The sequence below is a fragment of the Sebastes fasciatus genome, chromosome 19 (assembly GCF_043250625.1).
Source record: "Sebastes fasciatus isolate fSebFas1 chromosome 19, fSebFas1.pri, whole genome shotgun sequence".
In the NCBI taxonomy this organism is placed as follows: domain Eukaryota; kingdom Metazoa; phylum Chordata; class Actinopteri; order Perciformes; family Sebastidae; genus Sebastes; species Sebastes fasciatus.
Window position 1 is genome coordinate 21,596,965 of NC_133813.1, and position 72,089 is coordinate 21,669,053.

A 72,089-nucleotide genomic window follows, 5' to 3' on the forward strand; every position below is an offset into this window, starting at 1 on the left:
TCTTTTTAAAAATACTTAGTTTTCAACACTCAAACCTTTTAAATGTTTTTAACCCTTCATGGATTTCAGTTGTTTTTATGACCCATTTAACAATGAATTAAGCTTTTATGTCAATACAACTGCTTTTATTACTAGAAGTTTATTTATAGCTGATCAGCTTTCTTCAATCAAATTCTACCTATCACATTAACACATCCAGCAGAGGAGGGGTGGGGGGAGGTCCAAAAACTGTCAGCGAGAGGAAAATCAGGGCTAAAGTTGTGTAGTGTGAACTACAGGCATTAAGTGTGGTTCATGCTTGCCGCATCCACGAGGGTCGCGAGCGTCCACGCGGCCAAAATGACATCACACCATTAAGCACTACCCTTCACGGGGTTCTGTGCAGCAGGTTTTCGCCTGTCTGTGCACATCCAAATTTGTCTAACTATGCGGACGTGCAGAATTTTTTCAATATCTGCAACAACTAAAGCTTTAGCTTTACTTTCTGTTGCTTCAGTTATGTATTGGAACAAATTGTCATGCTATATATTGGAGAAACAAATGCGTTATCTAACTTTAAAACTACTTAATGGGATTGTTGGTAAAATCTGGGTGTTTCATTGCAAATGAGTCCAGAAAAATGGTCAGTCGTGAGTTGATGCAGGTCTTTGTGGTTGTGTTTCCTTATGTCCGCAGTTACAAGGAAATGTTAACACTAGAAAAATAGTAGAATGATAATGATAATGAGTCTCCAAGGCTAAACAGGCTTGTTTGAGTTTAGGATTTTTAGTTTAAAGCTACAATAAGGCATGTATTGGTGTGCAGGTCAAGAGTGGAGAACTTTGAGGAGCTCTGAGAATGTAGCTTTGCTGCGAGGAGTATCCAAACGTTTCCTCATCACGATTCCACGTCAGGTCATGTCCGGGCGACTATCCATACATTGTGGAAAGTATAATTTCGCTTAAGGAGGTTAGAATAGTCTGGTTGTCAGGGCATTTCCAGGTATAGCTAGTTGGTTGCTAGGGTGTTCTGCAGGGGTGCTACTAGGTGGTTGTTAAGGTGTTTCCAGGTGGTCTCTAGGAGGTTGGTAGGGCATATGAGGTGGTTTCCATAGTAATTCCTGGTGGTTGCCGGGGGGTACTGCATGTTTGCTAAGGTGTACTTGGAAGAAGTATTAATAGCGCTACTAGTGGCAGCTGTGATGACAGCACATGTAATATATTGGGGGTCTATTCAGCACCATGGAGAGAGACACACACAGCATTTAAATGTTTGTCTCTGTCACCCTCTAGTGGCCACATGAAGTAATAACAGGAATAATGGCAAAAGTATAAAAATATAAAAGTCTCTTTGCTTCATTATTACTCCAGTAAATGTTCACAGTCCACAGAGAAAAATACGAGTCTCTCTGATAAAAAAAGATGAGCGTTGGAAAAAAACAAATAATTTTCCTCAAAAAGTATGAAAGGTATCATGAAGGAGACTTGCATTTTATATCTAAATTTCTGAGAGCATATTCACCCCCCCATGCAATGAGTCCTTCACATAAATATGATGATGCTGCAGGATTTCAAAAAGGAGTGGATTTTGTGAAACTGTACAATAATAATAATAATAACATAATAATGCAATTTGAATTATTTTCTCTTTTAAACAAACACTGACTTACAGGTGTGCTATCTCTCTATCTAAGGCGACATTGTTCTTCCCATATTAGTGTTTATTTCTAAGAATACTAATCTTGTGGTGTGTGAGAGAAGTTGCTGAGGAGAGAGGCTGTAGTATTGCGGTGTCTCTTTAAAGGAAGGGGGAGTGTAGAAGAGGGACAGAGGAAAGAGATGAATAGAAGGCACCAGAACCACCTACCATGACCAAGTGCGCTGTAAATGTAGGACAGAAATTCGAGTGGAATACAAACGGATCGTCCAGCGACATATTCGAGGGAAAACCATGTTTGGATGTGCCTTACTATCTGACTCCAACCTTCTCAAATATGCTGCCACCACATGCGATCACTGGAACACAGGGAAAGTGGTTCTCCTCCCAAACATTTCTTGCGTTTTGAAACGGAAAAGAAGAGTGGCAGTAACAACACACATCATCCCTGTGCTATCTGTCTCCGATTATCAATGGTAGGCATTGCATAATTCAACCCTTTATCCACCACCACCACCGGAGCCATTTGGTTCCTCCTCTCTCTTTGAGAGAAGAGGGGGAGAAAAGAAAAAGCAGAAAGAAAAAAAACCCTCGACTACATCCATCCATCCATCCAGTGGCTCTGCATCCTCTGGTTGCCTGCAGATTGTTTGGCAATGCCCTTTTCTCTCCTAGGAAGAACTTGCAGCCAGTAAAGCGGTGGGGAACACGCAGGGTGAAGGATGCATTTAAAGCTGGATGTGTGCTGCATTCAGGGAGATTCGGCAATAATAGCAGCTCTAGCAGCAGAAACGGTGTGTGCGGAGGGCCTGGGAAGCACCCAGCCCCACTATCTGCTCCTTTTCCTCCCCCCCTGCAGGACCATGCTTGCGTGAGGGATGAGGCTGTGCACAGGGACACCAGGCCAGAGCTGCGGCCTACTTCTCACAAGAGCCGGTCTCTCGACTGCAAGATCTGCTGTGAACACATTGCCACCATCAAATCAGCATCTTTGGTACGCAGCAGCTCCAACCCCTCCTCCTCCTCCTCTCCTCTCTCTCCATCCCTCTCCTCTCTCTCTCTCTCTGCGTTTGCATAAAAAAAAACGCGTGTGTGTTAGTGTGTGCGCGTGCGTGTGTGCGTGCTGGCGGTGAGGAGGGGGTGAGGATGGGTGAGGGGAGGGGGGGGGGGGGGGGGGGGGGGGGGGTCTGTGTTCTCAGCTGTACATCTGTAGTCATGGCAACCACATCCTGTTAATGGATGTCATTTTTTTCCCTCCATCCTCAGCTTCCCCTCTCTTCTGCCTCTGCTTTTATGTGTGTGTGTGTGTGTGTGTGTGCATTGCATTTATATATATATATATATAAATATTCCATATAAATCTCTGATGTCTGTTATACCAATGAGATTTGTTGTTAGATTGTTATTGGTGCATCTTTTCTGATCTTATAGAGATTGGTCTTGAGCCTATAACTGTGGCATCATATAAATGGTACCTTTGGTGCTGAAGTGTTTGTTTGTTTGTTTGTTTACACATACAAAAAAACCCGAAAAATTTAAATACAATATATAATTTGCAAGGGGATGTGAAGGAGGATTGCTTAAAAAAAACCTCCAGGCGTTTTGAAAAGTGGCATTTTCCAGGCAGCATATTACATGAAATAATTACAGTATGGAAAATGCATCATTTGTATGTATCTATCAATAATTTTAGACATAATAAACATATAATAAAAAAAATACATAGTTTAGGAAAGTACTTAACAATGCATCCCCAAAAACACCCGTCGGATATGGAAATATCAAGAAGGCTCATTCATAACTCACTGTCAAAGACTAACTTTACAAAATAAGAGCATATGCTCGTGTGTTATGGCATATAGTTTTCATAAGACAAGAGAGATAAACAGAAAATAGAGAAAAAATAAACACAAATAATTGTAGACAAAGGAAGATATTGGTTGGACCCGAGTGATTGATGGATTCATTCATTCTAGTATTAAGAGGTGGTCTACCTTTAGAGTATGAATGGGATTAAACCGCAGTATATTGATGAACTTCACCTCTTTTGTGCAACACTTCTGCTAAAAGGCATTGATACTCCCTTTAGGATTGTCAGACTGTATCAACCCTTGTTAAGGTCTTAGGTTATTTTGGATGTGCAGTAATCTGCAAACTGATTGCTTTCCAGTTTGCACTATTCTGTTTGTGGTCTGTTTTTAGGCCATAGCCTCTGACTTACCAGCTGTCTGTCTTCCTTTTCTTCCCCCCCTTTGTCTCCACCATGGCAGTGGTTTCTCTCTGCCCGCTCCTCCGTCTCTTTTACTTCCTGCTTCCTGTGTTCCTGTGTCTAGGTCATCAGGTAGATCCAGGAGCATGAGCAGGACTTTGAGCTGCGGGAGCAGATGTCTGGGTATAAGCGCATGCGGCGGCAGCACCAGAAGCAGCTGATCGCCCTGGAGAACAGGCTAAAGGCCGAGATGGATGAGCATAGGCTCCGGCTGCAGAAGGAATTAGAGACACATGCGAACAACACTTACATTGAGCTGGAAAGACTGGCCAAACGGCACGCTGCTCAAACAGACAAAGAGGTACAGCCTCAACAGCAGGCGCTATTTATGAATATGGAAACTTTATGCCAGAACTTGTGTGGCATTTTTGACAGTTCAGAGGTCAATAAAGGATGTGTTAATCTGAATCTCTTCACAGATGAAATCAGTTGCAGCTGAAGAGAGGAGGATCCAGCAACAGATTGTTGCTCAGCAAAAGAAGGAGCTGACTACTTTCTTAGAGAATCAGAAAAAAGAGTACAGGCTTTGCAAAGACAAGATCAAAGAAGTAAATATCACAAATAGATAAAAGGCAAAAAGTTCATTTTCTATGAGATTGTCTTCAGATAATTCACACTCCTTTTTATTGTGTCTGTGTTATAGGAGATGGGCGAAGACCCATGTACACCCAAGGAGGAGAAGCAGGAGCGTCTGTCCAGGCACAAAGAAACAATACAGCGCTCTCAGGCTGAGGAGGAAGCTCACCTGCTGGCCCAGCAGAGGCTGGTCTACGACCGGAGCTGCAGGGCCCTCAAACGCCGGAGTCTGGTCAGGAAGCACGACTTTGAACAGGAGCAACTGAGAGAGGTAATGTGACTTCCTTGACCATCACAGAAAACACACATGAAACTGTGCAGACAAATCTCAAAATGAAATATCACAATTTTGGATACGACTTCCGGCGTTTTCCGAAGATGTTTTGACACAAAAATATTTTGTGAAATGATCATTGTCGGTGATGACCAAATCAATACTGCATTCCACAGAAAAAATAGTTTCTTTATATGGATGACTTTTCATTGATTCAAATGTCAGGGATAAGGCTACAAGCGAATTGTTTTCATTATGAATCACTTGTTGATTACTGTTTGATTAATCAATTAATTACTTATTCACCCGTACTGCTACTCTGACCAACTTTCCCGAAATCCAATGGTATTCAATTTACATTTTTATGACATGAAAAAAAAAAAACAGTAAATCCTCACATTGGTAACCTGGAACCAACAGCATTTGGGGATTTTTTACTTTGCAAAACTACATTTCCACAGTGGGAACGTGTCTTAACAAGACGGTAAACTCGGTGGCCGAATGCTGAATAAATTAGCTCATTCCCAACCAATAATTTGACTTGTCTACTGCAGAATTCTGTGTTTTAACAGTGTGTTTGACAGCAGCCATCACTAACGTCATAAAAATGAAGCCACTTTTATGAAAGCATTAACCTACAGGTAAAAAGAGCAGAGGCACCAAGTTACATGCTAAAATGATCGTATTTAGTGTGGCTATTGTTTAGGCCGTCATTTCCAAATTGAATTGATCACAAGACGAGTCACGGTCTGGGTGACTTACCACCTCGGATAAACACTTTCTTTGGGAAACCCTGTAATTGTCACTTACAGTATTGTAAAGGAACAGTGTGTAACATTTCGGGGATCTATTGGCAGAAATGGAATATAATATTAATAAGAATGAAACATAAGAATCGTTGCGTTTTCGTTACCTTAGAATGAGCCGTTTATATCTACATACAGAGCGGGTCCTCTGCACGGAGTCGGCCACCATGTTTCTACTGTGGCCCAGAACGGACAAACCAAACACTGGCTCTAGATAGGGCCATTTGCCTTTTTCACGTTTTCACGTTTATGTGTCAGACACCGTAGTTCTCCTATCCACTTGGCACACAGGAGAAAGTCTGAGGTGGTTGCGATGTGAAACTTCACCGCTAAATGCTGCCAGATCCTACACACTGCACTTTTTGTTGGAGTTAGCATCATCGACATAAGTATATAAAAGAAAACACTACATTTAAGAAATATATCTGAAAAAAGAAGTATAAAAGAAGAGGACCGAACACTGAATATCGAGGGGACACCAAAATGAACAAGTGGAAGCAGTCAAGTGCTGTTCTTCCATGAGAAGCGATGCAGTGCTCATATGTAGAAAAATAGTGCTAAGACACACAGCTCTGGTCATTCATGTTCAACCAGCCTTACAGAATGTTTGGAAAGCTGATTTTGCGCATGTTGTCATTAAAAAAATGACATTACAATCCAACTTGTTGTCCTAGGAGCTGAACAAGAAGAGGACCCAGAAGGAGATGGAACATGCCTTGATGATCCGGCAGGACGAGTCCACGCAGGACATGGAGCGCAGGCAGCTGCAGATGCTGCAGAAGCTGCGCATTGAACTCATGCGGCTGCAGCACCAGACGGAGCTGGAGAACCAGGAGGAGTACAACGGCCGGCGGCAGAGAGAACTACACAGGAAACACACTCTGGAGCAGCGGCAGCAGCCCAGAAACCTCAAGGTGCCCTGAACTTTCTCTTTGCCACTATGTGGTTATTTAGTGAGTTGATATCCAGAAAATGTTGTGGGGGACGTAACATGTTTCATGATTACATTATGGGTTTGATATGAAAGCTCTGCCGGTATACTGTACATCTGTCCCCTCTACTACTCTGACCTTCTGACCTTCGGCTTGCCTAAAATGTGCCTTGTATTCTTATTCTAATGGCGCCTTCAACTGGGGTCGTGTTTACCGTGTTCACGAGAAGAGTCCATATGAACGCCTCCCTCTTGTGTTCAGGACCTCGTAAGTTGAAAGTTTCTGAAAGCTCAGAGTTTACGAGTTGTGACGTGTTTGTTGACGTTGTCAGAAATGGTGGAGGCCTTGGAAGTACATTTTTCAGTGCATAATAAGTTAATATATCGTAATTTTAGTCGTATATTGTTTTTCTTTGTAATTTTATAATTCGTCTGAGGAAGATGTTGATATTCCCAATGGCCTCATCTTCTCCCTCCGTCATGCCTTTGCATTTCCTGCATTATGTTACCCACTTGCTAGCTTGCTAAATTGTTAGCCTCTGTGGCTTCTTGAGACGCCGACAGTAATGTTAATATTGCAGTTGCTTAGCAGCGGCACGACTTAACCACTCGAACGCCAAGCATATGTGTACACAACTTCCAATGTTGTAAACACGAGCTCCCGAGTTTCATTTGAAGGCACCATAAATTGCCCATCAGAAATCTGTAGAACAAAAAAAACATTAATAATGTTGCCATGACAACTGCTTCCTCCAAAACATTTCTATGATATCTTTCACTAATTTAAATCTTTTCTATTATCTATTGACACTTTTTTTTGTTTTGTTTTAGCTACAATGTTGAGAAAAAAAAGCTCACTTTCTGTGTGCAAACTGAAATGATCAAGGGCATCGCAAAAAAATTAAGATAAATTAATTAACAATTGAATTATTTACACCACTTAATCCACTTCAAATGATTTACTCTACATTGGTACAGTAGCTTGAAAACAAGGTGAAATTAAATGCATGCAAGCTGTTTGCTTGTCCATCAAATTAAGAGATATGTTTTATTGTTAAGTATAATTATTTTGCATCCATGCTAAAGTCAAAACCAGTAACAAAAACTGCTTTATGTCATACCTGTAATTGCCTTTTGATTGTGTTTCTCTTTCAAACCTCTGTAGATGCTGGAGATGCAGATCAAGAAACAGTTCCAGGACACTTGCAAGGTGCAGAACAAGCAGTACAAAGCTCTTAGGAACCACCAGCTGGAGGTCTCTCCCAAAGGCGACCATAAGAACATCCTGAAGAGCCTGAAAGAGGAGCAGACACGCAAGCTGGCCATACTGGCCGAGCAGTACGAGCATAGCATCAACGAGATGATGGCCTCACAAGCGGTACGAGGATCCCGAAGCATCTTGTCATGAATAGCACAAGTGCGCCTCATTCATCATTTGTATGTTGTATATTTACACATTTGCTCTTCACCCTCAGACTAATGGCAACAACTTTATGTGCATCAACATTTTACAAACTCATCACACATTTGAATATTTAGAGCGCTGTTAATCTTTTTTCAAAAAATTGTTGGCCTTTTAGTTTCATCAATGAGGCCCAACCTATGCTTGCGTGTTAATGTGTGTGTAACTACCTCCGTCTCGTCGGGTCTCTAGATGCGGTTAGACGCAGAGCAGGAAATTGAGTGCCAAGCTCTGAAGCAGCAGCTGAAGCAAGAGATGGAGCTCCTGGACGCCTACCAGAGAAAAACCAAGTCACAGATGGAGACCCAACACGAGCGAGAGCAGCAGAAACTGGAGCAGAAGGTCTCCATACGCAGAGCGCACCTTGAACAGAAGGTAAGATCAAATGATCCATTATAAAATACCTTAAGTGAATGTAGAATGATACTGTAGTCTATAAAGAAATGACCTCAGGATAGATACATGTCCGGAGAAACACCTGTTGACAGCAGCAGTTTCCAATTTAGTACACTGCTAGTGACTACAAATACAAGCGTGTTAAGAGGAAGATGTCGGGTTCAGTTACCTCTGGCCCGGACATGCGTTCCTGGACATGCACGTTAGCAGTCGGGGGTTCCACCAACTCCTAATGGTTGGTTGGAATTGCACAGTTGGGGGTGATGTGTCACACCCTCATCCTACTGTTGAAGGTCATCGCTGGCTGGTGACTCAAGAGCTCTGCAGCCTTCCTGCAGTAGAGGAAGTGAAAAGGGCTGAAGTGCAGCGGATAATTGGGCAAAAAAAGTAAATAAAAATAGAAAAAAATTGACTGTCCAGCTTACTTTTAAAGGAAGTAGTAAAAATCCTTTATTAAATCAAGTCTTCATCAGGGGGTGAAGTGTAATGAAGGTGTTCAAATTTCAAAACTCATCAATGGGTCATGTGATCTGAGTCACGTGACTCCCATGAGCGTGCTACCCTCTTAAAAGTAAATTGTTTGCTGTAAAACGTTTGTTCGTGGGGGTGTTGCTCGAGGAAAAGCCATGGGGTCATTTGAAAGGTTAAAGGCCTTTTATTATTCAAAGGCCTTTTTTTGTTTTGCTGACATTGGCTTTACTTCCTCATTGTTAGGTGTCCCACAAGACATCATGATTATTGCAAAATCAAGTTTTTTGTTCAAATGTGTTTAGCGCTCTGGGGGATGACAATGTCGGTCGCTCGCATGGATGTATTAAGAGAACTGGATACAGCGATGCCAAAATGGCTCGACTTACAGGGTGGAAAAGTAACCGGATCTTCCAGTGATCTTGCACATCCATTCGGTCCATGGAGCAGGCACAGTAGTATGTCTCGGTCACGGGGTCACAGCCGAAGGGAAATTACTCTGGATTTGGCTATTAGTGCATTTTACAACATATAGGACCTAATGATTTAAATAAGGGCTGTTCAAGTGTTCATACTGGGTAGTACATTTACCTCAAAAAAGTATTTTTGGGCCCAATGGCATCACTTGACGAACACGGAAGTTGTAGTACCACCGTTTGGCCACTACGAGAATTGGCAATCAACGACTGGTGCTCTTCCTTTGGGGCTTGGTCGGTCGGTCCAGACTGAAAAATCTCAACAACTATGAGATGGATTGTCACAAAATTTGGTACATAATATATTCATGTCTCTCTCAGGATTAGGGGGTCATCATCAGGTCAACATTTGTATTTGTCCAATACTTTGCCTCCTCAGCTGTACTAAGTGTTTAGTGCTAATAATCAAATGTTACCATGTTAACAAGCTAAACTAAGATGTTGATCATGGTAAGCATTATACCTGGTTAGCATCAGCGTATTTACAGTGACACTCAGTGACAAGAAATGTATCGAAAAGGCGCTTGAATAACACAATAATGCGCAACTGTTCTTTCTTTTAGGCGTGTCATTTTCACGCCATGTAGTCTGTACTGACTGCAATGTAAATGCGTGAATATGCTACACTCAGAGCTAGTGATACAGAATAAACTGAGAAAAATGGCTTATGGCGGGGAGGAGGGGAGGTGAATGTGTCCAACAAACACAGGACTTTCAACCAGGAAACCGGAGCTCGAGACGGGAGTTTTGTCACGTTTTGTAGTGACGTGTTTTCCATTCCGATGTCACGTTGTTTTCATATGTATTTTACTTAGTTTACGTGGTTTTCCTAAACCTAACTGAGTGGTTTTGTTGCCCCCTGCTGGTAGGCTACTGCACCTTCATACACGTGTGTAATATTCACACCTTGGTGAGGCAAAATGTGACACGCTATCCTCTGGTGGACAGGTCTATTACACGCTTTGGTACAGTACAGTATTCATTATATGAGTAAGCAATCTGCAACTTGGACTTTAAAAAAATATGTCTGTATTACAAGTGATACATTTTATTATAGATTAATGTGACGATCAATCTAGTGAGTGTGCTTTGTGACGTCTTACTGTGACGACAAATACTGACAACAAGGCGCCATCTCTAGCAGGGCAAAACACAAATATGGAAGTTAAAGTCCAATAATGAAATAACTACCATCAAGTTTTTCCGATTACAGATTGAAGAGGAACTGGCCGCTCTTCAGAAGGAGCGCACAGAAAAGATCAAGCACTTGTTGGAACGTCAGGACAGAGAAATGAACACTTTTGACACAGAAAGTCGAAGCCTCGGCTTTGGGAGCCTGGGATCTCTGGACTTCCCCAAAGAAGACAACAGATGAAAGTGGATTTATCTTTAGAGGACAACATATCCGTGCCCTTTTCGCGTCCACTTGACCGTTTTTGTCACGTCCACGGTGACGAAGCTGGATAACTTTCTCCATTGCTTTTCTTCTCTCTTAGATATCGCATCTTTGAATCGAGGTGTTAACGTGCAATGAGAACTTCTTTTGTGAAACTTGAAAGGGGGGAAAGTAAAAACAAAAGAATCTACAACAAACATGTCAATAAAAATCAAACCTAGTCAGTGTAAACTCAAAACTTATGTGTTGAAAATAACAGACTCTTTTTCCTCCATGCCATTTCCTCCTTTTGGTATGAATTGAATAAATCAGGAAATTTTAGTAAAATTGGCACTTTGATATGTTTAAGTAGAAACCCATCATGTTCGTATGATGCTTAATGTGTGTGTTACATGGAGGGACATTGTGGAATGTGAGCTGCGGACTCCCCCGTGGTGTTAAGCTGCTTTGTCTTTTTTTATTGGTTTTTATTTATTTTGTTCTTTTTTTATTTTATGCTCTGAATGTGAATATTACTGTATGGGGTCACTGGATAAAGTCAGAGTTTATTCATTTATTTATTTATTTTTTTGTTCATACTTCCATATTGTGCTTATGCATACAGTATACTGTGGTCCCTCACTTTTCTAGGCAACAGTTCTTACCTTTTCTTTTATTTGATATGTAGGATCAATTGGCGTTAGCTTGATCAACCCGTTTATCTTATCACAACTCAAGATCCCACTTGGTAAAACTGCTTATTATTGCATGCACTTTAAGGACAAATTCAGGTTGTGAAGTGAAGCATGAATCTGTCAAGAGATTTTAGCTGTTTGTAAATAAAAGCATTTTTTTTTTTTGGTTTTGTTTTAAAGCCTATGGATACTGGACATAAGCGGCATATTTGATATGATAATTTCACAAATGCCTTTATTTAAGTTGTGCCTGAAGCAGATTTTAGTTCCGTGTTTGTTATATTTATATTTTATTTAACTGAGGCCGGCACCATTTTTGTTTTGGTTTCATCTAAACTTGTGAATCATTTAATGTTCACTAATCAGAGTTCTTGTAAAGGAAAAATGGTGAGAATTGTGCTGTATAACTTTTGATATGAATATTTGTACATGAGAATATAGCTAGAACATACAGAGACACTGGTCTATTACTGATAACAGAGCTTAAAGACTTTGCTTCGTTTTTGTTTTATAATATAGAGATATGGTCATACGATAGCTCAATATATTGCTAAGTCAAATCACTAGACTCTCAGATTGTATAAATGCTGGTGGATGGAACCACAGACTTCTTATAATATCAGTACCACGATCTTTTATGGATCAAACACAACACGTGGGTCCAGATTGCATTTGAGTAATTAGTGTCTAATGATCAGATTTACATATTTTTTGCCATGTTCATTATGGTCATTGAACAGGTTGCACAATGTTTCCATTTGTACTGAATGGAAAGGTAATTGTTTGGTGCTTAATTTCTAATACCACCTTTAGCCTTGTAGTTTTTTGTCTTGGAGAGACGATTGATTTTTACAAAATGTAAACGTGAAGCATTTTGAAACCCCCTCTGAGTCAAAACACTACTAAGTTTTTCAAACACTCATGACATATTTAGAGTACCCCATGCAGTGAAACCCTCTAAAAATGAAGTATATGTATGGAAAAAATAAATACTATTTTATCACGGGTCAGTTTTTGAAACATTGTTTAATGTGGTGGTCTTGAATGCAACCCTGTTATGTTTAGCAGGTATTTCTTCACCTGTTTTTTCTTTTCATTTCAGAGCCACGACATGTATTAATGTTCGGTCATGTTCCTCCTCACAGGGCTGAAAGGTGGAAGATGTCCCCCGAATTAACAAAGTATTTTAAACGGAGGAATATACTGACTATTCTATTTCTGATGGCTATAGAACTTAAATGCTCTTGTTTTACACGTAGAAACCTAAAAATCTGAATTTGTTATGTTTGACCAGAGTGTGTTCTGAAGTTGAATGGCTCCTCTCGATTTTTCAGCCTTTTACATTTTCACAAACTTTCTGAAATTTGATGAAAAAAGTTTCTCATATGCAGTAAGGCCTTTTGTCTGGTCACATTATAACTGAAGCCTTGCGGACAAATGGTTCCCATAAAAAAAAGTGCTATTGGGGTGCTTGAATAAGGTTTGCCTGAGAGCTTCGGGAACGGTTATGAACCTTACAATTTGTGTGAATTTTAAGTTACTAGAAAGATGTATTTAGTTAGAATAAAGGGGACTTTCCTAAACAACCTTATTCACCATTTCCTGTGCAGTTCAAAGACAAAATAAAAGAGATTCTGTTGAAAAGTCTCAATCGACATCCTGCATCTAATGACAGTGCGTTTCTCTTTGTTTGTGGTTGTATTTCCTTGTAACGCTCGCTTGTGTTGACAGGGACTTCTTACTTTTGCTTTTCTTTGGTGTGATGTGACCGCTGTGACCTACATTATATCAAATGCTGTTTATTGTAAATTTACTGCAATGTACACATGCAGGTCAAAGTTAACTTGTGAAAACCAGAACTTTGAAATGGGAATAGGAAGTGAGAGGGAAGCTACACTTTTGAGCATCCAGTGTTTGCTAGGTTTCCTTACATTTCTTGCTTGATTTAGGGTGTCGATTGGGGGCTTTTTTTTTGGCATGCCTGTACTGTATATGCTGGCAGGAATCCGAATGTAGTTATCTTGAATTGTCAACATCTGCGGCGGCATCTGCAGCCGTTGCCCGCCTCACCACAACCCCTCTTTTATCCCCTGGGGCAACTGGAAAGCCCCGAGGATGGCAGCAGAGTGGTTAGCCTTTACCTGCAGTAGTGCTGACGGTGTTGTGGTGCGTCGAGTTCCCCCTGCCCTTTCTCAAGTAGTCAGTGGTTTGACAGCAATGCCGCATCTAGTGTGGATGATTAAAACAAAGACGACCGTCAAAACACTCAGTGAGCTGTAGTCTGACCTCTTGTTAACCCTGTGATGCAGAGAGCTAAACACCTCATAGTGTGTCTACAAGCGGGCGGAAGTGACCATCATTCCTAGAAATTAGTGGTGGTGGAGGTGACGAAGATGAGTTTACATCAGTTTGGGTTATTTTCATATTTTACACAATCCTCCTAGTCCCTTCCTTACATAACTGCCAAAACAAATCCCTGGAGGATGCAATATGTCACGATGAAATCATCCTCGGATAGCGTGAGCACAGCCCATCAGAAGCCTAAACTTGCGGTCTGATGACAGTGACACATTGCCTACTTCAGCTAAAGCAGACCCTCCCCTTTACGCACTTGTAAAAGTTTCTGATTGAGAAATGCATTTCCTGTGACTCTGCCAGCTTCCTGCGTAAATCTGCCCTCATGAAAATATTGCTGCAAAAAAGACACGCAATGGCCTGAGGAGCAGTTGTTAACGGTTATAATGACAAAATTCTGCATAAAAATCAAGAGAAGGTGGCTAAAACAGTTAAGACTACTTCTCAGGGTATTGTTTTATGACACTTTTCATTTATTTCAGACCCAATTCTTGTCTGAAATACACATGTAGCATCTGGGGCACCAATAACTGCATGAGTGTGGCCTTGTTGCTGATTTATTCAAGTCATATTTAAGTCAGTAAAGCCATGGGAAGAACCACACAAATCCCTTTTTGGTAATAGATTGTTAAAGTATGGTTTTCTCAAAGTTCATATACATGCTTTCACTTGAATTTAAGAAACTTTACACGTCCCCCAAGGTGCTCTTATTATGTAGAAAGTGCACAAGTAACATCATCTACTGTGGTAGATGTAAAAAAGTTCTCACCTTCACACCCACACTCTCTAAAAAAAGCCTGTCAGTGAACTGTGTCAAAGGGCTGACCAAAGAATTAAAATTATTTTCACACACGCCTGACGTAGTTTTCTAAATACAGCAGATTAATGTTCCACAAGCAATTTAAATATATCACATTTCTAGTATATTTTTTCCGAGCCCAAATAAAAAGGAAGTGCTATTAAAAATAACTGCATAAGGTCACACATATTAGTAATAATAATCAGACATTACATGCCTGCTCTGTGACCAGGCATGTTGGGACGTTAACCTCTTGTTTGGTTCAGAGGAAAGAGAGAAAAAAAATGCACATCTGAAAAAAAAGGACATTCTGGGAAATTTGGTTGCCTCACAAAGTGCACGTCATTTCCTCCTATGACAAATGTGTGGTTTCTGTCTTTTAAAAAAGTTTGAAAGCAGTGTGATTATGACGAGTCCGTGCAATTGGCCTGTGACACCGAGTGGAGAATGAATGGTCATGTAAAGAGTATGCATTTTAAACAGTTTATGGAACCAGCAACAAGTAAGTTTGATTTATTTATCTACTTTTCTATTAAAATACAAAACAATAATGCATCTTTACTTTCCATTGTGGTTATTTTCGGTGCCTTACAGCAATTGTGAAACTGACTGAAGTTTCAGATTCAACCGTTTTTTGAACACATGTCGTTTTCTAGTTATAGTGAATTAGTTTTGGAGAATCTGGACAATATTTAAAGAGACTGATAATATTTGTTGGCATCTAAACATACTTTAACTACAGTATATGGTTCTATAAAATGTCTGAACTGATAACATAGCAGACTTCTGGTGTCCTTTTTTTGCTGAATATTTCTATTCAAGTCTATTTTTATCACTCCTGCCTTCCTACTTGTGGCTTTTAAGTTCCCCTCACCGCTAGGATGCAGGATAACCTTAACTGACCAGCTTCCTTTCTCCGCAGCATTACTCTCTCTCCTGCTGGTTATGGCTGTTGATTCAACACGATTTGTGGCAGCAAGCAGAAACCAGCAGTGTGGGAATTCTCTGCAGCAGACCTTGAAGCTTACCAGACTCATACATAAGCAATCTGGCGACCTAATCAAAACATATGTGAGTACAGACATAAAAGTGCTGCATTTTTATTTTGCCGTGTTAAATCTTCATCAACTCCACCCTGTTTTAAAAACACAATATGCCAACTATTCATGTTCCTCTTTAACTTAGTCTGATATTTTTTTTTTTGCAGAAAGCCTCTCAAGGAGAAATGTCAGAGCTCTTCTGCAAGGTGTCAGTCAACGACGTCCCTGACCCCAACATCTCCGGCCTGGAGCACTCAGAGAGGATCGTGAGCATCTACACGCATCTCCAAGATTTCTTCCCGCACTTAAAACGGGTGTACGAGCAGCAGACGGACTTGCAGTCACCCACGAGCCCGCTGCTGACAGACCTGAACCGAGTCAGGGCCAGCAGCAGGAGCCTGGCCGCTCTCGTAAACAGCTTCTATCAGAGCCTCTTCCCAAACCTGCCCATGCCAGAGCCAGCAGGAGGGCCGACGACACTACCGCCGCCTCAGAACGTCTTCCAGCAGAAGGTCTACGGATGTGTTGTCCTGAAGACCTACCTGAAGCTGCTGTCAAACGTTACTCGAGAACTGAGGACTCTAAAAAACAAAGTGTGCAGGAGGAGGATACAAATTAACTCACTCTTCTGAGGATGACCTAAGGCTGGCCTTAGACAGTTTTTCAACAGCACTTATCCTCAATGGGTTGATGAAGACTATAAAAGATATAAGTGAGTAGTATGAAGGTGGCGGGTACATCAGTGTAATGAAGCCTATTTATGGTATTTATTATTTATTTTCTTATTTCTGATAAGAGGGATGCTGTTAAAGAGCAAGTGTGAAGGTATCTATGCAAGCTATGTATATTTAATGTCTAATATGTTATGTAAGGTTCTACTTTGCTGATGTAAACTTATTTGCTGTGTACAGAATTATTAAAGGATACTTTGCAGCTGTACTTCTTCTATGATCTTTCATTTCTCAGTGTGGTTGCATCAATAATGTACAATTTCAGCAACACGGGAGTGTCTGGAAAAACTCAAAAATAGATTTTCATACACTACATGCGTCTTCGTCTTTGCTGGACTCAGCTTGTATAACAATATATCTGTTTCTACACTGCTTAACAAAGATTGTCTCTGCAAAAAAGTGTAAATAAAACTAACTAAAATAGTATAATTTGTGCTGGAAGCATCATGTGCAGAATAACATCCATCAAGAGGGGTTAAAAGAAAATCAGGAAGCTGCGGAGACGCTGACTGTGGGATATCAGCTCAGAATGACGCATGTGTTCAACACAAGGCAGTATCGGATAGGAAAGATTTCATGAAACTGGCGGACTGTCTGGCCAGTCACAAGGTGTGGGTGTGCGTGGGTCAGATCACTGTATGTGTTGTTTGCACCCTCATATAGATGGAGACGCAAGTGTGTGAAGGGTGAGATGGGGAAAACAAAAGAGGAGTCTGCAGAAAACCCCTAATTTTAAAATAGATGAATAACAGACGCTGCACGCAAACTTGTCATCTACATATATGTATATATAACAAAGATACCAAATATTGCTGCTGGAATGAAGTAATGCTTAACTAAACTTTCCTCAGATCACAAGCTCTCGGGAAACTGGAAGTAGATGGGGGATTCACTCTGGGTCATGAATCAAGTTCCCTGTTATAACTCTGCTTTATTTAAAGCACAAACGCAGAGGCTACCTCAGGACAACAGCCATTCTTCAGTCTACATTATTCATTTATTTTCACCACTTAATGCTTTACACGACCACAGAGAGCAATGATGAAGTACACCCCAGCAGACAGGCTACAGTACTGTATGTGTTGGACTATAGTCATAAATCCTCCAAGTAAAACACTCCCTAATCCACCTGACTCTGGAGAAACGCCAGATAATCTGCACAAGGAAGAACATGCAAACCTGAACACAACAGGAGGGGCCTTTTGCTGTAACAACCGATCCACCTGTGTTCAGCACATCACTATGAACATGTGGCAACTTCTGCACAACTGCAATATACTATACACATTTGGTCAAACTATAGTACTGTTTCCAAGGTCAAGAAAAATGCCCACTCTCAACTGCATTATAGTTTTCTGTAGGGTATTCCCATGTAACATGAGATTAAAAACAAGGAAATAGTCTACAGCCATACTAGCTGTGAGCCTGCGTGCTTCAGCTTAATGCTCACATCATGATGCTAACATGCTCAAAGTGACAATGCTAACATGCTAATGTTTAGCAGGTATTATGTCTGCCATGTTCACCATCTTGGTTTAGCGTGTTAGCATGCTAACAAACACAAAGTACAGCTGAAGTTAGGGTCGGGCGCTGGCATAAACACTCTATGTGGTGCATTATGTTCAAATAACGGGATAATTTTACTCTGAAATGGTAATAGAAATATGTTTACGTACAGTGGATTCATATTCCTTAGCTTCTTACCTTTCAAAGGAGACCAGAAATATGCATATAAGCCTTATGGTTGAGGAGCTATTCCAGATTCATTTTGGGTATGCTATTTTAGGCATTTCTTCCTAAGGCTACGGCTTAGGTTATTAGAAAGTAAGAGATTTGTTTTACTTCAATTGTCCATCTCTATTGTGTGTGTGTGTGTGTGTGTGTTTTGCATGTATTTGGTCATAAAACAATATATTGGACCAAATTGAAATTGTGACCTGATGATGGCGCTACATGTTAAGGGATAACCAAAGTCATTACAGTTCAGGGTCACCAATGTTTTTACCCAATTTTTATGGCAACCCATCTAATATTTGATGAGAAATTTAAATTAAAAAAATAATTTCAACCTGATGGTGGCGCTAGAGAATAAGTCAGAGGTTTTAATCAAAATCATGAGGATACATCATCTGGTAATGTCTCTGCAAAATGTTTGTGCCAATCCATCTGGTATAGCTATATATATATATTTCACTGAATAAGTGAAAACTTCAGCAACATTTCTCTACAGAACCAAAGAGAGATAAAACAGAATGATTTTCAACGTGACTGTCCACTAATGAACACAAGTAGTCAATTAGAAATCTGAAACACAATTACATACTGTATGTCATATTTTATTGCAAAAATATGGACAGCTTTACAAAGTAAAAGCTTTAATGTTACAATGACACAGACAGTAAAAGTGACAAATATAATCATTCAATTGATGAGTACCTGCAAACCAATGACCCAACATGTACCATGTTGAAAAGCACTAGATCATACAGAACCTACTAAAAAAAACATACTATAGAAATGACAGAAATATCAGGTGCAGGTTCATTATCATTTAACATGCTTTACATGTTTTAACCCATGGAGGGCAGCATACACCCATGACTGAATACATTGAAGTGCATCAGAAGTGCTGATGGGTATCTTTGGGCATTCTAGACAGTCTATCACTTGGCTTTCGAAAGGGAAATATTTAAAAAAATTAAGTGTTAGTATTATCTGACACACAACACAAAGCCACAATACCTGTCTGCACAGCAACACCAAAAGATGGGGACATAATAAACAGGTATTGATTTTTGTTTTTAACCGATAGTGACAGTAGTATGAGCTTGACGGGAAACATGGGGCGAAAGATATTTTGAACCTTTTTGAAAAGGCTTATATGAGATTACTGTTCTTGGTTCTTGTTGCTCATAAATGTGTCTATTTTCCCACAAAAGTCACAACAAAAGATTGGAGTAATAGTGTGAATGATAATGAAACAAGCATTGAGAGCTTAAGTTTGGTTTAACATTTTAAATGCTGGTATAGTAATTCAAACTTCTGACACAATGAAGCTGCAAACGCTTTGTTCACATGTTGGATTATAAATTGGAATACAGAGGGTTTTAAGGGTAGTTAGACAAAACGTTTCACCATCAAGCACGACGGTCTCTCAAGATTTTATGATACTTGAGAGACTTTTCATGCACAATCTGTATTAAAATGTCTCTATGACTAATTATCATGTGTGAATCAGTCAGTCTTCCGTGAATAAGGACTGATAAGATACTGCTTTTCAGCGTTTAATCTTGCATGACAGCACTCCCCGTTTCCTTTTTATCAGAAACACACATCGTGAACTGAAGTCAGATCTGTTTCATGGGGTATTATTGTGCAAATGTAAATGTGTGCAGAGCATGCACCAAGTGTCATATTTGCAATAATAAATAAAAGGCATTTCAAATGATTGCATTGCTATTATTAGACACACCTAGATATATTTAAAGACAAACCTTTATATCCCTGATAATTACTGATTTATGGCATTAACATTTTTAAAGGTTCTTCAAGCATCAACATGTGCATGCATAGAGTCATACTGTCTGCTACTCCAGACAAGGATATCTGATTATTGCTTAGTCCAACTACTAATAGGCTGGTTGTTATTGGACTGATTATCTCATATTATTGCTCACAATCAAATAAACTACTTCTATTAAATCTGCATGTTTTCATCGAATTTGCATAGTTATTCAAACATGAGTAAGGCATATTATTCAATGCAAGCGACAAACAGATAGTGAAACCGTAATTATGCGCCTTCGGGGTTTTCCCAAAGTCACTGCATAGTTTAGTGTACCAACCTCACTTACAGAAGGTTGTCGTGTCCATATTCAAAAAGCGAACGTTCATTCTTGATTCAACCTCAATGCCAGTCAGCAACTAAAAAACAAAGTTTTAAGTTGTTTAAAATGTATTTTGCTGATAATGTCACCATCCTTGAAAGTGGTATGGTTGACTTATTATTTGACTTTGCAAAAACTACAAATTTGAATCTCCAAAGTGCACTTTCAAAGTGTGGTAATTAATTAAGAAAGTAGTTTTTGCAAACTTTGTATTATGGTGTGTATTCTGTGTACCAACCTTGAGGAAATGCTCAAACGTGATTCCCTCATAGAATTCATCAGGTTCCTGCGTGTGAAAAAGTTACAAACAAACAATGAATCCAGCACAGAAGGATAGTTTGGGTATTTTGAAGTAGGTTTGTATGAGGTACTTATCTATAGTAGGTGTATTACCTACAGTAGATAACGGTCGGCACACCCCCAGATTGGAGAAGCAGACAGGAGTACCGACATGGGAGCAAAGCAATGTACTGCTGTGGATAGGGCCGGCAGCAATATGTATTTTAGTCACCTAAAAGAAAGGCTCACTTAAAAAAAACAATAATGGTTTAATTGTAAACTATATTTAGAATATTGTCACCGGTTTACCTTGCCGTCAGACAGCCCTTTACGACAGGGAACTGAAGCCGTTGTATCCATCAATGCTCTTGCCAAAGCAACTGGACAACATTGAAAAAAAAAATGTAATTTGACCTTGCAGAACACGGGAGTTGTCCAGTGTTCTGCGATGTAAAATGACTGTATTAAACGCTGTCTCTGAGTGACTGACTGACTGAGTGATGAAGTTACACGATTGGTCGGCCAAGTGTTGGAGTTTCCTCATTGGCCATTGCTCCTTCAAAATAAAAAGGCAGGGAACAGTCCTTTATCCAAATGAGCCCGTCCAGCGCGCCGCATCCGGCTCACAAAAGTTGGACCCAGCTGTCAAACTAGGCGATCTAGCTCTAAAACGAGATTCAGCAGTGGCATGCTTAAAATGTTTTCAGAAGTAGAATTTGGTCGATTGTTTAGACGGAAGAACGGATATTTTACTAGCAGGCTGCCATGTTGTTTCCTGTTTGAAACGGGAAGCAGAAAACCTGCATGGACCAATCACATGCATTCCACGTTAGGGAACGTCACCGCTTGAACGGCCAGTTGAGTGGAGCAGCGCGTCCCCTAGTGTCCTCGCTGGACATGATGGACATGTAACGCTGGCTTTAACATTATAGACATGACCACTGACCATTTGTATAACAATTTCACAGACTGACCATACACGGTCCGGACTTATACTCGGTTTTGACCGAGTCCTGTTTTCAAAGGAGTCTGATTGCTTTGGCGAGAGCATAGATAACGGCTTCAGCTCCCCGTCGGAAACATAGACTGTATAGCTGTCTCATGGCAAGGTAAATCAGCGAAAATATTCTAATTCACCTTTCTTTTAGGTGGCTAAAATACGTTTTGCTGTTAGCCCCCTTCCACAGCGGTACTTTGCTTTGCTTTCGTGCATCAAACTCCTGTCTGCTTCTCCAAACTGGGGGTGTGCCGACCGTCATCTACTGTAAGAAATACACTGAATATGGATAAGTACCTCATACAACTCCACTTCAAAACACCCAAACTATCCCTTTAATGTTATCTTTAGCTATACTACAGCTCACATACCATGTGACCCATTGAGATACTGGCCACCTCCAACATGGCTGCATCTGCAATGCTTTTGGCTGTGTCCTTCTCCATGGTCTCGCTGAGAGATAACAGCTCCTCCACCACCTGGACAACAAGTTGAAATAAAATAGAGAATCTGCATCTTCTGATCACCTTCAAATTTCAGCTGAAAATGTCCAAATGATGCTGATTAAAACAGACACAGGTGACAGTCAAATCCACATTATTTCCTCAAACTGTGAGTAGAGATTGTTGCAATCTTCACTGGTTATATGACGACTAAAGTTTATTAAAAAGGTGCACAAGATTTGGTCAACAGAAGTGAGCAGAGGCTTACGTGTCTGTACTCCTCGAGGGTTATCGTGCCGTCATTGTCGGTGTCATGCATGTTGAATAAAACTGCGTGCAGAGAAAAACAGAGCCGTCAGTTGTGTGTCAGCCACAGATAACGTCAAGCATGTGATCGCGTGATTTGAAGACACACACATCTCAGTTTATCCCTCCTGACATCCTCACGCTGTTCCGCCATCATGTGCAGTGACGGGGGCCTGAAATGGGACATGACCAACAGAAATTCCTCGAAGCCGATCTCCTCGACGTTGCCCACGCCATTCTGACGAAAGTTTCTAAAAAGAAAATATAGATGGAGCGATTGAGTACGTACGGATCCCTGCACTTCAGCAAATTCTTGAATCTTATCTCACCCAATACTACAAGTTCAGGCATCACTGTACCTTCTGTCAAAGAAGGCCTCTATTATCTGCGTACGGATGGGGTTGCATGCTAGATCTGGGATTTGGCTGAAGTGATCTCTCCTGAGGGTGTAAAGAGGATTTTTAAGGAGTGGCTTTTATGGTGTCACATACTGCAATATATAATCACGGCCACAAGTTGCAAGCTGTGTGTGCTAAACATAAAGCCTGTTAGGCGGGTTTCCACTTCCAAAGAAAGCTGGGTAGCTGCCAGGCTGATTTGCTTAAAGGGCCAGTGTGTAGGATTAGATTATAACATTTAGAATATAATCACCTGAAACTAAGAATCATTGTGTTTTTCTTTGAGCCCTTCATATCTACATAGGGAGCGGGTCCTCTTCATGTTGCTCCGCCATGTTTCTACAGTAGCTCAGAACGGACAAACCAAACAGTGACCCTATTTGAACTTTTACGCTACCGGAAGGCCACCGTATAGTTCTCCGACACACTTACGAAACCGAGGTAAAGTGAGCCGCACGCAGAGTGTAATACCGTGGTACTGCCAGCCGCCATCTGACTTTGCTCCCGAAGTAGTGCGAGGCAAAGGTCCTGAACTATACCACGGTGTTACCGCAGTTTTGGAAAAGGAGGAGTGAGCGGAAGGGCACTCAATTGGTTGCAACCTCACATGACACTAAATCCCACACACTGGTCCTTTAAAGAAACAAATCAAATGATAACGAAACGAAAATCTGAAGGTAGCACTTAAAAAAACAAAAACATTACAACACATAGTGCTTAAAAAAATCATAAAACTTACAGCAGCGTATCTTCATTGTGGCTCAACTGCTTGAATCTTTTATGTAGGACTGCAATCTGCTCAAATGAAACTGAAAACAGAAAAGTTCATTTTTGTGCATGCATAAATAGCCTAAATGATAAAAAAAAAAATGCTTCAAAACCTATAAGATATTAATCATTTTGACATTTAAATAAGCAAGTTCTTTATTCCCTCACACATTTTTGCTGGAGGCGTTCAAGGCAGCACATTTGGATATTCATATTCTATGTAAAACACTTTGGTTTGCTGTCTGCTGTCACCTGCACATTACACATCTCTTTCATATGAGGCTACAGGTGAATTAAAGTAGCTATTGTTGCATAATAGCTAAAAGTCACAATAGATTTACCCTCTTTCTCTTAAACTGTTGTGTCAACGCTTTCAATACAGTGTCTAATCTATTATTAACTGTACCTCTCTCTCTGTAAACTGGGTAAAGTTACACTTCCATTAACTTGCGATGTAAATAATTGATTACTGCTTGCACCACACAGACTGGTTTTCCTTTAGAGATGCTGGAAACTATAAAAGGCAAATAATGATCATCTCTTTTTACTGTGAAATGGTCGGATTTCCCCTTTAAGATGAGAAATGAGTGTGAATGAAATCATATTTCCGGTGCGGTGAGATCATGTTTGCACACATCCTACACGTCTGACTGATGCCTTAACACTAAAGCAAAACAATAATAACGATGATGATTACTCACAGCCAGTCTTTTCCGCCAGATCAACGTATTGTGGTTGACCAGGTAAGGACTGCAGAGCACCCATACCTCGACAAGGATCTCCCACCGGACGGAATGAGCAGAAATGAACCGAAAGTGTTGTTATTGTTCACGGATCTCAGAGGATCATGTAGTCTCACACTCATCCATCTCCACCTTTGGTGTTTGTATGACAGATCCCGAGCTCACACTTCTTGTCCCTGTGCGGTCGCGAGGCAGGTCTCATCCTCTCGAGCTACTTCCGCGACTATACCGTCCGGATGACGACACAACAACAGGCTGCAGCTTCAATTATTCATCCGGACTAGTTGATTTATTCAGAGGCTGCAGCGACCATTCACTGTTTGTTTATATAGTAGTAATGTACCAGAAGGGGAAGATGGAGAGTATAAGAGCAAGTAGAGTTCTCAGATATCAGAATACAGGCTCAAGTGACTGAAAGATGATAGATAACGTTTCAAACTGAACAGAAATTTTAAGTATTTTGTATAGTACAGTATATTATGTCTAAAAGAAAGTCATAGTAGGCTATAGTATGCTGAAAAAAGTCAAAAAAAAGTCATGTTTTCATGTTGAAAAAAAGTCACAAAAAGTAGTAAGTCATAAAAAAGTCATAGTACAACCTATTATTTTGAAAAAAGCAAAAAAAATGTTATAGTACACCCACTATGTCAAAAAGTCATAAAAAGTCATTGTATAGTATGCTGAAAAAAAGTAAAACAAATAGTAGTAGTAATGTACCAAGCTGGGAAGATGGAGAGTAAGAACAAGTAGTTCTCAGATATCAGAATACAGACTCAAATGACTGAAAGATGAGAGATAATAACGTTTCAAGCACAGAAATTTGAATTTATTTTGTATAGTACAGTATATTAAGTCTAAAAAAAGTCATAGTATACTATGTCGAAAAAAAGTCACAAAAAGTCACTGTATAGTATATCAAAAAAGTCATAAAAAAGTCATAGTACAACCTATTATTTTGAAAAAAGCAAAAAAATAAATAAAAAAATTATAGTACACCCACTATGTCAAAACATCACAAGAGGTCATTGTGTAGTATGTAGAGAGAAAAAAATCATACGATGGTAGGTCGAAAAAAGTCATAAAAAAGTCACAGTAGGGCCTATCGTATGTCGGAAACAGTCATAGTGTAGTCTGTCGAAAAAAGTGAAAAAAAAGTCATAGTACACCTGCTATGTCGAAAAAGTCATAAAAATTCATTGTATAGTGTTTTAAAAAAGTCATGAAAGGAATTGTATAGTATATTGAAAAAGTCATTAAAATGTCATAGTACAACCTATTATTTTGAAAATAAAAAAGTTACAGTACACCCACTATGTCAACAAATCATAAAAAGTCATTGTATAGTATGTAGAAAAAAAGTTTAAAAAAAATCATACTATAATATGTCAAAAAAAGTCATAAAAAAGTCATAGTAGGGCCTATTGTGTTGAAAAAGTCATAAAAAGTAATTTTATAGTATGTCGAAAAAAGTTAAAAAAAAAATGTGAATGTGTAGTAGTTTGTCTCACCATGAATTATGATCAGCCCAACTTATTTCTTTCATTCATTTATCTCTGCCAGTTCCACAGGTGCTCCCACCCACCTGTTTTAAGTCCTATTTTGCAGCAAAAACTGTGTTGAAAACATAGACTGTACACCCACAAAATGTTATTTTAAATTCTGGATATTTCAAAGATTCTTCCAAAAATAACAAATATGTCCAGCTGCACTACAGGAAATACAATATTTCTATTTGATGTAATTGTGTAGCCATAAAAACATGGCATTGATAGATCATATAATATTTATATATTCATAATAATTTTGCTGAGCACTTCAAAGACTTTCTCATCCATGTTGGCTTAAAAGTTGGGGCTCAAAGTTCAGTCTTGACCTCGATACAATCGAAAGCTCCAAAACAGCTACTAAAATGGACCTTGAGGTGAGACTGTTTTGTCAACTGCTGTTTCGAAAGTCAAGAATGAAACTTTGAATCTCAATGGTAGAAGCAGGTTGAATGTCATGTAGCTGCCAGACTGATATGACAACTTCCTGAACTAAATTTGACCATCTGCATCCACCATCAGACATAAATGACTCCCTCCATCTCAGACTGGCTCAGACTACACCAATACTTTCTCCACACACTCTTTTAAATCAGCACTTGACACAGAAATAAATAAAGCAGTAATTATTAAAGATTAAACCATCAGGAGTATTGCAGGCCACTGTGGAAAAAGGCCTGTTGTGACATTGCTTATTGGGGTGTGTCCCTCAAGTTCAACAAGTTTGAATGCTTCAAACCACAGAGGAGTCAGCAGTTGGCAACAGGTTTCTCTGTTGTGAGACGCAACATGAAGGAAGTCTCATTAACCACAATGCCCTTGCATGAGGAATTTACATGAGCTCCAGGGTTTTTCAAATGCAATCAAAAATAACATAAAAACCGGTTAATCCGTATGATCTTGAAGATCTCAGTCAGTATTTGTGCGAACAAAAAAAGAAATATCCATCTGGTGTATCCAAAGTTTATTCTGTTTCTGATCTCGTTCCAATTTTATATTCCTTACGCTTACGTGAAAATGTGCACTGAGACACACAAAATGTGTCTGAAACGTTTCCATAAATGATCAAAGCATGAGGACTGCAGTAAATAACACAAGTGAAACAAGTTGCATGCTAAATATATTATTGATTAAAACTATGTAGTGCTAAAGTACACCACATGGTGGGAGCATTGTGTCAACTATGTAATGTAACACCAGTTTCTGGCTGGAGAGAAAGGTCAATTATCCCTGATGTCAGTTATGTTTTCATCAGAGCAGGGGTAAAATATATAGGGTGTGTGTGCCTGTGTGCATTAAAATACCTTTATTTCATAATGTTTCATCTTAGTCACTTAAGGGTAGCATCTGTGGTTCCATATCATGTCATTCTCGTTACATTCATTGTATTGAATGTATTGTTAAACCATAGGATAGATACTCATTTTCAGTATTCAGTGTCAACAAATTAACTACCGCCAATTTTCTTTCACCATCATTCGCAAGGCATTGTGGTCTTTATTAAACTATAATAAGCTGATCCCAACCTGTCTCACTCTGCAGCTGTTTCCAAAGCTGTCGAGCCCCACCGTCTGCAACTGCTGCATCCTCCGGTCATGAGCAATTAGCTGTCACTGATAATAGAGAATCAACAGGCATCGTAAGGACAATAGCAACACAAGTGAACTGCTTGAAAAATAATCATCTTATCCTTTTATTGTATCCTACTAATCTCCCTTTGTTTACATTTCTCTTAAAATCTGAGTATTATCCTGCACAATACTGTATTCACACCTGAGGATTGTTGAGAAATTGTCACTTTTTAAGCTTAAGCATAAACTTATAAAACAGTCCATTAGGTAAATCTGAAAGCCCCATGATGACACTAATCAAATATTAAGTACATAAAAGGTGCAGTAATAGTGGCACTTTATCGTGAGCACTCTGTAAACTTGCTATGATACAACATGGTTAATCAGAGTCCCCCCTCAAGATACAATTATCTCCTGGGAGAGCTCGTTATGCTCCCTGTGCCAAATTATGACTGTGATAAAATGCAAACTGTGTCATAACATTTGTCCTTGCGCTATATAGCGAGTTAACTTGTCAGGGGGGCAATAATTTGTTCATGGGCTCTTATTGTCCACACTCTCCTACCCATAGACCCAGAAAGCCAACCATTACTGCTGTGCTGGAACACTTTTTGGCCCCCTGTTTTCTGTGTGCCATTCAGCAAATTGATTAAACATGACTTTATTTGGGAATGTGCAAAATGTACACTAAAATAATGGCCTGTTTGCAGGAAAAGGTGTATGAATTCCGCGATAATGTGCAAGGTACTTAGCGTGCAATAAGAACACCTTCTCAGAGCTAGTGACGTAGAATAAAAAGTGAAAATGGATGGGTCCAACAAACACAGGACTTTCAACCAGGAGGCCGGTATTCGAGACCGGTGTTTCGATTTGCGAGTTTAGTTAGTGATATTTTTCACATGTTTTTAGTGATGTTTGTGACGTGTTTTCCGTACTTATGTTACGTGGTTACGTACGTATTTTACTTAGTTTGCGTACTTATTTCAGCCATGGCGTTTTTTTTCTCCCTAAACCGAACCAAGTGGTTTTGTTGCCTAAACCTAACTGCGGACGTTACCGTAGATTGGCTGCGTGGCGTACAAATGACAGCAAAAAGCGGCGTACAAATGACGCGTGAAAAGCCTAAAATGCGTTCCCATGAAACGTGGAATGTTGTACTGTCTCGTGCTATTTATACGCCTTCCCGTGAGACCAGGTTGTTCTACATTTTGACACAGGGCCTCTCAACAAGACAGGCTCAAGATTAATTGATAAAGCACGACTCACCTTAGTTGATATTGTACTTTGGTGGTGCAAATTTTGCAAATTATGTACAACCAATAGGGCTTTTGGAGCGCCTATAGGGGTCTGGGACCTTGGGGAAGTTGACCACTTTGTCAATCTGGTTGATCCAGCCTCGCCTTGCACAATAAAACAACTATTAACATCTTTTTAATGGGCTCAATCACAAATAACTATTCAGTAGATTATATCTTTGAACACAGTTAAAAAACGTGGGAATGCACAAGGTCAAAGATCATATTCTGCATGACATGTATATTGTGGATTTAGATTTGGTCTGTTTTGTTAACACAGTGCCACTTATATGAGCGACCCAACAATGAAAAGTAATGCTTTAAATATCTGTAAGCTATTGGCCTCTGACAGCTGAGAGTACAGGAGGATGATTGTGGTAGAAAGAGGTCGACCGAATCAGAACGTGTTCAAATATTTTCCCCGTGCGGGGTAATTTATGCATCTAGTAGTACACAATCAATCTGGTCCTGAAAAAACCCCAATACATTTTCTATTCTCTATCGGTCTCTGCCCTTGAAATGTTCCTTACCATAAAATTGTCTCACTTGCAGCGTATTGTGTTTGCGCGCGTTGTAACTATTACCGAGCGCACTACGCCTGACGGCTTGAAATTGATTTGAATGAAGACTCCGCTTCAGAGAGAAGAGAGAGAGGAGGGGGGGTGGGGGGGGGGAAATAAGGAGGTGTCTGTTATATACGGAGACAAAAAGGGGCGGAAAAAGCGTGGCCAAGGAGAGAGGGCGGCCTGAGCCTGTTTTGCATGCACGGGGGCTTCTGTTGGGAGAAGGAGTTGACAGGGCGCCGCAGTGCTGCCTCCAGCTCTCAGACAACAGCTGCTCATAGAGAGGAGACGTCCTGAGGGTGCTGCGACATGTCTCGCTCTTTCTCCATCTCTCTTTTCACCTGTCTGCCTCTTCCTTTCACCGAACAGACGTACGTTAGACACACTGCCATCTCCACATTCACACACACACACATCTCTTTTTGTCAATGACACACAGACGCACACACATCGGTGCATGAGATTCATAAGATATTGGCAGGCTGCCTGTGCTCAAACAAAACACTCAAAATAAACCAGGTGAAGCTGACTTTCTGATGGAGTCTGTTGTTTGTACTTAGAAGGATGTTTATGAAGAATAATTATCAGCAGTTAAATGGAAATGAAATGTTCTCCCTCTGCTGTTTTTTTCCGAGCCGCTGATGACAGCAATTCAAGTAGACGAGCCTTTGTATTAACATCAAAAACACATTTCTTGATATTTGCACCGGTGAAATTTGGTTACTTATGAAGTTTGTGCGATAGCTTTTGATCCATTTCCTCAAGCGAAAGAATAGAAAGACAATTTCTGCTGAGTGATTTTTATCCACATCCTGAAGAACCACACGCAGCAATATTATTTCTATTGTCACCACATCTCATTGTGTGAGTGTGATGTCTTTATATCTCACAATGACATTGTAAGATTGTTTGATGTGAATCTAAGTCCCTGTCTATTTAGCATTCATACGCAGTGTATCAACATTTAGTAAATGGTTTACATCACACTATGATGTAGTTGTAAGCAGATGTGTATTAATGTATTTGTCAACCTAACTCCTCCTGTGTGTGACCATAAGTGGAGGCTGGTGTATAAAAAGATAATGTAGCACAGTTATTATAATAATATTAAATATATATGGAGGAATATAGGTGTTATAGTTGCTGATAAATTAATAAATAAACTAATAAGCACTTAAACATGTCATTATGGCTGCATACAACTACATTATAATGTGTTATAAACCATTAATTACATGTTTGTATATGCTAAATAGGCGGACTTAAAAGTAAAAGTAAGTTAAGCATCAATCTGTGTTGCCTCTGATTTTTTTGTCTCATAAAAACTTCAGAAAACCTTTAATTTCACATTAAACCTGCAGGAGGCAGAGTGTTTTTGGCATCATTGGGCAAAAAATCCATAATAACCTTTCAGCATATTGTAATTCAAGTGTTCTGAGAGAAAACTATGGCTCTGTTTTCAGGCTTTAGAAAATCTGGCCCGTGACGCCAATCACAGGTCATTTCAACATTTGAGGCGAGAAATAGATATTACAGTAACAGTAAGAATATTGATTCATATTTGATCAGCGCTGCCTAGTTTGACCGTTTGATCAGAGTTTGCGAGTGACCGTTTTACAAAAATAACTTTTTTTAATCACATTTGCTCCAAATCTGCGTACTGCTGCTTTAATACAAATAAATCAATACAAATGAGTGGATGACAGATTTCTGAATGGTCACCCCATATTTACATAAAAATGCTATACATTAATATAAATGGATCTGAAATAAGTTTAGAAGCCAGCTTTTGTTTGTGTACTATTTATTACTTCCTTTACTTTAAAGGTGACCCAGTTCCAATATCAAAACATCCAGAGACAGGGTGCTGAAAATTGAGTTAGAGATAATTACCGTACCTCATGAGAAGGATAAGCTGAAAAACATCTTCTGTCTATGTGGCTAAAAAGAAAAAATGATTTCACAAAGCAAGACTTCGTGTCCAACTGCGAGTAGGAATGACAGTGCTTGTACTGTCACCTTAATCTTATTACTCAGTCTAGTGAAGTAAATCACTAAGGTGATTTCACAGCATTTTCACAGTTTGCTTTTGAATTGATGGCACATAAAAGGATATAAAGGTGTGTCTTTTTTTAACTTTTTGCCCTTGGTTTGTCAAAATAAAAAAGGAGCAGGGATTGCAGAGGCGTGGACAGGGCATGCTCTGATCTCCAGACAGAAAGAAATCAATTTCAGAGTACATGCAGTTTAGAGACAGCCAAAGTCGAAACTAAGTAATGGTGCAAGACAGTAAGGTTGTAGAAAGGTCAGTGGAGTTTTAGAAATATAAAAGCCATTATAGAACATAAATCCATCAAAACTATACAGTTTCAAGTGAAGACAAAATGGTCTTTTTCCCCCAACAACTTGCTCCAGCTCCCCCTGGGAGAGAACCCTCATCCCTCCCAGGCCAGGTGGGAGATTTAATCTCTCTAGTGTGTCGTGGGTCTTTTCTGGGGTGTCTTCCCAGTTGGTCATGCCTGAGCGACACCTCTCAACAGAGCCCGACACTTTCATGAGATGCCCAGACCACTTAAACTGCTCCTCACAATGCAAAAGGAGCAGTTGTTCAATGTCGAGTCATCGGACTGACTGATAAATTGAGAGTTATACTTTATAGCTCAGCTCTCACTTCACCGCCACATGCTCATACGAAGTCTGCCAGCCTAACAACTTAATGCTCCTATCAATCTCACAAACATCACTCTACAATACCTCACCTGAACTCCTCCACTTGAGACAGCTGCTCCCCTCCTCACCCAGATTGAGCAATCAACATTTTTCCTGCATCACATTCAGCTTCAAACCAAAGGTCGCAATCCTTTGAAGCAAAAAGGAGAGCGTCATCCGCAAAACGCAGAAAATGCCATCAGAGTGTCACCAAATTTCAAAGTGTCCAACATTTGCATTCAATCCTATTTGTTCTCAGCATTATCATCATTTAAAGTATTTAGCGCACTGATTCAATCAAAAATGTTTCTACCCAAGTTTACATGTTTCAGTAAAGTAGGCTCTGTTGGCTTCCACTCAGTGGTGAAATACTTAAAGGCAGATGTGTTAGTCAGGAAAACTGCTTTTTTTTTGTAACATCACAAACTAAAGTAGGCCTACCCAAGTCAGTTAATGGTGTGCTTTTTGGCCTTGGAAGTAATGCTCAGTTCCTACTTGTCTGCTCTGAGGTCGTCAAAATTAGATTTGCACATGTATAACTAAAATCATAATAACACACTTACTGGATAATTTATACAACAGTCTGTATATAAAACTATTAACTACAGTATATATACTACTGTATAAACCCGGTATTTCTGCACAGTTGCAGATAAAGATCAGGTTACACTAATATTATATTATACTATTAGTAGATTAGATTCCAGTGGTGGCTGCGTAGGATTTTTTCCGACTTGTGTGATCCAAATATCTGCAATAACTCCAGAGAGCATTGTAAAGTCCAAAAGTCAAAATGTATTGAAAAAGATAAATATAAATCATTTCCAAAGTTCACAACATGTTTTTGTCTAACAAAATATTCGGATTCAATCCATATTTATTGCTGTTTAGCCACACTGAATCAACTTATTCAAATTGAGGATTTTGTTCAAGGACTTGAACGCACATTTTTTTAAGGCTGATGACATCAGAAAATATGGGGGCTGGGGTGCTCAGCTTTTCTTATATACAAGAAGGGGGGGGGCTTCAAGGAAAATAATTTGGCAACCACTGCATTAGAGCTGATAAACACTGTTTAATCCATTCCTTACACTTTTGTTGTGTTTTTAGTTTTGGAAAGGCTGATAAAAAGACACCACCATCCGTTTTCTTTAAATGCAGAGTATCACCCTCACTACAGCTCCATGCACACATAAATTCAGAGCGTAACAGACCTGCCATGCCTAGTTCAGGTTGCTAAGGTACAATTTGTCCTACAGCGTTTCCCTGAGGCTACAGTGAGCCAGAGAGGAAACTGAGCTGGGTTTCTTCTGCTACTAACTGTATAAAATTTGCAGTTTTCCTTCTCCTCCTGGGGCCTCATGTATAAACGGTGCGTACGTACTAAAATGTTGCGTACGCTGTGTTTCACGCTCACGCCGGGATGTATAAAAATCAACGTGACGTGAGAATGTGCGTACCGTGCCGCAAACTCTAGACCAGTCGTGAGAATGTGCGGGCCGTCCTCCAAACTCTGTCATCTGGCAGTGTCAAACTACAAAGTCCTGAAACTCGCTAAATGTGTAAAAATATTTTTTTCCACTCAACTTACTGAGCTTTATTTATGATGTGGGATCAAAAAAAACAACCCACATATTTCTTAACTAGTTTGCGCATAAAGTTTAACATCAGAGAGGCACAACAAAAACACATTTAAACTAATTTCCCAGAGATGGCATGACTTAACCACCGTGCCAAAAACAAAATCGCGTGCTGCACAATGTGGCAAACCTCCGTGGTGAGCCTGTGTCCCCTGGAGCTACAGATGGATGAACCGGACCCTGGCACACCTAACAATGAGCCAAATGCAGCAGCTATATGGCGCCGTTTGGATGAGATACACAGAATGTAAAGCAACGAGGTGAGTTGAGACAAACATTTATTTTTCAACAAGGTCTTTTAATATATGACTTATCCCACCATCATTCATTCTTTTTAATTCGTTGCATATATATATATATATATATATTATCCTTCATTGTATTGACAATCTCTCTCTGTGACTCCAGCACAGCGTATAGTATATTTGAGGACGCGGCCAGACCGGCGCCCCTCAGCAGTCGAGGCACGGGGCGCAGCTGATCGTGCGCCTTCGGAAGCCTTCGGGAACCTTCGGGTGCGCACGGTCAGCTGCTGTGGAGACGTTGCGTTTGTTACTGATTCCTGATGAAAGACCATCAAATAAAATATGTTTTCTAGCTTCCACCTCAGTAACAAACACTTCAATTTCACACTCTGTGAAATTCTTCTTTTTTGTTCCTTTTCCAGCGTGATTTGCCGTTGTTATTTGGACAATAAGTGACAGCAGGGCGCGTGTTTATAGTCATTTGCATAGTTATTAATGGGAGGAGACAAGGCGGACCAAGTGGCACGTGCAGCTGCGCTCAATTTCACGTCAAGTGGGATGTATAAAGGAAAGGTGCGCAGGAACAGGCGTGCGCATGGTTTTATACATGTGAAAATTTCTGTGCGTACGTACTTTTCCAATTTTGTGAGTACGCCATCTTCCAGTGTGAAAGCTGCGCAGTCTTTTATACATGAGGCCCCTGGTTAATAAGTGTGCTGGTCGGCTGGGGCATAGTGCTTACAGCATGTACTTAAGATGGATCACCTTACTTGCAGCTATTTAAAATAAAATGTTTATCGGTAAAGGGTATGTTGGCCTTATTGTTAAGCAGGCAGCTCATAGTCGGTGTGTGAAAGTTATGCTCAGCTTTAACCTATAACACATAGTAATGTCTTATTTGCCAAGTATGATTATCTAAATATCAAGTTCATGCATTGAATGTTTTATGCCCTATAATGTTGTATTAGTGGCACAAAATTGAGTGTTTCCAGTGATTTCATGGTGAAGGAATAATCATATGCAAAGGTCATAATGTGGAAATACTGATAATAGTATCTATATTGTTCCATTAGAGTCGCCAATCTCAAGGATTCAGTCCCATTGCTCTGACCTTAAGTGTAATCAAAGTTTATAACAGAAGTGTTTATGGACTCACGGCTCTGAATGCCAACATGTTAACTGGTTTGCTTAGACGTTAATTTAGGATTAAGTGATGCTTTAACCTCACAGACCCTTCGGTAGGCTCATCATTAGAAATTCAAATCATGAACTTTATGCAAGTCTATTGAGCCTAAATGTAAATTGATGTGGAATATGCTAAATTACAGGAAAATATGCATAAAATTATACATTTTGCTATCAAAAGCAAGGACAGCTGTTGAAACCTTAAGAGAGAGAATATTAAGAAGATGAGGGGCGTCACAGAGGTGGCAGACTGTCCTGTACTCAGATGAATATGTGATGATTGGACGGAGCACAAGAACCTGTGATTATAATCGACCCTTCTGGGCGAGGTTCTGTCCCTATGTGCTGTGATTTGATTACTAAATGAAACCAAGTCAATATATTCTGGTCTGATATGACCCCCTCAAGCCAACAGGGTGAAAATGAAACACTAGAAATCCCTCGACACGGTGCATGAACAGTCATGACTGCTCCATGTTGTTCCCATTGACAACTGTGCAACGAGTACTCCTATGCTGGAATAAATACTAAAAGTGTGTTAGATCGTGGTAACTTCATTAAAAAGATTAAGATTCAATATGATTGTACCAAATTCAGGGTCAATTCATCCAACAGTTTTGAAGACAATTCACTTAAAACAACAAATATTAACCTTGTGGTAGTGCTAGAGGAAAAGTCAGGGGATCACCAAATCAGACTCATCGTCCAGGAACCATGAATGTCTTTTCAAAAGGTGACATAGTGAATACAAGTTAAAACTTTGACCTGCTGGAGCACTAGATGAAAAGGTCTACATCCAATGGTAATATACAGTATTTCAGAGATGGTGAGCTCGCCGACAGACTGACTTTACCTACCATAGGGCCATGCCGCTAGCCTAAAAACAACTTAATTAGGAATATGTATCCCGAGCACAATATGAACAAAAATAATAACGCTCTAGATTTTGACACAGGGCCCTTATAAAACAGAGGATTTTAAATTAGCTAATAAAGTAGGGCCCACTTTAGTTGATATTGTACCTCAGTGGTGCACACTCTAATTAATCAAATAGCCCAAAACCAGTTGACATGCAGTAAACCTGGGAGAGTTGCCCACTTTGTTGAGTTGGCAATCCAGCCTTGTGGACATTGTAACAAAATATTTACCTGGATATTAAAAAAACAACTATAAAGCTGCAAAACAATTATTGTTGTAGGTTAATCTACAGCAGGAACTACGCAAATTGTTAATATGCTGCCGGTCCCCAGCAGATTAAATCTAATGTTGATGAGACCCCCTGACCTTCCATATATATCCAAGCTGTGTTATCATGTAGTTGGCAGATTGCTATTAAATTTGTTCTTCAAAGTACACATAATTGTCTTGCAGTGTACAGATATGAGGCTTTAATGCCATTATCTTTTATGTTACTTTGAAAATGAGGTGTCATACAGTCAGGCTGTTCTCATACACAGTCTGTAGCTATACCTGCAAAAAGTAATGCACTGTAATTCCCCCAATATCCCCCCAAATCAATTTGTATGTAATCCACATAATCATGAACCAGGATGTGTAAAGAGAGACAAAAAGCCAAAAACATCCGGACTTTTGCCCAGGAGACCGGTGTTCGTACCCCGTGTGAAACCAGACAATAATGTTGACTTATTTGTCACGTAACTTCCGCAATTAAGTAATGCCACTTCGGGAGCTATTTTATCCCAAACCACGATCTCTTTCTCAACCTAACTAAGTCGTTTTGTTGCCTAAACCTAACCTAGCTGTTTCCTGCGAAGACGGAAGTTTATTTTGAACAGACTGTATGCATGTAATGAGCGGAAATTGACATTGGTCACGTGTTGCTACACATTTGTAGGAAAACACACAAAAAATGAAGAATAACTTTACGTAAGATCTCATACGAACCGTTGTAGGAGGATTCGCTGCTACAGTATATAGTAGTATGGTAAAGTAAGTCAGAGTCCGTTTGGTTAATCTTTGATACACTAACAAAGCTAACAGAATTTGTTATAAAACGTAACGTCCTATTCAATGAATTTCAATATACTACTGAAGGTTAAGGCTGTATCTGTGTAAGCCATGCAATATCCCATTTTGAAAAGCTTGTCTTAAAAAACACCTATTCCTCCTGGTCTGACAACACAGCAGTTTTTTGTATTCGACCTACGAAAGTAAACAACACACACTGATGTAAGCTTACATAAAAATGCATTGTCATGAGCCAAGGTCAGTGCTATGGTAGTAAACACACAGTTCCTCAGCCATACCTGCCAGGAAATAGACACTATTTACTTGTATTTCTACAGACACGCAGTATTGAAGATTAGGTTTTTAATACTTGGGATTCTTATTTTAGACAACAAAAAGATTATCATACCAAACAATGCTGAGTCATTGGGTTATTTTTCAAACAGAACCTAGAAAATTCTGCAACTGAGCAAACCTAAAACATGCCGCTGTTTATTGTTTAAAAAAGTGATGGGTGTTGAAGACATTGCTGATGATAAATCATCACTTTATTTTATTAAGTGACCCAAAGTATCACTGTCTGTCTTCATCTTGAACGATTCCATGTGTCTTGTGCAGCTTCCTGAAGGCAGTCAGGGGAGCTTCAAAAGAGTTTTGGCCATCAAGGGAGTTTCAACCAGTTTCATCCTCGTCTTCCTGTTGCTCTTTCTTTTTTTGCATGGGGGACAGGAAGAATTCCACAGAGACATCAGCTTTGTAGTTTGAAGGGACGCTGGTTAATATTTAAATCAAACAAGAAATATTCTGAAGAAAATATATTTTTATGGGCAGTGTACTGATTTGTGAATAGGTATAGACCAAGGCTTTAAAAGTTTTGAATAGTAAAAATTAGTTTTTTTTTTATTTTTGACTTTTCAATTTCATTTTAGTTAAGTTTCAGTTTTTCAGAAAGGTTTAGTTTTAGGTTTTATATATTTAGTTTTACATTTACAGCCGTTTGTTTTGTATAATCTCTCAGAAGTACATACATGTACATACAAAATACATGGCTGGAGAACTGTATAGATGTGGTTATAATGTTTAATTTTTGTGCTACTTTATGGTACATGTCCACAGGTGCGTTTTTATTTTTAATTTTTATTGCAATACATTAACAAAACAATTTGATTTGTATGTGAAAAGAGGACAGAGTTGACCCAGCCCTCCTTCCTCCTGCTGCACAAGGAAATTTTTTATCGCGAGGGATCGCCTCGCTTCCCAGCATTGGACGCTTGATGGGCTGCCATTAGACACAAGGCACTCAGCACCTGATAAGACAAACGCTCTCATTCGTAGGCTGCTGCTCCCAGCTTTCAAACCGGAACCAAACGAGCTGTTTCCAAACAGCTCGTTTGGTTCCGAAATTTTCTTCTGTTATATCACAAAAATATTTCACCAAAATGTGTTTCTGAAAACATTTCATGCGAGAAATAATCCATGCAGTTACTGAATCCGTCTTTATTTTGGATCGACAACGGTTAGTTTAAAAGTTTCTCGGGGGTTTCCAGAGGCAGCGTGATTGCATAAAGTAGCCTAGACTTAACTCAACCTTATACAAATGAGGAGCGGCCAATGCACGACTGCTTACAAGCGAATGAAGGACGAAGGCTGTGGTCATGTACCATTAGAGTCCGATGTGAAGCATCACACATAGCTCCTGGAAGGGCAAGTCAGTTCAATATCACGAGAATTGACAGAAATTCATGCTGTCTCCTTTTTTTTAAATTAAATAGTTTATTTTTATTTAATTTTTTTTTTACTTAGGCAATATTGTTTCAGTTTAGTTTTTCTTAAAGGATATAGTTTTAGAATACTAAAAATATTTTTCACTGCTTATTTTAATTTTAGTCTCAGTTTTAGTTTACTATAATAATCCTGGTTAAATACTATAAAAGTAACACGTGTAGAAATTCAGATGCTTTGTGAAAAGGGCAGTGTTTGTGGTTCAAGTAAAAGAAAATGGCTACATCCTGGTGCATATAAAAATGATAGAGCCACCCTTGATCTATGCTGTCTTTTGTATGCTGACCTTGAAGAAATTCTTGGAATCGGTTTAGTCTGGGGAATGGTGCACCCGAAAGATGCTGACTATCACTTTAAAGTTGAGAAGAATCCCCATCCCTGCTGCTCGGCGCTGCGGTCGCTCACTGCATCAGTGCGGTATTGTTTGTGACCTGTGTCTCCTCCTTCATCCTTCTATTCACTCTCCTGCACTGTGTGAAAAACCTGACGTGCAGTGCTTCAGCAGGAAGGATGGGCACTCGAGCAGCTATATCATATACAGTATATCATATATCCGAGGCTCAGGCGCTCCGCGGGTCCCAGCTTAGCGTTCAGAAAAGACCTGTTGTGTCGAGATACCGGCCTGTGTCACGCTGTGCTGAGGCACGGCGGTGATCAGCTGTAATGTTTACCTGCTGCATTGCAGTCAAGGTCAGGGGATTGTGATGGCTGTTGCCCAATTTATGGGTATCACTTGAGACCTATGTGAGTCAAAGAGCTTTTGAAGAGCTTTTTTTCGTTTAGCATACACACAGACCGACTTGTGTCTGCTATTTCACCCACCACCTTTTTGAACTACAGGCTAAGATGGATGGGGATTTAATGGTAGGTCTTCTGTAAGTGATTCTCCTTAAGCTTGACAGGAAAGGAGGATGTCTGGGTTAAATGCACACAACACATCTACCGGGCTCATCTATGGTTGGCTGAACATGTCCATGCAAGCTGTTGGATGGAGTCCCTTTAGAGACTTCACCTGAGTTTTAACACCCAGGCTAACCTTCGCTGTCATTGCCGTCTGACGTCTGTTGTGTTCTTGCTGCAAATACAGATTTTAATTGTTTATCAGGGTCATTATTATTCAGTCACAGTCTGTGATGCCGGCAGTGGATCCATAATAGGGGAGCAGTAGGGTAATCAATCACAGAGCGTCGGGCAGCAACACTCGACACGTGGCATCTAAAATTCAAAACTAGTCAGCCATATACGTAGCTCGATGGTGCTTTGAAGCTTTTCCAAATTAGTTTCGGGAAGAAACTTCAAGGAGAAATTTGCAGTGATCTCCAAATCACGGCCCTCCTTCAGACAGAATTACATCTGGTCAATCAGATTTGGGCAGCAGGAACATCCAGCCGATCCAGAGGGCAACTTTTATGAACCGTCTCACTCTCCAAAAGAGGCCTTTCCAAAAAGGTCTCAAAGTAGGAGAGTTTTATCCTGACCTGCCAGATGGTTTGATGCCCAGAACCATCTGAGAAGCCGTCGTTGGAAACAGTTTGGAAAAGGGTAAAAAATAAACTTGGCAGGTGATTAAATGAACCATCTGTCATTCAAACTCTTCGTGAAACCAGTCGGGAGAAAAGCGAAAACATCTTTTCCTTCGAGAAAAGACTTCATGGTCGTTCTCTGCTCCTCTTTCAATGAAGAAATACTCTCCAGTTCTGATATAACTGATGCCATTGCAGCATCTACGTTCACCTCTTCAGGAGCCGCCATTGTTGTTCCTCCGTGTTGCGGAAAAATCTAATTATATCAGGATTCTTCATATATTAAAATTCACGGACTAAAAACATCTTGACTTTACCAAACTGTGCTTTTAATCTGAAAGGATCGCCTATTTAGAAAGCAGGCCACGATTTAACCTGCACACATTTATGTCTTCAATAATTCTGTCTGATTAGACGTCTGCTCAGGTTTAAGTTGGGTGGAGCTATAATGAGATTTACATGAGGGCACCAATGTGCCAATATGAATGTCAAAAGAGGAATTACTTTTGAACTTTAGCTCATTTGTCATACTGTGGATCAAATTATGCTGTTATATAATATTGTGTTATACCATACAGAAGTGTATGATTTTGTATCATCTTATTGTACTGTTGTCTGGAATCGAATTACACATTACTCTACTAAAATTGCATTATGTAATGCTGTGTTACAATTGTGTCAAGTAGTATTGTATTATAATGCATTCTTTAAAAAAATTATAAAAGAGGATGGTCTGAACAGGTGTAACAAGTATGGGGTAAAAATAGATGTAAATCAATGTCTGTACATGCACACTCAGGCTCTGCAATCATTCATGATGTGGTCCACTAGATAGTGTGTTCACCACTCTATAGTGTTGTCCCAATGTTTAATGATTTTTGATGGCTGCCACATGACAGGAATGACCTGAGTAGTGTTTGACATTGTTTTGATCTTGCCAACTGAAATACTATATCGTATCTATATAGAATTTCCTCTATAGCGTTGCAACCATGGGAGGGCGTATAAATAGCACGAGATTAAAAGGACATTCTGCGTGTCATGAGGACGCATTTTAGGCTTTTTTGCGTGTCATTTGTACGTCACAATAAAAAACTACATTGACTTCCGCGTTTAGGTTGAGGCAACAAAACTACTTAATTAGGTTTAGGAAAAACATCATGATTGGGCTTAAAATAAGTAGGTAAACTAAATAAAATACTTACAACAACAACAACTTAAAACAACGTTAATAAGGAAAACACGCCACAAACGTCACTAACGTAACTTACAAAACAAAACACCGGCCTCCTGGTTGATAGTCCTGGGTTTGTTGGACCCCTCCACCGCCCTCACTTTTCATTCTAGCTCTGAGCGTAGCGTATTTACGCAGACACGTTTATCTTGCAGTCAGTACAAACTACATAGCGTACAAATTACATGCCTAAAGCAAGAACGGCATTCTTATTGCATGCTAAATGCCTTGTGAATTATCGTCATTCATTTGCCTTTTTCGTGCGACTGGGCTGAGTGAATAGGTGAATAATTTTGGACAAAGCCGTGGTTCTGAGAAGAGGTCTAGTCAGGTAAAATAAGAACACCTGTGTGCTGGCGATATATAGGGCCAACAACTGCAGTCTATATTGACAGACCAAGGGAGAAATTAAGTAAATAAATAAAGTTAGGTTGTAGTATTTTGTGAGTGAGTAGGTTGACAACCTGTGTTTAAGCACAATTTATATGATATTCAGCTGCAAAAGATCTACTGTCTGTTATCTGTAGGCAACAGCTTCAAAGTTCCCTGTGATACTCTGTCACATCAAAAGGAAGTGAATAAAGGGAAATCACGGCTGGTGGGTTATTGAGTCGACATGTTGTTCTGCTGTGTTTGCTGCTCAGCCAAACAGGTGACAGAGAAGGATTTCTTCCATAGTGACAGGCATGTTCTAAAAACTGTTTCTGTTTTTAGCTTTCCCAAGAAAAGCCAAGAGAATGGCCCTGCAAAGTGTGCAGCTCGAGCGAAACCTCTGTGCGCGCGTAGGCTGAGTCACAGCAGGTTGTTTTTATACGTCAGGTTTCAATCTGGATTAACACCCCCTGCTGAATAAGATAGGTCTCTTTGTGGCATAATTAATGTGCAGTCATGAATAATTTGTCATTTTTCTCAAGGTGAGGAGGAATTTTTCAGTTAAAAGACAGACCCGCAGAAGCATCAGGGAGAAAAATACGACAATCATTTCTAGACAAGGATTTCCTTCAAGTATCATGAGATCAGTTAGAGGGATATCATTTCTCACAATAAGCACACACACCGGGCTGCACCGCATCAACAAACCATTTGCCATTTCACTGTTTGCAGACTGCATTTAAATGCAGGATATAGTGAACCATCTTTGAAGTCTATATCAAAAAGAATTATACATTCAAAAACCCTGTGAGAAGAGCTGAAAGTTTTATGCAACTAATGCAGATATTTCCTCCCTGTTAACCTCCTTCTTGTTGGTTAATTAACTAAATGACCAACAGCTAATGCCAAGAACAAGGTACTGTTCTGTTCTCCCCAATTAGTGAACAGGAAAGGATGAGGGCTAGGAAGAGAACATATCCACATGTTAGTCTTAGACATCTGTGGGCACGTATTTAGTAAAATGGAACAACATTTGTTTGAATAAAAATGTCAAATGCTTTTGTCCACAAGCCAATATGTGGTTGTTGTTATAAATGGAGAAAGCTGTAGGGAAACACATTGTATTTATATAATATTTGATATGGTTGAAGACCAGTTTATTGTCTGCACACTTTTTATCACTGTATCAATTTCTAATGCTAGTTTTGGTCCTTTTCTGTTGCCTAGATAGAAACACACAAACATCAAGTGAAGGAGGCCCAGTCATTTTTCTGGAAAAATAGCTCCACAAACTTGACTTGATGCTGCTGAGACTGGTCTTGCAACCCAGTATCACAGGAAGGCGTTTAAATACCATGACATTACATGGACATTCTGCGTATCATGAGTACACATTTCAGCCTTTTTGCATTTGTACTCCGCTTTTTGCATGTCATTTTGTACGCCATGCAAGTGTCTGCTGTTAGGGAGGGTTTAGGGCAGTAAAAAAACACTAATTTGGGTTGAGGCAAAACAAAAAAACACTTAGTTAGGGTTAGAAAAAAAAACGCCATGGTTGGGCTTAAAATAAATAAGTAACCGAAGTAACATATGTATGGAAACAACATAACTCAACTACGAAAATACGTTACAAACGTCAATAAAAAAAACACGTGACAATCGTCACATGACAAAACAAAACCCGTCCACCTCCCCAACCGCCCATCATAAGTGGTCTTTCTCGTTTTGATACTATGTCGCAAACTCTTACCGTAGCATTGCAGTCGGTACAGGATAGATGACGTACAAATGGCGGAAATCAAGAAAGGTGTACTTATTGCACGCTAAACGCCTTTGCGCATTATCATGGCATTTATACGAATTTTCGTGGGAACGGGCTGGGTCTTGCCTTTACATCTTGAACCCCATTACAGCATGCCATTTTTCTAAAAGCAATTGGAACTTGATGGAGGAGCAGAAAGTAGTCAATCCACATTTGATTGTGTGGCAAAACACTTTCCATGACAATCCATGAAATAGATTCACAAAACAACCACAGAAAAGTGTGATTTATGTGTTAACTGTTGAAATACATTTGCAAATGTGAGCTTCGCTCAACTCTGCAGCGAAGCAGAGGCTGGCCAGAGACAGCCACATAAAATGTGCAAGTTGACAAATAATCTGCATTCTGCCACAACCACAATGACATAAAGGTGCCACAGGTAGAGTTTGAAGCTTTTTGAATCTCTCATTGTTATTGTTTTTCGTGGTTTTTGCAAATATGAGTGATACCCAATTTTGTGGCCCCCATGTCTACATGATATATATAAACCAGCCAGAGTGGACTATTCCATAATAATCAAGTGTGTAAATAGGCTGTGGTGACAGCATATCAACCCTACCTGTAAACAAGACAGATGGACCGAGAGGAGAGGCAGCGACCCCCTCGCTTGCTTGGAGGGAAACCACACGGATGTGACAGAAAGCAGAAATTCTGAAAGACAGAATTGTGATTAAATTAGTGGGCAGGGGAGAGGTATAGAAACGCTGGCTGGTTTTTGCTCATCCTACCAGACTTTCTCCATTTTATCCTTGTTTTTGTGTTACACTCTGATGACGCCTTGTAGTTAGTCTCAACTTTTTCCCCAGCACATTTAATTAGCTAAACAAATGTTGATGAATCCATCTAGTCGGAAAAAGTGCAGGTGGTTTTGAACTCTTCAGTCTGAAAAAGACAGCAATGTCATCTGCTTTACAGCCCTCAACGAAAATGAATGAAAACGTTTCAAGGAGAATTTATGTATTTATTGTTGGACCATTTCCTATGTAGATGACAGCATTTCATTATTTCATTTTAGATTGCTTTATCGTCGATGGTCTTATCATTCATGAGTCTAAAGCCCTTGACTTTGGGGAGAGGATAGTTATCTGAAGGCTCAAAATGATATTGCTTCAAAAAAGACAATGCTTTCTCTTTGGACAGACTCTCTTGAACCTTCGGCGTCTTTGTTTCATATCACTTTCACATATTAAAAAATTGCCCTCAAGTAGCAGTAGCATCTGGGTGTCCTGATTCAAAAGCACAATACAAAATGAATCCCGCTACACAAATGCAATCTACATGATTACAAGAGCAGTCCACTCCCGGAAACTGATCTGTGATGTCAGAGCTCATGTGCATATGAAGGGATTAATATGGGAACTGCGTTGAAAGACCAGGCTATTCACAAATGTTTTTAATCGTGCTGATATATCTAAATCAGACAGCTGCTGTCCACACATAAATCTTCCTGCTTCGATTGAACATTGCCTCGTCTTAATTAGCAGAGCAGTCCGGGGAGATTATAATCACCTCCAGGTTGCATAATAAAAACCACGCATTGTTTGCATTCCTGAGATGTGACTGAGCGAACCGTTTAGGGATTTACATTTTTAAATTAAAGATAAATATGGAGATAAGGGAAGAACATGTATGGGAGCAGATGGGACGCTGATGGAGAAGAATACATGAAAACCAAAAAAGGAAAATAAAACGAAATATAGAGACAGAGAGACAGATGTAATGGCTTATCCAGAATGGAGTTTCGCCATTGTTATTCATAGAATTGCATGCTTGGATTAGATAGAGGTTTCTCACTCACATAACATTCTCATGGCCTGAAATTGCCACTTAATTCAATGACAGTGCAATGAGATCTGGCATGATTACAAGGGGAAAAAAGCAGCATTGGCACAGCCTGGCAAGGAGCTGGGACATCTTTAGTTATTTTACGAAGATGAAGATCGCACAAGTAAGGTTTTTATTGAATTAAAACTTTGCATTTTAATATACCTAATCTAAAACTACCACATTTTTCTTTTTTTTTGCATAAACTGTATTATCCCTTACTTTTATTTCTTTATTATTTGTTTACTTTTTTTGCATTTTGGCAGCATTTGAGAACTAAGAGTGGAGACAGAGGATGAAAACTGAAACTAATGCGACAAACCTAGGTCAGATTCAAACCATGTTCCAGTTTCACGGTTTGTTCTTCAGTCCAGTGAGCCGCCAGGACACCATAATCTCTTTCTTCACACAGTTTCCCTTGAAATAAAAACACTGTTATTATTACCTGCTGGACCAAACAGGGTCTGCCACAATCCTCTGATAATGAAATCCTACTTAATGCATCTTTAATGCTTATACAATCTTACTGGAGTTGGAATGTCAAAGTATAGATATATGTAAGCTCTATTATTAAAAAGGTAATGTTAGCCAGACTTTTGTCTTATGTTCATTGTAAGAAAGGAAGTTTGAGATAACTATCCCTACATGTCTGCACATCCACCTCACCACACTGTAAACCTGCCTCTCAGAAATAAATCTCAGTATCAATCAAACACGATCCAGCTTTCTGTTGATAGGACAGATCAGTGTGTGAGTCAATCCGGAGGGTTATAAGACTGAGTCTGTAAAGCTCAAACACAACCAGATAATCTTCGCTGACCGCCAGTTCTGGCAGAGCATCTGATCCCCCCCTGTGGGTACCGATGGCCGGTGTCCTATCAGGAACAGTCCTCGTCCAGAGGCGTTTTCCAGAGATAACAGACCCGCAGGAGAGCAGGGACATTAAGTAGCTGAAAGGTCTGAGAGGAGCTGGATAAACATTGAACTCAATAATATTGAATTTGTTTAGCAAACTCTGCATCTCAGGGAAAGCTTATTACACTTGCAGAAACATCTGATTCTGCAAATTAATCATTTGATACCTTAACAAGAGCTTCACAGATACAAGATTAATTTCTACTACATGTGCCTCTCAGGCAACACCGCTCCTATGTGCACACATGTGCCTCTGTAAAAAAACGCTTTGATCTTTTCTCCCAAGAGCACAAGATCAAATGAACAAAAGTGGAAAAAAAGTCCTGCAGCATTAACGCTTGGCAGAGAAACATACGACAGGCGAATAAGTACTGTTTATTTAGCAGTTGAACCAATAAAGCGGGTGCAAGCGGCCGAAATGGGTTTCCTCAGGAGGGTGGCTGGCGTCTCCCTTAGAGATAGGGTAAGAAGCTCAGTCATCCGTGAGGGACTCGGAGTAGAGTCCTTGCTCCTTTGCGTCGAAAGGAGCCAGTTGAGGTGGTTCGGGCATCTAGCACGGATGCCTCCTGGGCGCCTCCCTTGGGAGGTGTTCCAGGCACGACCAGCTGGGAGGAGACCACGGGGAAGACCCAGGACTAGATGGAGAGATTATATCTCTACTCTGGCCTGGGAACGCCTCGGGATCCCCCAGTCAGAGCTGGTTAATGTGGCCCGGGAAAGGGAAGTTTGGGGTCCCCTGCTGGAGCTGTTGCCCCCGCGACCCGATCCCGGATAAGCGGTTGAAGATGGATGGATGGACCAATAAAGCACTGCAGAGGGATGCACGTCTACGCGCCATGAGTGTAAAAGACACAAAATGAGCAGAATTTCAATCCAAACTGCGCCTGCCTGCAGCAAAAATATTTATAAGCAAAGAACAGTAAATAAACCCTCGGCTTGGAAATGAACACAGAAAAACTATTCATGCATAAATACATAAATGCATAAATTGTTCGGCAATGGATTAAATAGAAACTTCCTAAAGTAATTTTTGTACAAATAAATGCTCAAACTCAACTCAGCTCATTCAGAACTGATGCATTTCACTCCCGTTCGTAATGTAGAGTAACAGCGTTACACTGCTGCATCTGCTTCACATGTGTCGACCGGCGCTGTCGGGATTTCCCATCCTGCTTCACAGTGGTAATTGAAAGTGTGCAGGAGGTGTGAGGCCCAGTGCACAGGGACTTCATTAGTAAAGGGAGAGATTTTACCTGACCCATTTTCAGAATACCCTGAGTGCTACAGAGAGCTTTTTTCTGACACCCCAACTCCTGTTTTGACATAAAGAGGAAGGGTGATTCATTTATTGCTATGGCATGTGAATCCTAAGACAGCGTCTCTGGGTCTTTTTCCAGACCTCAAGTGCAGGAGGTCTGCATGGCCAAGGTCTGAACGGCTGGTGATCAATCTCAAATACATTGTCAAATTCATGTTATAGTTTTTTGCCCAAAGCCTCCAAATCTCCCCCATGATGCAAATGTGGTTGATTCTTTGTTTATTCTACTAAAAACATCACATGAGGATGCAGTAGGGAAACTCTGAGCTGACTGTTCCAGTCAAGCTGAGACAGACAGATGTGGATCATTTAAAGATCTCCCCGCTGATAGATTTATGCAGACAAGCGTGCGGAATTGTCTAGTTTGGAAATCACTTTGCTTCGAGCTGACTGTCCGCTCACTGGAAGGAAGCAGGCGGGCATGAGCGGAATATCAAGTGTCACACAGATGGCAATCATCGTTACTGTTGACGGATGTAAAATTGCACCTTATGAAATTAATCACAGGGTATTCATTAGGAGTAACCTTTTAATTATGCAAAAACTAGATAAGGAGTTATTGTTTACCTGCATGGAGAAACAAGCCAATTGACAATGACCTTGTGTGTTTGTTTATTTTAATGCGCAGGTACAGCGATACATGCATGAATAACTCCTGTGTTTACATCAACAAGAACAATCTTGATCCAGATCTCAAATAACAGAAAATTGTTCACTTGATAATGATTTTGTCTTTGGTATGTCACAGTATAATCAAATGATCTCTGAAATTAAACATTTGTCTGTCTGCTCTAGGTAAGGGAAGTTGTTGCCTGCAAAATTCCACAACTTGATGTTCAACTAACTGAGACACTCATTATCGAGAGAATATGCAGACAGAAGTGTAGCCTCAAATAAGCTTGATGATTTATTACAATATGGAGCATTTTGTGGGGAGAGAGAGAGCTGTGTATGTGACAGACACTTTCAGGTATTTTCAGTGGGCAACCTTTGGATCTGAAAAGTGAAGCCAATGCTGAAGTGCCTTAAACTTGCATTCTTTCTGGGCGCCCCAATAGCTCAGTTGGTAGAGCGGCCGCCCAGATAACAAGGCTGGGTCCTTTTTTTTTTCGCATGTCGCCCCCCCATCTCCCTCCCCCTTTTTAGACTATCGACTCCTATCAATAAAGGCTTGAAAATGCCAAAAAAATAATCTTGGAATAAAAAACAAACAAAAAAAACTTGCATTCTTTCTAATATCCAGCAGGGGGCGACTCCTCTGGTTGGAAAAGGAAGTCAGATTGTATATAAGTCTATGAGAAAATGAGCCTACTTCTCACTTGATTTATTACCTCAGTAAATATTGTAAACATGAGTTTATGGTCTCAATCGCTAGTTTCAAGACTTAGTCAATACAGCATGATGTTCATTCAGTAAATTATGGTCCCATTTAGAGTCAAATAGACCATAAAGCAGGGGATGCTTTAGGGCGTGGCTACCTTGTGATTGACAGGTCGCTACCACGGTGTTGTCTTGTCTAGGAGTTGTCCGTGTTTTCTTTTTACAACTTGAACCCTTTCACAGTGTGTTTTCAGTTCATGAAAGTTAATTCTAACCTTTTTGTTTTTTTGCCGAAAAATGTCTTATTCAGCGTTCAGTTGTGTTTATTTCGACCTTCTCGTGTCACTTCTGGTTGCAAAGAACCAACATGGCGACAGACAAAAACCAAGATGGTGACGGACAAAATGCCGAACTCGAGGCTTCAAAACAGCAGTCCATAAACCAATGGGTGACGTCACGGTGACTACGTCCACTTCTTCTATACAGTCTATGGGTATATTGCAGGCTTACCAAGAGTAAGATTCATTGTAGAATCCCCTCCTAAAACTCTCTGTCTCATTCGGGGACAATGTTGACTTTATAGCTACGTTCAACACAGAAATGTTGTGTGAAAATGATTCCTTTTCAGACATTAGCTGTCGGCTGTGACCAAAGATCAACATTTTGAAGCCTATATAACTTTTTTTCGGTAAGCAATGATTATGATGCTGCTTCCAAACAGATAAAATTGTCCTGGAGTTGTGTCCGATCCTTAATGAGTCTGGAGTCGACTACTGGCGCAGACGTAATGGGTCATGAAAAAGCTTATTTCATTCGGTGTCAACTAGGGAGGCAGATTTTGATTCATCCCAAATCTGCATACCCAATTTACATTTCAAAAGGCAGCAATCCTTTTAATTTCCATGAAATTGGGTGTCTATTAGAGGGTGACTGAGATACATGGAATACATGAATCAGCCCAATAGGATTCTGACTCGGAGGACATTACACGTGGGAAATAACCATGCAGATTATTAATGTGTCAACCTCTCATTTTTTTCTCCCATTACCTCCCAAATCTTCATAATCAATAGCTTATCAGACAAATAGGTATCTAAATACCTTAATGTTGTCTTTTTGTATAGTCAGGGGTTTCTGCAGTGGAGCGGATAGAAAACTTTCATGTCATATTAGGTCAGGTTTTATAAAAATAATCGTCTTTTTCTTATCAATCGTTCTCCAATTTGTTTTTGTAATGGTTTAGCAAATGCCCTCGGTGGCTTGCTTACAGATTTAGTGGTAGCTGGAACGTTTAATACAGCAATATGATATTGCCTTTTACTTCTGTTGCCCTGGGACCACAGTCAGAATTATGTAACTTCTTATTCTGCTCAGATGGATCATCCTCTGATGTTTCCTGGGCAAGCCAGAAGTATTTTCGTGACCCAATTCTCTAAATACACAATTGAGTGCTTACATGACGGATCTATGAATGTAGGTCAACACTTTATGGGTTAGTCCTGCTGAAGTGAATATATCCTGACTACACATACTTTTTTTTCGGAATAACTTTAACAAAGTTGTTCATACTCCATCCAGCCCCTGCTATACCAGAGGACTTATTACTTTAATTTTGAACAGAGAAAACGGATGATACTTCTGTTCTGTCTGTAATATGTGTGATCCAGAGGCTGATATGAACACATTTGTTCCTATATGAGGACACTCTCACAGAAATCATTTCTCACATAAAATTACATCTCATATTCTCTCCCTGATACACTGTCTCCACAAAGACGCTCAAAGAGGTCACAAATTTAGTTTGCCCGTCTTGTCTCCCCAAAATAATAGTTCTCTCACCTCTGGCTCTGTTCCAGCTGATGTTAAGCATGCTCCTACAGACAGTCTGCGCCCTTCTCTTAACTCAAAGCAATTCATTGTAGTGTGACTAAAGTTTCAGCGTGACATTTCGCCATGCCACAGTGCTGAAATATTCATCTTTAAAGCTCCTTGTGATCTATGTTTAGCATCTGTTCCTTGACAATGCTCCATATTAGGCGTCCTTATGTGCTGCTTCTGATACAATCAATCAACAGAGTTAATTAAAGGGTAACTTCTGTATTTTTCAACCTGGACCCTATTTTCCCATGTTTTTGTGTCTAAATGACTAATGGGGGACAACAACATTTGAAACTAGTCCAGTATTGAGGGAGTACACTGCAATGTAGGGATGCCACGGTGAGGACATTTTCCCACCGGTTCATAAACCTGTGTTACAGATTACACCGGACATTAGTCAAGACGGACAAGATGATGCTCAATATAGAGTTCTTACTTTGATCTTTGTCGTTGAATGGTCTGAATCATCATACCAAAAGTTTACAGATTACCTCATTAACGTTATGGTTCCCTAGCATTGGGTTTAAACCCGAAATATTCCCAAATAGGCGCTTTTGCTTTTCGCTTTGACACCAAATGCTCAGCCGTCGTCTTGTCTGTCCACTCTCTCTCGTCCCATGATAAGCGTGTGAAATCTGACTCTTACTGCGCTGTGATGACACTCCATACATAGCAGATGCTTTCGCTTTCAGTTTATAATTGTAGCACCCATCATCCGCTTATGTATTGATAAAACGCTTAGTATTTTACAATTTTTTTACATTTTTTATTTGATGAATGTGGGCGCTGATACGCGAAAATTAACTTAATGTTTTTTTTCTATTTAAAATACAAAAGTGATGTAATCTGTGTGTGCCCAACACTTTGCAACACCGGTAACACCGACTACTGTGGCAAGCCTACTGCAATGTCATCATATCGGGCAACTGCGTCACCGTCAATCTACGTCCACTAAAAGTGCTTGATTTTGCCATGACAGGCTCAGATTATTATAAGTGTCTGACAACATTATGGAAAGAACCCTACAGATAAATAAAACCTTTTTCTTAAAGTAACTAAATCTGCCTTCCAGCACCTATTCACCTCACTAATAAACACAGTATATATTGATTGTTTAATACATGCAAGAAACAAAATGGGAAAGAAAAGACGTGAGCTTTAGAATTGTTTTTTCTTCTGTGGACAGAGGCAGGCGAGCTGTTTGCTAAGATAACTGTCTGCTGGCTGTAGTTACATGTATAGTGAACAGACTTCAGAGTGATATCGATCTTCTCATCTAACTCTTAACAAGAAAGCAAATAAGCGGATTTCCAAAATGTCAAACTATTCCCTTAAGAACCTGCGTGGCATTTTGAACTCTACTCTTCACTGGTTCTCAGTGAGCTCGGTGAAGTCAGAGGCTAAAGCTGAAGATAAAGAAAGGGGTCACAGCTTGTTGGAAAAAAAAATAAACCTGAAGATGTTGAGGGGCAGATAGAGGGGGCAGAAATCGCTGATGAAGAAAGAGATGTAAGCAGATTAACAGGATGGAAAGATGAATTGGTCTTGCTGGAAGGGCAAGAGAGTACAGAGGATGGTGGAAGGAGATTGCAAACAGCGACCGCTGAAGGAGAACGAGGTTAATCAAATGGTAACGCACAATGACGTCTTTGTGGAGAATCCAGTGTTTGAATCTAAACAATGTTTCATTTTCCTATTAAATCTCTTGGACAAAGACATGGGATGTTGAAACAGAAAGAGAGCTTTAGAAAAGCCTGATAAAAGAAACCCAAAGTGTGCAATTACACGGCTAGTTAAAGAAAATTAATGGAAACTGTTAATTTCAAAGGTCATCTGTAACTCTAAAGCCATGACAAAGCTTTCTCTCTCTCTTGTTCTCTTCCTCAGACATATATTGAGAGAAAGTATCAAAAACATGCCTGAGGACAGAGGAGGCACAGGTGTTTCTGTTAACATCAGCCAGAGATTGGAGGAAAAATAAAATAGGAAGAGGGTTCGGAAATGCAGCTGAATCCAAAGACCACAACAGGTGTTTCTACTCTTACATAGGCTTCTTTATATCAGTTTTCACAGGCTGGTTTATCTTCTACAGCAGATGGGTAAAACTGTTAAGTCAGTGTCCTTCAAAGAGAGTTTTCACTCTTTTTTGTCTGTGATGAGATCTGCATCCAGAGGACGTGATTACGGACCATGATAAGAGGCAAAATTAAAATACGGGGACTGTCCTTGTCTGGTAAAAACAGCCAAGCAAACCGTGGTGCTAATAGCCAAAAGGGATAATTGCAATGTGAAAGGCAATTTTAATGACTCAGTTTTATGACTCAGTGCTGAGAAGACGACGATGATCATTTAAAGGCAATAACGCAAAGATGAACATTTAAAAGCCATTTATTTTAACATATCCTACAGCTGTCTTTGGTTCCTTTAGTTGTTCGAGACAGGCAGGCGAGGAAATTTAATATGCAAGTCAGAGAGGTTTTAACTGTCAAATTCAAATATAATCTGTCTACCAACTCCATATATACTGATAGCAGATTCATATATTTATTGTTTTTGCAGTTAGTATACAGGAGATCAATGCACTTGTTTTGTACTAACAGGAAATGATGCAAGGCAGCCACCAACTGATGTCAACTAGGTGGTGTGGAGACAGGGCCCTTTTTAATAACCAAAGTAAGACTAAGGAGCCGGTTATTGTGTCATTATTCGTCACCTGTTTTGATTAATGAAAAAGTGGAGGAGATTAAATATTTAGTAAACTTTTTGATTGCACTTTAAGTTTTACAGCAAACACAGAATATTTTTTTTTAAAAAGCAATGCAGCGCATGCATCTTATCAGGAAATTAGATTCATACGATATGAGCAAGACCATCTTAGAGACGGTCTACAAAACGTCTTGTTGAAAGTGTCTTAACTCCTATCATGTGTACATGGCAATGGGCACCTGGGGGCTAAGGACAAAATTAGACTATCCAGAATTACAAATATGACCAGTCAAATTATTGGGAAAGAGCAAAAACAACTGGGATGTATACATAAAACATAGGCAAAACAAAAAGCCTCGACAAATTGTGTCTGATCCTGCTCATCCTCTTTTGAAAGAATCTATAAAACTGCCCTCGGGAAGACGCTACAGATCCGCCGCAGCAACCAAGAGCATTCACAAAACGTCAATCATACCAAATGCAATAACTTTACTAAATTCATAAACACCATTCACACTGGGACCATGTCCGCTATTGTTATCTGTACTGTGCGTGTTGTGCTATTTATTGTAGGGCTGACCCGAATGCTTCAAAGCTCCGGCCGTTGCCATGGTATTCAACCTCTATCAGTATTTGAATGCTTTGTTTTCTATTTTTTTTTTTTATATATATAAGTATGTAATAATAATAACAATATATAAATTCTCAAATAGCCCACGAAATAAGGAATAATCCCACAACATTATTAATTATTCATATTCAACATAAATTATTATGAGTTATTCTCAGATGTATCGCTGTTCGTTGTGTGTAGAGGTGCGTGTGTGTACAGTGGTATGGCAGCGCCGTTGTCCCGGGCACTGAAACGGGGGAGATGGAGACAGATGGACAGAAAAACATGTCAGACTGCTGCACCGCGCCGTGCAGCTTCGAATACCTTCGTATATTTTTCACCGAAGCTTCGAAGCCCCAAAAATGGTATTCGGGACAGCCCTAATTTATTGTATGTATTGTGATTTACTATGACGTGTTTTAACCAACATGTGAAACCGAAAGCAAATTTCCACATTTGTGGATTATTAATATTATTAAATTGCAGCCTTGGAAAGCAACTGCCAATAACCAAAATGTGCCTCCACATATTTAATAACATTTTAATATATATATATATATTTTTTTGTGTCTCACCTCTGTCAACAGCACATTAAAAAATACCAACCATAAGCATGATGACTTTGAGTATAGTTAATTTAGTCATTTAAGTGTAACAATTTTGTAAGGAAGAAGCACAGGTAAGGAAAGCACAGGTGTTTATAATAGCATTAATGATGGCTGAATTCAATGTAGCTGCTCCAGCTTCAGGGTCCAGGTGTTGTGCATCCTGTCACACTGTCACTGCTGCTTACTGAGCCATCGTTAATTACATTAGTTGCACCTGTGCTTTACCTGCTAATTGAGTTATGTCAGTAACTATGTCCCATCCTATTCACCCACAATGTACTACTGTAGCTACATCTTGAGGTTACAAAATAGACATGCATTAAATGTCAACTAATACACAAGAGGAACAACATCAGCAACAAGACTCTAAAACCAACAGATGGACACTCTGCAGTCTGTGCATACAACTGCCTACCTCAGTGTAGCCTCACAATAATTAACCAGAAGAGACAAAACTCGGACAATTAAACACAAATTGAGCAGCAGTAGAATAAAACTTCACCAAAGCAACGTGGACATGCAAACAATATAAACTCCACAGAGGCAGCAGCCACTAACACACATATTACAGCAAAGGAGAGGCACTTTCTTTCTCTGTGTTCTTTACACACACAACTGTGGTTGACTCTCAGGACACTACATAGCTCAGCAGTGTGTTATTGTTGGTGTGCTCACCTGTCTGAATGGCACCCTGGAAATCAACAACAGCAGAAAGTCCTCACTGACGGTAGAAGTTCTTCAGTGAAGCAGAAGTCACCATGTTAGCATTTAGCATGTTAGCCAGACCCAGAGTGCCCCTACTGTACAGGTGAGGCATTGCGGGTGCGTCACTTAGCGTGCTCACCGGTTAGTGCATTGTATCAGCCATTAATTAAGATAACTGTAACATTTTTTTTTAAACTACACCAAGGTACAGTTATGCTAATTATAACCACACCCCATATGTTGTCCTTAATGATGTTTGAAGTGGCCTCGGCACTTTTATAACGTCTCATTTCCGGTGTGTCACCACTCTGGACATGGAGGAGGCGCCAGCCCTGCGGCTGCAGACGCACCTGCAGCTTCTTCTCTGCTGCTGCTGCAGCAGCTGATATATCTCCTTTCTTCTAATACAGGGGCTCCGGAGTCACATGCGACTCTTTAGTCCCTCTCCATTGGCTCCCCGTGGATTTTTAAAAACATTAATGGAAATGAATAACTGTTTTTTTTGTTTACATTTTCATTTTTATTTATCATTGTTGTAGGTCTATGGTACAACAGTACGAAAGTCATAATATTACGAGAAAAAAGTCATTATATATATAAACTGGAAAAACAAAGTTCGGAAACTTGTGTTTGATGGATTATTTCTCTGTTGTTACAATGCTAATGGTCGTTGTATTTTACATGGTTGGAAAGCCTGTTTATTTACCTTCGCAATGATGTCCAACTTGTAAGGATCATGCATTTGTGGGATGAGCAGCACAGCTGATTATGTGGTTTGCGCCCAACAAAAATTTGCCAAAATGCTCTGTCAATGGTAAACAGTGTATTCTCCTGTTGGTAGTGACTCTTGTTTTGAGTTGTTTGGTGGATTGGATGATTGAACTGTCTATCAGTAACAAGGAACAAACAAGACATATTGGCTATTTTACACTTTATTCATTTAATACAATATGTCAGGAGCCTCAGTAGCGGTGGAAGATCCATACGCAGCCACAACAGCCTGGCACCTCCTCCTCATGCTGGTCACCAACCTGGTCACACGTTGCTGTGGGATGGCGTTCCATTCCTCAACCAGGATTCACTGCAGGTCAGCCTTCGTGGTTGTGTTGGTCACTCTAACAAGCTGATCCCACAAGTGTTGAATTGGGTTGAGGTGTGGACTCTTGGCAGGCCGGTCCATTCTCTCTACTCCCACATTGTGGAGGTAGTCTGTGATAACGCTGTCTCTGTGGGGGTGAGCGGTCTCAGATTGTGGAGATATGGGATCGCCACTGGCTGCAAAATCTCATCCCGATATCTCGCTGCATTGAGATGGTCTTCAATGATGACAAGCCTTGTTTTGCCAGTGAGGGAGATGCCGCCCCACACCATGACACAGCCCCCACCAAAAGCTGTTACTCCATCGGTGCAACAATCAGCATAGCGTTCTCCGCGTCGTCTCCATACTTTGACCCTGCCATCCAACTTTCGCAGACAGAACCTGGACTCATCACTGAACATGACATTCCCCCACATGTTCAGGTTCCATTGTCTGTGTTGTCGACACCAGTACAAACGGGCCTGACGGTGAAGGGCAGTCATTGCAGGCTTCCTGGTAGTCTTATGAGAATACACTGTTTACCATTGGCAGAGCATTTTGGCAAATTTTTCTTGGGCTCTACCCACATAATCAGCTGTGCTGCTCATCCCACAAATGCATGATCCTTACAAGTTGGACATCATTGCGAAGGTAAATAAACAGGCTTTCCAACCATGTAAAATACAATGACCATTAGCATTGTAACAACAGAGAAATAATCGACCAAACACAAGTTTCCGAACTTTGTTTTTCCAGTATATATATATATATATATATGTGTGTGTATAATAGTATAGTAATAGTCATTTTACGTGTTATTTTCTTTTTTTCTCGTAAAGTTATGACTTTATTCTTGTAATATGACGACTTTTTTTCTTATAAAGTTGTGACTTTATTCTCGTTATATTACGACTTTTTTTCTCATAAAGTTATGACTTTATTCTTGTTATATTCCGACTTTTTTTCTCGTAAAGTTGTGACTTTATTCACGTAATATTACTTTTTTTCTTATAAAGTTGTGACTCTATTCTCGTTATATTACGACTTTTTTTTCTCGTAAAGTTGTGACTTTATTCTCGAAATCCCAGATTTTTTTTTTTCCCTCAATGTGTCCCCATAACTCACTGCAATTTGTTTGCGGCTCCAGACAGATTTCTTTCTTTTTTTCCCCCTAAAATGGCTCTATTGGTAAAGGTTGCCGACCCCTGTTCTAATCAATTCACACTATTTATCAGGACTTTTTATGAGACTTTTTTTGTGACTTGAAATGTACAATGCTTGTGATAAATAGTAGGCCTACTTTGCCAAAGTAAAAGTAAAATTAGTCTACAGATTTTTAGAACTTTACATATTCAAAAAGTACAGGCCTACAAGTACACAAAAATGGCTAAATGTAATTTCTTACTTCCATCTGCGCTTAGCGATTGATAAACTCATGTTTACAATATTTACTAAGGTAATAAATCAAGTGATTATTAGCATATTTGTCAACTTTGTGACCTCAAAAATAGGGAAGATTTCTAAACCTAAAAATAATTAGTTTCAAGACTTTCTTTCCTGCATTCTGGTGACTTTTAAAGAATGAAAATAACAGAATAAAATGTACACTGCAACAGCTTTTTTTTTTTTTAAATAGGCCTACTTTTAATTCTCAGGAAAGAAAACGGAATAATTCGCCCCTCTAGAGTGAACTTGATTGAATCTCTGGTATAAACTAGGCTAATATATTCATCAGTTTTCATTCATTTAATTATTTTTTTGCCCCTGCTTGAGTATTTCTTTCTCTTAATACTCTCCATTTCTCTCTCCTTCTCTCACTCACTGAAGGCCCTTTCAGACACAACGCCACAACTGCTCTGAAACCCGTTATATCCAATGGCTTTGCGTCACGCCGGCTTTGCTGTGATGTATGGATAGCACAGCTCAAACTGTGCCACGGTGTCGCAGCTGTTCTCCTTCGCCGGGAAAAGACATTTGGTGTAGCTCTATTGCCGTCCGGGTGGAAACAGTGGGGCTTATATACGCAGTACGGTGCCAGAAACAGGTTGAGATAACGAAAAGGCAAAAAAAAGGTCTGACTAAATAAATCGGGAGAAATGCAGGAGAATTGGGAGGGTTGACAAGTATGAGAAGTAAGGTCATTTTCTCATAGACTTCTATACAATCTGACTTCTTTTTGCAACCAGAGGAGTCGCCCCGTGCTGGCTAATAGATAGAAAGCAGGTTTCCACTTTGGCTTCACTTTTCAGGCCCGGAGGTCTCCCCTTGGTTACAATCCATCCAACTCCTCTAACAGTAATCCTTTAACACTGAGTTCAATCCACTTCCAGCAGATTTGTTCCAGTACAGCACTTTCTATGTAGAAATGAGCTTAACTATATCTCGCTCCAATCTACCTCCTGCCCATCTCCTTACGCCCTAGAGAGCTGATGTTCAACGAACGTACCCAGAGCCAGTTTTGGAGCGACGGTGCAGTCGACCAACACTGCTGCTCTTCTCCCTGCAGACTATACACACTTCTCCAACACGGTAATGTGTCAAAGCTGTGAAGGGGTGTTTAAACTGTAATTGGACACACACAAAACACACTATCAAAAATGGATTATTTTGCTAATTTATATATTTTACTGTATATTTGATCACATCAGTCTGAAACAGTTGGTGTGGGTGTCATCATTCTTAAACTCTTCTTATTTATCCATATTTATTTATATGGCAAACCTTTTTTTTATTTATCCACTGTCCTGATGACAGCCAGCTAATAGTTTCTCTGCAGCTTTTTTTCTGTTTACAGTCTTGCTATTTCTTTTGTGTTTGACCCTGCTACTCCTGCCTTATCCAGCAGTTGTCCGCAGAGTGTTACCACCATTCATTCTCACCTGATCGCCACACCCATCTGTACACCTGCTCCTCATTCCTCTTTGTTTGCTCCCCAAGTATAAATCCTGTACCAGCCCTTCAGCCCCAGAACTCACCTGGAAAATAGAGAATTTATACTAGAGCGGGAAATAAATGCAGAGTTATTATTACTTTATTTAATAAATGGAGATTTTAGTTTAAATCCAGTAGCTGGTGGTAATCTTACATTTTGGATGCCAGCCGGCATTAAAAATCAAAGAAGAAGAAGCCCCAGAACTCATGCTACATCCAGATCACGTACTTTTTCTTTTTACTTGTAGCACATACTGCAGCTGCCCATACAAAGTACATACTGCTGCATGCAGTATGGACACACTACTTCATCATAACAGAGGATTGTGGGTCAGAATAGCCAGAAAGGCATGCTGGCTTGCATACTGTAAAATGCGACCATAGGACATCCTGGTATTTTTGGCATACTGCATTTGTCATACTATGTATTGGGCATACTAAATAGTATGGTAGTATGGGTATTGGAACGCACAGTCTGTTGAGTTGTCTATTGGGTCTTCTTGCTGCTCCGTTTCCTGCTGGAAATATTTTCGTAACCTTTAAGGGAATCTAAAGAAAGCTGTTGACTTATGACATACTGACTTTCCTGAGAGATAAGAGTCTTAATCCATGTCAATGTAAATGAGCATGTTTTCTATGTGTTTACTTTTCACCATTGTGTACACTGCAGCAGAGAGTTTGATATGGAATCAGGCAGAGGAGACCACATGCGTGTTAGCTTTCATTTCTTGAGAAACACAGCATTAGCTAATATTGCTTCCATAGGTGGAAAAATAAAAAAGAGGAACACGAGAAAGTTGCAAAACTGCCAGTGTCGGAAAAATGAGATCATCCTGTTGGTGAAAATGAGCAACAAGAAGGAAGTTTCCCAAAGTGCTTACATCCCTAAAAAATTCAATTACAGCTTTACAGCTTTCAATTTTCTATTTGGAAAGTGTAGTAGAGCTGATTTGTATGCCACATTATAACACACTATTAAAAAACTTTAACTGCTTTTCGTCCAACTTGTGTGGCGGGGAGGGATGACTGAGGGTCTTCAGGCCTCCTGATGTTCATACTGACACTGCCTTGTCTGAAATGCAGCACAGACTTAACATAATTGCTAGTCAGTACAAATCTGTCAGTACATAATGGAGGCATTCGGGTAATAGTTTGTTTGTTCCACAATCAAACTCATCATCCTGGAAAGACAGCTTAGTAAACTCTTCCAACTGAATGGCACCCCTGCAATAGTCTGTTCTTATATTGGACATCTTGACAGGAAGAAGGCAGTTATCCAGTTTGAAGGGTTGCTAGAACCCAGGAAGCCGCGATGAGAGCATCTGCTGCTTCATTAAGAAATCCAGCCAGAGGACGTTCGTTCTCTGAAAGGGAAGACTTGAAGGTACCCTGTGGAGCTTTAATTGTAAACAAAGACAGTTTTCTATATTCAGCGTTTCCCAACAAAACACATTGTGTGCATCCTTAAGGCCTCACAAACACATTTAATGCATTTCAAACCTCATAAAGCTTTTTTTGTGAACCTCTGCATTGTTTACATCAGCTTGTGGTTTTCTTATCTTTTTTTTATTGGCGCACAGCTACCTTTTCACAACACATTACCTCCACCAGCTGACAATAAAACTGCATGTGCATCCTTGTGCTGCACGTGTGCTGGTAAAACAAACAAGCAGAAGGACCAGCTCATGAATTATTGCTCCACAGCACCACTACTGGTCAAAAATGTGCCTTACATCCTGGTTCAATTTCACACAAAAAAACACAATCATAATTGTCTCATCTTGTATCCCAGTCTTGTTCACCTTCTCCGTTTTTCCAAGGACAAACTCCAGCATGTTGTGTGCGCTCTTACGCTGGTGATTGGCTGTCAACTGACCTGCACGATGTGAGGTTAAAGGGGAGGGCAGGAAGGATCACCACTGACCACCTGTATAAACTAACCATCTGCTCGAAAAACCTTCCTTTGAGACAGTGCTGATTCATCACGATTAAAATCTAGAGGTGGTACCTGGCCCAATCAGCTTTTGTGAAAGTCTCCTTAAAGAGAACTTATTAAACTTTTCAGCTTTTTTTCTTTCCTTCAGTGTGTTATATGACTTTTTTTTGCATGTAAAAGGTCTGCAAAGTTACAAAGCCCACGCCAAAGGGAGTTACTGAACAGAAAGACTGATTTTGAACTGCCTGAAATACCTTGCTTGAAGTCCTGCCTTTTCTACCGTAACATGGTGATGTCACTAAGTAACAAATTTGCATAATACCTGCTTAGCGGCTAGTTTGGCACACCTTCAAACAAAGCTAGTAAGAGCGGAGCTGGAGCGGAGTCCGAAGAGTTTGATTCGGTTGACCAATCACAACAGTGGGTCAGCTGACCAATCAGAGCAGAGTGCGGTGCTGCAGCACAGCCGGTATGACAAAAAAAAAGAAGTGTTTTTTTTTTACATTAAAGCATGTAAACATGTAGTGGAAACCCAAAATACAAGCATCTGAAAATGTACATAATAGGTCCCCTTTAACATTTGTATTATCTTGTAACTGCAATTGTGAAATGATTGATTTCTTCTAACAGTGGAAAACGAAAGCCCAGCCACAGTCTTAGTCAAAGCCAGAATCTGTGAGCCAAAAATTGAACTTGCAACTCAATTTACTTGTAAATTTCTCCTTTTTTTAAATCCATCATGATTGAGTTGGTCCGCTGGAGACCAGAAAACGCTGACATGCCCGTGGGATTGTCAAACATATTGCCTCAATATTGCCACCAGTGACTTTACAGCAAAGAGTGAAGGATGTGTGGAGAAAACAGCTTTATTACTCCAGAGGCAACCGACCCAGAGAACTGTAAAATTGGTCACAGAAATGGTATCGATCTGGCTTTTTCAAAGCGCTGTTGTGACCAGACTCGTAATGCTCTTTTTGTAAAAGCTCCCTCTCTGCTCTGTCTCTCCCCCAATCTACCAGCCACAAGTGATATCATTATACAAAGTGTGAAAAAAGATAGTTGGATCTAGATTGAATGGCAGAGATTGCATTAATAATTTGCAAGAATAAAAGTCATTTTCAAACTTTGTATATGATAAAAAAAATTAATTACTTTTTAGGTAGTTTATTCATAGAAACCTTGAGAAAGACGTCCTACTGAACAGGCAGGATGGAGATTTCTCTACAAAGATGAAAAGTTCCCATAATTGATCCTGAGTCGTGCAACAGTAAATGGAACTGCCCGTCCACAATGCAGGGTGACCTTGTCGGAAACAGGAATAGTCCTTTTACACAGATCTCCGTCCGGGCAGCGGTGTAATGAAATGGGAGATGAGGAGGATGAGCCAGTGCAACCAGCTTGTGCAGACAATGACCGATTGTCTGGGGAATGCTCCCTAACATAAAAGCATTACCGCAACATAATTGACTTTAGTGCAAGACAAGATCCCCAAGGGCCAACAGTTTAGCCTCAAGGTCACAGCTTTGAGCAACGTGAGAGAGGAGGTAGGTGTCAAGAAGAGGTGGACAAAGGAGTAAACTACACAAAGAGATCCATTTCCCCTTAACCTTGCTTACAGCAGCATGTATGAAAAGTGTGGTACACAACAACTATGGATGCCATTTTATGGAGTCCTGACCTCCAAAGACAACTCAAGAGCTTCTCCCGGATATTCTCGGAGTTCAATTAATCTTTACAAGACTGCTAAGAGATTTTTTTTTTTCTAGAGAGACAGTGTGTGAAATGCAAAATACACACATACATCTTCCTGCCATAAGATGTCAGTCATTTAACGGGGCTCGCTGACTGAGTCTGGCTCCAGTCTCTGGCCAAATGACAGCATATTTAGAGTCATCACCCATCAAGCAACTGTCAGTCTGCAGTGCCTCTTACCATGATTGATGGTCACCCCCCGGTGTATAGTGAACAGAGCGCCATCCGACCACCGTGTCACTATCCGTGGTTAATGACCCGCTCGAGGGCTTCCATGACTGAACAGAGAGCAAAAAGTTGTCTGTGCCGACTATCACGACCGATGCACTTTGAACACACACACACACACACACACACACACACACACACACACACATAGTATATGCAAACAAATGGGTAAACAACTTAATATGATTATACGATTATTGCAAGGCTTTATCTACATATGCATAGATTCTTTCTATTATCCGTGACTTATATCTGCAAACTTTATCCAGCAACGATGTGAATCCTGGCATTTTATCCTGTGATTAGACTGCGGCACAATTAATCTATCTGGAGGGGATTCATGTATTTATTTATTTATGTAAAGTGAAAGCCATAGAGCTTCGTATATATGTGTCCAGAGTGTGTGATGAATGTGCACTTAATGCTCATTCTTGGCGAAGGTGATTAACTGCTGTTAATGTTTCATTGCTATAGATGCAGCGGGTTATGAAGGTGGATTCCTAATGCAGCCGCTCAAAGTCCAATAACTTTAGTGGTAAAATGTTTATTGATGGAATAATCTGTGCAATGATTTTTCTGTGTGGGGCATTATGCTTTAGCAAGAGTGAGTTTTCACATCAAGCGATATTTCAGTCTCAATTGTTACACTTTAAAAGTGGGAAGAAATGGCACAGAGACATCTGTCTTCTGTCATCTGTAAAATGAGCTAAAATCTTGAATCCCTCCTGCATCTGGGATTACAGAGGAGAAGATACTAGTATGTACATGACTGGGGAAAGGTACTATAATAAAAGAGCAAGAGAGAGCTTTTCTTCTCTCAGGTATATTCTCTCGGTTTGTTTCCCAAGAGACCTGCCTTCCACCAGGGCCTTGCTATTGAACATGAAGATGCCCTTAAAGCTGTTTTCCACCTGTCAGGATGTTTTTGTGTCTGCTCGGGTGGCAGCGGCCGTGTTCTCCTGATTGTGGGATTAAATGGACGGGGTAAGGGTAGAAGGCTGGAAAATAACATCGACACTCTATCCTCCAGACGACGTGAAGGCAGTTGTGTCAGTTGATGAACCACGTCTGGTGACTTATTTATTCTACTTGCCACTAAACTGATCTAGCATGTTGATAGGACAGAACAGACGGATGCATATACACACACGACAATGTCAGAATGCAAATCCCACCAGGTATGACAGACATCTTGTATATTGACACATAGAACCATCCAAAAAAAACATCCTTGTCTTGAAATGTTTCCTGCATTTTAGCATACATAAATCAATTGTAGTAATTGTTTTAAGAGGAATGGAATCCAGTTTGGACAGTGTATTACAGCATATGTTTCTTTCACCATTTAGACAAGCCTTCAGTCGTGAACAGGCATAAATTAAGGATATTCACAATCAAAATGTAATTTTATATGTTGAAAAGTTTGAACCAAACACTGTGCATATAGTAAATTTCTGTTAGTTTAAAATGCCATATAGTTAAAAATACAGAGTGTTGGATTTGGCGGCATCAAATGTGCAAAACCGTGGTAACGCCGTTCGCCTTACTCAAAGGCCATCCTTACCATAATAACATTGCTTTAGGAGCATCTGAAGGCAGACGGCGGCTGGCGGTACCACGAAAGGGTTACACACTGTTCCTTTAAAGCTGCTATAATCAATGTTTTAATATTAACAATGGATCAAATGACTATGTGTAATGTGGAAGGGGTTGCCAACCCAACAGATAATTATTGACTTCCCGACTCTGCAGTTCCTCTCAGCTCGACAGAGTGTTTCCGTGTCTTTTAATCCCTTGTTTTAGTTTTCGGACCCGTAACTTTACTGTTTTGGTTCACTCTTACTCTTGCAGACACAGTTAGAGACTAGCTGATGATGTTGGCAAGATCATTTTGTAGGTTAAGTTATACAGGTAATAGTATTATATTTATTATTATTGTTATCATGACTATTATTACTGTTTTCCATTTTTATTAATCTTTATCAATTTTTATTTTATTTTATTATTCAATTTATTTAGTATTATAATTATTGTTTTACTATATATATATATATATATACATATATATATATATATGTATATATATATTTAAATTGTATTATTCATTATTTATTTTTATCTTTTATTATATATCTATTTATCTATTTGTGTATTTTGACATTATGTTTGTTTATATGGAAAAGAAGCATAGCAATACTATGTTTTTCTATCTTGGAAAATTATGCTTCACATAAAAACATTAGAAGTGGTGCTAACACAAAAAAGACACTGCTGATGATCTGCTGTGGATTAACTGCCATTGTTTATGACAATTGTTTCGATTTTTTTTTTAAAGTAAAAAATATTCGTGGATGCAACATTTTATGATATGTTAGCGACTATCAATTTCCACCCAAATCGTCGTGTCTGAATCATTTTGACTGAAGGACTGAGGTAAAACACAGACAAGCTTGTCTGTTGAAACTTTTTCTTCGTTATCAGGGGATGCCTAGTTTTAGTCTTCTCTTTGCACGTTTCCTGGCTCTAACATGGCCGTCAGCCAATCAGAACTCAGGATTTAGGGGTCGCACCAGGAGTGGCCAATCAGATTTCTATACCACCCTTATTCAGTCCCCAGACATGCCCCATGCAGTGAGAATGGCACAGCAATTGATGCCCTCATTATATTTTAATACATCACTTGAATACATGATGATGTAAAAATTCAATAAGCACTTTTAGGTGCTCTTTTGGCCCCTCACAGGGTGCAAGAAGAAATGAATTTCATCGCCATTGGTGATGAAGATTCATGATGAATATTTCATCAGGATGCCAAGGAATTCTCACAAATGGCGTTAATGACAAAGCGTGCCATCTGCCACCGCAACAGGTAATTTAAGGAATCCATCATAATCTGTTGTCACAGACGTGAACAGAGAATGATACAGTAACACTGCAAACATGCTGCAGACAATACCCAAATGTCTGCTTGTCTGTTCTCTAAGAACGAGCAATAAGTTTACTCTCTGAGCTCAGTCTGTTCCGGTCTGATTCCTGACATCTTCCAGCTGAAGTAAGTATTAAAAGCAATGAATAATACATTCATGAACTGCATCACATCTTAGTTGAACGTGTTTTACAGCACCATAACATCATAACCCTCCTCTAACAGGCTAATTCATTAAAGCCTTGGTTCACGTATAAACCGGAGCGTGGTACAGTCTGACCGGACCAAGGACAAATTAGTGTCAGGGAAGTTGACTGAGCCAGAGCAGGTGCTCATGGTGAATGTGAATTGCGATAATGCATTTTATTATGAAAAATTCATGAATCACCTTGCATTACAGGCCATGTTGTACCCCCAGTGTCTAACTGCCAATTACACCCGCAGCGCCCAGATCACGATGGTGAAAAAGGATAACGAATCCAAGAATATAACAGAAAATGTCTTGAATCTGTGTGTTAGGTTGTTTCAATTCGTCTGAAACCATACAAATAATAAAATGTCTTAATGAGCGTGTTTTGAAGGACAGTTGAAGGATCTCTTGTGTTAGAAGATAAGTGTGAAAAGGTGACCTCGAGAAGGATTTAATGGAGAACACCACGTCCATTCAGGAACAAAAAAAACACACCAGCAATGTGTCAACAATACTGACATCTTAAGAGCCTGCTTTATGGTGGGGAAACAAGAAAAACACATCCGTTGCCGTCAGTACATGCCCTCTCCTCTACACCATATACTCCCTGAACACTCCTCTGCTAGAGGATATTTACATTTTCCATTATTTATCATAATGTAATGAGTTTGGAAATGTTTATCTTCAACAAATATTCAGTGAGGCATTTCATCTCCAACGTGTCAACTTTCCATCAGGTAAGAAAAGCCTCGTCTTTAGCTTTGTGATAATTCATATAATCCAATGTTTATTTTAGATACAGAATATATTTGAGTATTTTCTCAACCAATTTGAAAAAAAAAAATCACAGAAATTGGAAATAAATGGTTTTCTTTGGATGGCGACATTTGTAGGATTTAAGACGAAGATTTTCATTATTCTTTCATTACCTTCATTTTATGATTTTATTATTTTTTTCTGCATCTGTTTGCTCTTCCTGAGGTTTCACCTTCGAGGCTTTTCTTTATTTATATTATTTGTGATACGGGTCTATATGAATAAAACTGACTTGACTTAATTCTCCACTGACTGGGAGCTCAGAAGCAATTATTTAGCAGTAATAATCCAAAGCACTTTTGGTGCCAGGCCTCTAACAAACCCAGAGATAAAAAAGAAACAAACAATAGATATCTGTCACTTAAGGAGGTGTTGCGATTCTGATCACATAAATGCTGTCTGCGGTGCGACTCCATAGTTTCTGAAACCAAAGGTTCTTTAGTCAATTACAAAAGCAATCAATAATCCCAAATGAATCTTTGACGCTAACTTGTTTTGATGTAGGCGCCATTGATGAGATTTTTGGGACTTCTTTCTGCACTGTTAGTTTTATAGATTGCATTTGCCATGCAGGAGAAACGCTGCTCCAGTTTGTTTATTTCAAATATGACCTGTGTTTCCTTAAAGTAAACATAAATCTCATTACAAGTAGCTCGTTAGATAGATATCGCCTCGACACTTACAAGGAGTGGACAAAATAATGGAGACACTATTCAATAGCAACTTGGTTGTGTTGCCTCTTGCATGTTTTACACAAAGCTGTCTAGTTCTTGACAATCTTAAAGGAACAGTGTGTAACATTTAGGGGCTTTATTGGCAGAAATGGAATATAATGTTAAAAAGTATGATTTCTTTAGTGTATAATCACCTGAAAAAAAAAAAGTGTTTTGTTTTTGTTAGCTTAGAACAGCTATTCTCAACCAATGGGCCGTGGCCTCAGAGAGCCACCTAGTGGGCCGCGACGGTGCTGCCAAATGCTTAGATCAACCGCTTTTCTGTATTTCAGAGGTTGTAGCGTTTTTTAAAGCTAGAGTGAAGATACTGGCATCATATGAAACTATAAAAACCTAATGAATCCATTGGTACCAACTATGTCATGCTAGCTTGTCGGGAAGGAGGCTAAATAACTCTCCAAAATTACATTAAATTTTGGTGAGGAAAAACTGCCATGGCAATTTTCAAAGGGGTCCCTTGACCTCTGACCTCAAGATAATGTGAATGAAAATAGGTTCTATGGGTACCCACGAGTCTCCCCTTTACAGACATACAGTATATGTCACAGATGCAGTGTCACAAAATAGAGCAATATTTGAAACCAGTAAAAGTGTGTGGTGAGGAAATATGACCCTGAATACTTTGGATTCATAATGGCAGGCAGCGATGGGTGAGGGTAAGCTGAATATATATGTGGGTCATTACACCTGACAGTGGCGTCACACATATTTATAGCCCAGTTTGTCATTTATTTGGGAGGTATGGTCCTCGGAAATGTTTTAACAACCTGAAGTGGGCCTGGAGTTACAAAACGTTGAGAACCCCTGGCTTAGAATGAGCCGTTTATATCTACATAGGGAGCGGGTCTTCTTCACAGAGTCCGCCATGTTGCACCATTATGTTTCTACAGTAGCCCAGACACGACAAACCAAACACTGAGTCAATAACGCTCCTGTCGCCACCGCTCTCTCTCTCTTGCTTCACCACTCACTTCCCACATATACACACACACACACACACACACACACACACTCTCTAGGCACTGGCTCTGCACTACTTTTACAACAACTGACTCTATAGAGGGTCATTTGCATTTTTGCGTCGGCTAACGTAGTGTCGCTACACACTAGATACCGTCAGATCCTACACACTACTCCTTTACGTAGGACTAATTTGCTATGAATTTTGCGAAAATTAAGACTTTTTTCCGAGCTAAAAAACATGTCTGACAAGCTTCCTTCACCCCCAGCAGAAAAAGCTACAGTAATTGCACAATGCATATTTCTAAACGGCAGTAAGATTTACTCTGCTGCCTTATAGTCTTATTGTGATATTTTATTTAGGCTTTGTTTGTCTGGGCCTTAGTCAAGGTCTGACTGAAGGAATAAATCCTTGGAATTCAGAAGAGCTCTGAATATTTCCATCTTGACTCTCTAGACGTCAGCAGCTGTGGTTTTGATGTCTCTTACCCGCCTGTTTCAGGTCTGTTGCCTCTGTAGACAACCCTCAGCTCTCCCTAGAGGCTTAATTTGATGATGGTGGGATGTTAGAATGGATGTCAGGACTGAGGCGCTCTCCACTAGCGTCAGCCCTGAGGCTGGGATGATCCTCCTCCCCGCCGAATGACCACCGTGGCTCCTTTTTCAGCCTAGGAGGCATACATTAGCCTTCTAGTTATAGTTGCAACTTTACAGCAATACACAGGTGACTCACACCCTCCTGTTTCATAACATATTGGCAGATTTAGGTGTGAGGAGTTTGGGGAGTGATTGATTTGCTCAAAGAAGCTTCTCCAGAGAATAAGAAATGTCTTGGTTCAGCTGTTCTATAAATAAAAGGAGTCTGGTCTTTAAATTTGCAGACATTTTACAATTTTATATGAAGGTTATCCTCAGATTAATGTATCATGATTGCAGTGTGTGTGCAGTTAGGACATTTTCAAAAATCATTTCCATCAACATGTCTTTTTTTGAACAGCAATTATAACTGCCTTCGGTATAAAGTCACCAGGATACCTGTGCTGCTATTCGCCGTGTGTTTGCACAGTTTTAAAGACTATGTGAAAATGATTAAAGTCTCAGAGTCTGAGCCATCACATATCCATTGTGTTGTGAAAGATCTGAGAGAGAACAAAGCTTGTTATTCAGGTTTTAAAGTTTTCTTGTCTGAATACAGAGCCAGCAGGAGGCTCAGGTGCAGCAGAAAGAGACAATCCCCTCACATTCAGACGGGAATAGACCTGTCAGTCCTGTAAACCCTTGAAAAACCAGCCAGTGGAACCACATGCAGCTCTCTCAGCACGCACCGCACTTATCTGGTGTGAACCAGGGTGGAAAGATACTAACGCAGGGCATCATCATGCAGGATGCAGGCATTCTCAACGGGTAACGTTTCTGTTTTTTTGGGAGGGTTAACTCCCACTGAACACTCATCACATTTCAGTGATTCATACAGCTGCCTCTGGACAAAAAGTGAGGGTGTGTTTTGCTGCTTTGTTTTGGGATTAAATAAATAAATAAGTGTGTTGCCTCTAACCCTCCCTGCGGGCATGCTCGTTGCCAGAAACTGGATTTCTTTTTTTTCATGAGCAAATTTCCCCTGTAATCCATTGTCAGTTTTTAGAAATATATAAGGGGTGGTTATATCCCCCATAAATCCTTAGCCTTCACAAGATTCAGAGAAAGAAAATGTCTTCACATGGGAAATTTATTAATATTTTGCTCAACCTGCATTGAGTTAGTGAAAAGGCACTTTGCTTTGAGCTGTTTATGCCAATAGCTAAGGCCATTTGGTCACTTATTTTATCAGATAAGCTCAGTCATATGTCAGTGCTTTAAATGAATAGCTTGACATTTTAGGAAATATACTCAGATGCTTTCTTGTTGGGAGATAAAAAACCCACCTAAGCACCCCTAAAGGTCACTAATTAACACATTATAGATCATTTGTTTCATCTGCACAAAAAATGTAAGTGTAAAAGTGCCAAGTTGGGGTTTCACAATGTGCTGGACTATTTCTTAACTGGGAGCAGTGGATTGCAAAAGGCAGGCACCATTACAAGATTAAGAAATGTCTTGAGAAAAAAAAAAACACTCTTGTTTTTCAGTTGAGGCTTCATCAAAGGGAATGGTTAAGCTTTACTTCCCCTCAGCTTTGCCCCTTGGTCGAGATCCGCTGAAGGTTGAATTAGTGAGCTGTAGAGGTGCTGGTAGATGTATTTTGTTACCTTTGGACAGAGCCAGGTTAGCAGTTTCCCCTGCTTTCAATCTATGCTAAGCCACGCTAACTGACTGCTGGCTGTAGCTTCATATGTGGTATCAATCTTCTCCTGCACCCGATTCGACTGTAATCAGGCCATTAAATAGGTGTTATCGGTCACTATAAGCACTACAGATGTGGGTCAATAGGGGCCTACTATGTTGTAAAACTGCATGAAACGTTACGTTTTGAACACAAAAAAAAATGCTTCCTTAGGTTTAGACAACAAAACTACATCCTTTTTTTAGGTTTAGGCAACACAACCGCTTAGTTAAGTTTAGGGGAAAACATTGTGTTTGGCTGAAAATAACTATGTTTCAAAAGTGATACTTGTGAACACGAAGACAACTACACATTGTTGGTTTCAACCGAATGCAAACCCCTGTCTCCTGGGTGAAAACCCTGTATTTGGTGTCCCATCCATCACCCCAGACCTCCATCCTATTTGGACTTCCACTTCTGCTCCTGTCATAACATTACTACGACTGCTAGAGGTCGCAGTTGTGTTCTTTTATACCTTCTTTCGGAGATCTACCATGTGAATAGATAATAAAACCCACTAGTGGGTGTAGTAAGGCCCCTATTGACCCACATCTATGGTGCTTATAGCAACCGATAATGCCTATTTAATGGCCTGACAACAGTCTAATAAGCCGTCTCATCTAACTCTCAGCAGATAAGTGTATCTTTCAAAATGTCGAACTGCTCCTTTAATCCCGGTTAATTGATTCCCTTTAACTAATAAGCCTCTTCAAATCATAGCTCAGATTTTAAATTATACATTGCACTTAATTCATGTTTGATTATGAGC

General features: G+C 39.9%; 3 protein-coding genes and 1 long non-coding RNA gene across 6 annotated transcripts; 3 read left to right on the forward strand and 1 right to left on the reverse strand.

Annotated features, from left to right (window-relative positions):
* Positions 1-1,746: 1,746 nt before the first annotated feature.
* On the forward strand, positions 1,747-11,258 carry taok3b (TAO kinase 3b). 3 transcript variants are annotated; one of them, XM_074617463.1, is made up of 9 exons: positions 1,747-2,111; positions 2,495-2,629; positions 3,969-4,205; positions 4,324-4,452; positions 4,548-4,751; positions 6,235-6,474; positions 7,657-7,869; positions 8,146-8,328; positions 10,507-11,258. In XM_074617463.1, the coding sequence occupies exons 3-9, from the start codon at positions 4,020-4,022 to the stop codon at positions 10,666-10,668; spliced, it is 1,317 nt and encodes a 438-aa protein (XP_074473564.1). In that variant the 5' UTR covers positions 1,747-2,111; positions 2,495-2,629; positions 3,969-4,019; the 3' UTR covers positions 10,669-11,258. The 3 variants fall into 3 exon arrangements, with proteins under 3 accessions (XP_074473564.1, XP_074473566.1, XP_074473565.1); XM_074617465.1 differs by having other exon boundaries at positions 1,748-2,629; positions 3,906-4,205; XM_074617464.1 differs by having other exon boundaries at positions 1,749-2,629.
* Positions 11,259-14,866: 3,608 nt separating this feature from the next.
* Positions 14,867-16,496, forward strand: m17 (IL-6 subfamily cytokine M17). The gene is made up of 3 exons (XM_074617466.1): positions 14,867-15,019; positions 15,440-15,588; positions 15,725-16,496. The coding sequence occupies exons 1-3, from the start codon at positions 14,965-14,967 to the stop codon at positions 16,187-16,189; spliced, it is 669 nt and encodes a 222-aa protein (XP_074473567.1). The 5' UTR covers positions 14,867-14,964; the 3' UTR covers positions 16,190-16,496.
* Positions 16,497-18,608: 2,112 nt separating this feature from the next.
* On the reverse strand, positions 18,609-24,328 carry tescb (tescalcin b). The gene is made up of 8 exons (XM_074617964.1): positions 24,068-24,328; positions 23,338-23,407; positions 22,560-22,640; positions 22,312-22,451; positions 22,163-22,224; positions 21,823-21,930; positions 20,414-20,461; positions 18,609-20,212 (listed from the first exon to the last, which is right to left on the reverse strand). Exons 1-8 carry the CDS (start codon positions 24,129-24,131, stop codon positions 20,135-20,137), a joined length of 651 nt encoding a protein of 216 aa, XP_074474065.1. The 5' UTR covers positions 24,132-24,328; the 3' UTR covers positions 18,609-20,134.
* A 9,102-nt stretch (positions 24,329-33,430) lies between these two features.
* LOC141757247 (uncharacterized) lies at positions 33,431-34,052 on the forward strand. Its single transcript, XR_012591611.1, has 2 exons — positions 33,431-33,829; positions 33,862-34,052. It is a non-coding gene; the product is annotated as an uncharacterized LOC141757247 (long non-coding RNA).
* The last annotated feature ends 38,037 nt before the right edge of the window (positions 34,053-72,089 follow it).

Bases quoted from the DNA above. Each gene is read 5' to 3' on its own strand.
- taok3b (XM_074617463.1), top strand. From the start codon at position 4,020: ATGTCTGGGTATAAGCGCATGCGGCGGCAGCACCAGAAGCAGCTGATC. The intron at 4,752-6,234 runs GTAATGTGACTT...TTGTTGTCCTAG, and splicing joins AACAGGAGCAACTGAGAGAG to GAGCTGAACAAGAAGAGGAC. The intron at 6,475-7,656 runs GTGCCCTGAACT...AAACCTCTGTAG, and splicing joins AGCAGCCCAGAAACCTCAAG to ATGCTGGAGATGCAGATCAA.
- m17 (XM_074617466.1), top strand. From the start codon at position 14,965: ATGAATGGTCATGTAAAGAGTATGCATTTTAAACAGTTTATGGAACCA. The intron at 15,020-15,439 runs GTAAGTTTGATT...CTTTCTCCGCAG, and splicing joins GTTTATGGAACCAGCAACAA to CATTACTCTCTCTCCTGCTG. The intron at 15,589-15,724 runs GTGAGTACAGAC...TTTTTTTTGCAG, and splicing joins GCGACCTAATCAAAACATAT to AAAGCCTCTCAAGGAGAAAT.
- tescb (XM_074617964.1), bottom strand. From the start codon at position 24,131: ATGGGTGCTCTGCAGTCCTTACCTGGTCAACCACAATACGTTGATCTG. The intron at 22,641-23,337 runs GTAAGTTTTATG...TTACACCCTCAG, and splicing joins CACAATGAAGATACGCTGCT to GAGAGATCACTTCAGCCAAA. The intron at 20,462-21,822 runs GTATGTGAGCTG...TTTCACACGCAG, and splicing joins GTATCTCAATGGGTCACATG to GAACCTGATGAATTCTATGA.